The sequence below is a fragment of the Lupinus angustifolius genome, chromosome LG09, assembly GCF_001865875.1.
Source record: "Lupinus angustifolius cultivar Tanjil chromosome LG09, LupAngTanjil_v1.0, whole genome shotgun sequence".
Lineage (NCBI taxonomy): Eukaryota > Viridiplantae > Streptophyta > Magnoliopsida > Fabales > Fabaceae > Lupinus > Lupinus angustifolius.
This window is the reverse complement of record NC_032017.1, coordinates 17,874,177-17,935,124: the sequence shown is the minus strand read 5'-3', so window position 1 is coordinate 17,935,124 and position 60,948 is coordinate 17,874,177. Positions and strand designations below refer to the sequence as shown.

Below are 60,948 nucleotides of genomic sequence, written 5' to 3'. Positions count from 1 at the left end.
GACCAAGTCACCTAATCTCCTACGTTCTGCCAGACATATTCTATTGACCATTCATCCTCAGCTTCTGATCATCCACTCTTAACAATAAAGAACAGTTGATATATCTATCTTTTTCTATAATCCATCTTAAAGTTTCAACCTATACTAAAGAAACTTCCGCACACAAATTCTCCTACATTGTAATTTTAGTTTTGCATCATATACTTTATTAATGTGAATATGTTTTCAAAGTGCTTATTGAGTATATGCTTAGATACTTTCCACCCATTACAAAAATAGACATCATGATCGTGCAAGGTATACGGAAAACCTAGTAAGCCAGACAAGAAAGATAATCCATTTATCCCTAAGCCTTCCTAGGCTAAGGACAAAAAGAACCGGGTAACACAAAAGAAGTGTTCTATCAACAATAAGACAACACATGGTTCACCCATGCTATCACTCTATTGCACCACCTACACATAGTTATCACCTCAAACTGCAGCCTACACTCTTGTTGCAAGCCACAAGCTATTATGCATTAGATGGATTTGCCAAAGCCAAAACATGGAAAAAACAATATTCTGGGACAAACTCGACATACCATTTGGTTAACCAGACCAATAGTATTTATAAAAGGCATATTCCTCTTACTTCTCTATTATAAATAAGGGATTCCCTCTTGAGAAAATTTACTTAACCTTTGAATTTATTACTTTTTCATTATGTCTCTTATTTACTACTCTCTAATATTTTATATAGCTCTATCATATATTGACTTGATCGTCAAAGAACACTTTCAGATACATCCATCAGTGATTTCAAGTATCCCTATCCCTTAGGCTATGCTAAAAGATTCCAGCAAATTCCTATAATTCAGATTCACTGAGAAAGATCAAAGAACAATAATTTTTTAATCATTTATTTTATTTAGATTTCAATTTACTCCTATATGTACTTAATCCACTAAATTACATACCCTTGTCACACTTATACATTTTATTAATTGTGTTATGGCCAGAATATATCAAACAAAATCTCATAGGAGATACATTTTCAATCATCAGAATGAGTTTCTTGATGCAATCATCTTCTACCTCCACGGTAACTCTAGTCTCTCCCCCCATTTGATTTTCATGTTCATCATTTCTTCATCTTCATTATCCTCATTCACCATAATCTTAATCACTAAAACCATTATTTCGTTACCTACATAGACAACGTAACCATCTCCAACCTCCCAATACCGTTCAGACATACAAAAGGAAAACCATTTTCATTTTCAACCACTGTTTTTAAAACCTCAAAATGAAACTTGAACATTCAAAATAGAAAAACAACATTAAAGAATTATCTTCAACTGTCTTTTTCTGTTTTTCATAAGCAATTATCTTCAACCAAGTGGCATCATCACTCCACCAACTATTCCACTCAAACACAATGGAACACCATTTTCACAGCATCATCTCCTCCCTCAGGTTATTGTCATGCACTATTTCAATCGTCCACCTTCCAAGTCTGCATCGCCGATGAGGCCACCATACAACCACTTACAAAATGGCAACGTGCTGGATGTCTTATGGGTTCATTTTGAGGCGTGTCATATAGGTGTTGGTGTCCCATACTTGGATACCTTTTTGATTGAAAATGTTTTGTCGCTTTAATTATTTATGAAAATGCCTTATATATAGCTCCCACACACACACACACTTTTTTCCCAATGCAGTTTATAGGAATGAAATTTCATCTCTTCTTCCAGATATAGATTGAGTTTGGGTGCAATGATAAGCTTCAGCTTGGAGGATTAGTTATAGCCTCTTCTACAAGAGCTAGATCTGCACTGGTCGCAGCTGCTAAATATAACCTACAACAAACAACAGGGTGGTGGTATTGTATTCACATGCTCTCTGCTTTGGCTTTGTTCTATTTTTGCCCTGGCCACTATCCCTGCATCTCAAACTGTTAACAGAAGTAATTGATAGCTTTTTAGCTGGTTTTAACTTTCAGAGATTTTCACAAAGTATTGAAGTAGAGCACCTTTAGTTTATAGTTTTGTTGCCTCCATGTTTAAGATTATGCATCAAATAACACATAACATCAATAAGCTGCGGGGTCTCAATGCAGATACATAGTAGCTAAAGTTTTCATTCTTTCTAAAGTGATATTTTCACTCTTTTAAATGGAATCCTACATCATTGACCTGAATAAATCAGAAAAAAAGACTAGTTCATTTGAAGGTTGCAAGATGATGGAAAAAATGAAGGAGAAAAATGATTCTAGCACTAGTAAAAATGACATATCTGGGTATCATCCTTGTGGCTTACACGCATAAAACTAAGCCAATCTTACAGAAGCAAGTGTACATCGAATATCGGCGGCAAAGAAAAAAATAATGCTGGACATAAAATTTAATTCAAATGTAACTTTTCCTATGATTCATGTTCCTAATTCCTACTGACTGACCTGTACAATTCTTCTACCCAGCTTTTTACCGTGGGATATTCATGTCTCCTTCTCAAACGCTTTCCTCTTGACATTTATAATTTAATTTACACTTAGAACTGAAGCAACTTTATCTGCCAGACTACAAAAAAGGATCTTCCAATATATGTTAATAATTACAAGCAAAACGCCCTTTCCACTATATCACGCATACTGCAGAATGTAGATTAGTTTTTGTGCTTTCAACCTGAAAAGTAGCTCGTTACCCCTTTCAGATATCCTCATTAGAAATCCTGTTGGACCATATAATCTCAATTTCAAGAGTCCGGGAAGAACCATCTTTGTTGGTGTCATGATTAAGACTGAATAATCCACTATAAACCCCTTCTGTCACAACTTTATCAATTTGAATAGTGACTCTTCCAAGAGTTGACTGCACAAAGAGAACAACACTTCCCATAAGCAATTAAAGTAAAAGGTTGAGAGTGTGGAAGACCAAGAAAAACCATAGGTTAGAAAAGATTGAGATCAATGTTTTGTCAATGGACATAATTTATGATAGCATTATGTTGTCGTTCAATCCATGTTACTTTCCATCTCAATTTTCTCCAACTCAAACAAGCAGAGATGATACAAAGAATTGAAAAAGTAATTCATCCTTTCAGAATAGGAAGAGGTTATCACTCACCATAAACAAAAATAGAGAATATGTGCAATCACTACAAGAAAGTATATATAGTTACCTTGCCAAAAGTGTTCTTGCTTTTGCATATAATATGGAGCTTTTGGCCCTTTGGAGGTACATCAAATTCCCATGTGAATCCTTCTTTCCATTCTGGAGAAGTACTACGATTCAATACCTAACATTGGCACAAATCACAAAAGGTATCAGTAATCTTGTATAATAAAATCTAAACCTTGCTATATAAGCAGACAAATCAATTAATAACCTTGTAAATAAGTTTTGGAAAGTGAAAAATAAATTTGAAGTTTTACCACATATAACACTTATGTAATTCAAAGGTAAATTGCATCCTATATGATTGATTTATGTAGAATTCTAAAATAAAAAGTGGAACATTTTTTTGGAACACTGGAAATTAGACAAGTGGAAATTAGAATAATTATATGGCAAGAATGTGAATTGTGGTTGACCTGATGAATTTTTAAATTAAATGATTTGAAAATTTCTGTTGTCAGACAGGATGCAATTGGCTTCATCTCATCCTACGCAAACTAGGTCTAAGTCAGGGATATTTAAAACCATTTACCCTAGAGCTTGCTTAGCTCACACTGAGCCTACCTCAACTAAAGCAGCCTTGGCTGATCCTGTTTGAGCTTCAGCTATGAAAGATGAATATGATGCCCTTATAAATTCAGGCACTTAGTCTCTTGTTCCCATGCCTCCTACTAAACAGGCTATTGTTTGTAAGTGGGTATTTCATGTTAAGGAAAACCCAGATGCCTCAGTTAATAAATATAAAGCTAGGTTAGTTACAAAAGGGTTTCATTAGAAACTTGGAGTTGATTACAATGAAACCTTTGCACTTGTAGTAAAACCTATTACTGTAAGGATTTTACTCACTTTGGCTCTAACCTACAACTAGACCCTTCAGCAGCTAGATATTAATAATGCTTTTCTTAATGGGATTCTTACTGAGGAAATTTATATGCAACAACCTATGGGTTTTCAAGACAAGAAAAAGTCTTTGGTTTGCAAACTGAACAAGTCATTATATGGGCTCAAGCAGGCCCCTAGGCAGTGGTTTGAGAAATTGAAAGGTACTCTCTTCACACTTGGGTTTAGCACTAGCAAATGTGATAGCTCCCTCTTTATTCATAAGTCCACTATATACAGGTTATTTGCATTAGTGTATGTGGGTGATATTATTATCAGAGGTTCATCTTTACCACATATCAGGGCTTTAATTAACAATCTCAATAGTGCATTTGCCTTAAAAGATCTAGGTACCCTTGATTATTTTATGGGAATTGAAGTCAAATATCTTAATGATATATCTATTCTTCTTTCCCAATCTAAATACATAAGGGACCTTATTGAAAGAGCCAACATGATTGGAGCCAAATCTATGACTTCCCCTATGGTTTCTAATTGCAAGCTAACAAAGGATGGGTCCAATTATGTTGAAAATCCTTCCTTATACAGGTCTATTGTAGGTGCTCTTCAGTATGCTACTATAACTAGACCTGACATAACATATCCTGTCAATAAGGCCTGCCAATTTCTCTCTGCCCCTTTAGAGGAACATTGGACTGCTGTGAAATGAATATTAAGATATCTGAATGGTACTCAATGCCACGGTCTACATTTGTAGCCAGCTCCCTCATCCTCTCCCTTGGTTCTTAAGGGTTTCTGTGATGCTGATTGGGCATCAGATTGTGATGATAGGAAATCAACATCAGGTGTTTGTTTATTTGTGGGGCCTAACTTAGTCACTTGGTGGTCTAAGAAGCAACAAATTGTCTCCAGGTCCAGCACTGAGGCTGAATACAGGAGCTTGGCTTTGTTTGCTCAGGAGTTTCTATGGGTGCAGTCTCTTCTCATTGAATTACAATTTTCCTACACTACACCCCTGCTGCTTTGTGATAATCTTAGTACAGTGGCCATGGCACATAATTCTGTTCTCCATCAAAGAACAAAGCACATTGAACTTGACTTATTCTTTGTTAGAGAAAAGGTTCAAAACAAATCAATACAAGTCAAGCACATCCCAGCCAACTTTCAAACTGCTGATGTTCTAACCAAGTCTCTCTCACCTACTAGGTTCATCACTCTCAGAAGGCAACTACAAGTCTGCGCAACTGATCCACCTTTGGTTTCTGGGGGGTTGTATTAGAGCACACTGTTATTTATAATAACAGTGTGTCAGTTTTGTTAAATAGCCACGGCTTGGTTTGGGCTTGTATTTTGGTTTGGGTTTGTAAATGTGAAAAGATAAAGAAAATAGAAAGAAAGAATCTTGAAAGTGAATATAGTTCAAGCTTTTTATTGAAAACAACTTAACTTTACAATGAAATAGTTTGTCCCTTTAAATAAAGGGAAAGAAAAACAGAATGAACAAATTAGTAACTACATAAGGTAATTACTGATCTTAACAACCTAACAACCAATTAGGCACGTGATAAATTGACATATTTTACATGTGACAAATATGCCAATTTACTCAGCAGAAAAAGAATAACAATAACTAACTCTTAATCTCTAATATACCCCCCCTGAAACTGAGGGTAAGGGTAGTTGACTAAGGATGCTGAGTCAACAACTCTGAGTTGCTTCCTTAGGGTTAGAAACCTACCAGTGACTAAAGGATTGGTGAGCACATCAACTGTCTGAAATTCAGAAGGGGTGTGTTTCACTTGAAGAGACTTTGCTTGAATTCTATCTCTTACAAAAAAAAGATCAAGTTCTATGTGTTTTGTTCTGTTGTGAAGAACAGGATTGTGAGACATGCTCACTGTACTTAAGTTATCACATAGAATAAGAGGAACTTGATGTGGGATCTTGAGTTCAGAAAATAAGGATTCAACCCAGATCATCTCTTGAGCAGCAAGAGCAAGGCTTCTGTATTCAGCTTCAGTGCTGGATCTAGAGATTATTTGCTGCTTCTTGGACCACCAAGTGACTAAGTTAGGACCAACAAATAAACAAGTCCCTGATATGGACTTCCTGTCATCCAGATTAGTAGCATAATCTACATCACATAGAGCTGTTAGGGTAATAGGAAGAGAGGAATTAGAAACAACAGGTTTGAGATGTATGCCAAGATTAAGAGTTCCTTGTAGATATCTTAGGATCCTTTTGACAGCAACCCAGTGTTGTTCTAGAGGATTGCCCATGAATTGACACACCCTGTTGACACTATAAGCTAAGTCAGGTCTAGTGATTGTGGCATATTGAAGAGCTCCAACTACTGACCTGTACATAGTAGGGTTATCAAAGGCTTTGGACTCAGTTTTGGTTAGCCTGCAAGTGATTGCCATAAGAGTGATGCTAGGTTTGGTAGATTCCATAGTGGCTTTTCTGAGTAGGTCTTTGATATACTTGGTTTCAGTGAGAAATAGAGAATCATCCTTAATGTGTTTAACCTCAATTCCTAGAAAATAGTCCAAATTTCCTAGTTTCTTCAGTGCAAAGGCAATGCTGAGTTTGTCAACAAGAGCAGAGATTTTTGAGTTTGATGACCCAGTGATGATTATGTCATCAACATAGACTAAGACAAACAGTTGGTAGGTACTAGTGAGAGAGATATAGAGAATTATCACATTTGCTGTTCTGAAATCCCAACTAACTCTTAATCTCTAATTGGCACTCATTCTTGTAACTGAATCAGTTTTCATAATAACAAAATTCAGTAACTGCAAAGTTGAAGCAGTTACATTTTCTCTCAAATTCTTTCTCTCTTTACTTACGTATTCTCTCTTCTCACCTACGTTTACACTAAGAAAATCAGGAACACTAAAAAATCAAGTTTGTAATGAATAACAGAATAAGAAAATAAAACACTGCAAAGAACAAAAGAAAACCAATTTGGTTTGAAGAAAATTGAAACATAATTTTGGTACTTTTGCATGCTTGCCGCCAACTAATCAATTATTCATGCTAATAGGAATACCTTGGTTTGTTTTGGAGGACCATTGCCTATTGTCAACAGGCAGAATGCATTTGTGCTTCCCATAGTTTGTTTGAGGTTGTTTCCACGCTCAATGGTGACAGTTAAGCAACCTGGTAAGCAGTGCAAAAGAGCATCTGCCCTCTCATGGAAGCTTGGTGGACAAGTTTTCATGAGCATTTGCAAGATGGGGATGGCTTCAGCAGCAATCATAGCTTGAGACTTTGCTAGATCTATTTCCATAGTTGACCAAGACTGTCTTAGCAAGCAAAAGGTGTCAAGTACAGAGTCCTGAGCAGCTTCACCACCAGATTTAAGTGCTCCTACCAAATGAGGAATGCAAAGGGTTGCTGCTTCAGATATGTGGAGCTTAGGGAAGTTCATGAATATCACATGCAGAGTTTTTAAAACCACTTCGTTCATTGTGGCAGTTGACGACAACTCTCTTTCCAGTGCAGCTGCATAACAAACCAATGATATATAATTAAGTAAAATATTTTAAAAAATTCAATATGAAATAAAAGCATCATCAAATACACCACAGATATGTGTGACAATTTATTTTTGTTAATAAGTAATGTAAAAGATTGGGATTAATATGATAAAAAGGGAAAGTTATCTCTGCTTTCTGCCTAGCAGCAGAAAATGTTTGCACCTTTCCCATTTTACTAAGAAGATGTAAACCCAATTATATAAGGAATAAGGATTTATACTAGGAAAGAGATGAGAACAGGAAGGACATAAGTTTACTAGCATATCTTGAGAATTTCCAATTAATCTGAAAACTGTCCAGTATTGAGAAGTAACATAAAAATAAAAAGGTAGCCCAACGCACGAGACTCCTACCTAGTGGGTCTGGGAAGGATAACACCTTCCCCTCGCAAGTGAATGGGTTGTTTCTAGGATTTGAATTCATGACCTCTAGGTCATGAGGTACGCAACCTTACCATTGCATCAAGGCACACCCTCATAAGTAACGTGATAATGCTTATAAGAAATTCTACGCATCAAAACATAATCACTTTTCAAGTTCCGAAAATTATAGAACCAAACAAGACAAGTTTCATGGCCTCTTTTAAAATTTAAATCGTATAGGTTCAACCAGCAAAATTAAAAGAAGCCTTTCAAATAGAAATCACTCTCCAATACTAACAATCACCCAAAACTTGATCCTCGCAAATTAAATAAAACATAAATACAAAGGTTTTACACAACAAATCTGAACACAATTTAAAACATATGGTAAGCCTGTAATTTTTATTCTAATAAGAGTCCACAAGGTCCCTGCAAAAAGGCTCACAAAATACAATTTCACAGCTACAGTTCCAGTGTTATCCTTTCTTTGAACATTCAAAACCAGCATTTTAAAATTGGACTCACTAAAGTATAGGTGCAAAGTGGAGCCACCTTATGGAATTTCATGGGAAGATAATAATGTTTCACTAAGTAAGAAAGAAGGAAAAAGTAATCTTCCAGGGACTTGCTCCTCGAAAACTGAGCAATTAAATTTCTATTTGCTCCATAAGCCAAAGACTACATGAATGAACTTGCGTCTTGAGTAACGAAAATTAGGCAATGTAAAACAGACATGATTACAGTATTGACACAGACACACATGCCAAAAGTAGTTGCTGAAAGAGGAGTATACACATAAATCAGGGAAGGCAGTCAATAGGACACGGATTAGTACCTGTCAAGGATCTGATCAGCTCATTTGACACGTATTCTTGAAGTGTGTGAGTAGAAAACAAAAATTTGAGTAGTAATGCTGCTTGTCCAGCAACTTCGATATTTGGAGACAGTAGCAATTCTTGAATCACCAGTATGCCCCCAGCTTCTGCAACAGCTCGTCTATTGGTTCTGCTGTTCATGATGAAGTTTTGCAATGCACATATAGCCACCATCTTCATTTCTTCAGTTGACTGATCTTCAAGTAAACTTATCAATGCGCGACATGCAGAAACAGACTCACTATATCGAGCATGCCCCTCATGCTGGGATATATCTCCCAGGGCTAAAGCAGTAAGAAGCTTGCCAGGCTGTGATTTGGTTTGTGGGTCTAACAGATACTGTGATAAAGGTGCTATAGCATACTTAGATACCTTCATCTCTCGTACTCTCACATTGTTAAATAAAGCTTCAAGTAATCTAGCAGATGCTTCTTCACAATGATGAGATCTTAAAAGCTCCAACAGTGTATCTATAGCTCCAGCTTCCACCATCTGTTCAGCACTTGTAGCATCACTTCTTTCATGAACTGTTAAAGCATCAAGGGCTATGGTAATTGTACTGTCACTTGTTGAGAGCAACAGTTTAACAAGAACCACCACAGGAACTTTAAAATAGTAATCAGCATTGGAACGTAAAACATTAGAGAGAACTAAAGCAGCTGATTCCCAGAGTGCATGTGGTGGGTGAGGGTCATCTTGAATAATAACCTTTGCAAGCTCAAAAATACCTCCCGCATCAGCAACTGCCTTCGGCCAGCTCTTGGAAATTTTTTCCAATGCTTTTATTGCTGTTTGTTGTAAGTTTAATATTCCAATTCCTGATAGTTGTACAAGAGGCACAACTGCATTCTTTGTTGTAATATCTTGCTGAAAATGTTCTTGTGCAAGGAGATGAGATAAAAGTTCTGTGCCAAGCTGCTGAATAGCTTGGGATGGGGATTCCAGAAATGAAATCAAAGGTTCAATAACTTGGCTAGGAGTAAGATTTAAGGTTGCAAGACTCTGTGGCTTCTCCAATATATTCACTAGTGCTTGTAAGGCACTATGCTGTCCCCATAAGTTGAAATCTCGACGGAGCAAAACATGGAAAAGGGGTTCTACAATTTCTGCAGCATCTGAACCTCTAGCAATTGCATTACTATTAGTTAAAATGCGAAACAGCTCCGCAATTGTGGAGCATAATGAGCTAGGAGCTGATTCGAGTAGCTTGAGACAATTATTAATAATGCCAGCTTTGACCATGTCTAGTTTGCTAGGAGTTCTGTCTTTGCCCAATTTGATGAGAGCAGATATGGTAGCCTCAACAAGCTGATAGTTTGTACCAGAAACCAAGCTGACAAGGAGATCCACAACATTATAGGCTGCTGCTAGCTCTACCTGTTGTTCATCTTCCAACAATCTCTCAAAAGCACAAACCCCATATTCAATTGCTGTCCCAGTAGCAGATTGCACCAGTGATATAAGAGGTTCTACGCATTCCGCGGCAATTGGATCTGCCCTGATTTTGCTATTACAAAAAAGAGCAAAGCAGAGTTGTGCAGCATGGCTCTTCAGTTCCAAGGATGAAGCAGTAGAAGACAATATTCTGTATAAACTTTCTAGCGGGTTGCCTTCCACATCAGTAAAAAGAGATGCTTTTGAAGAATTTTCGGAGGTTAACTTGATCAAGGCCATGAGAGCAGCCTCCTGCTCGCTCCCTGATGTTGTATTAAGCATGTCAACCAACGGCTGAATGGCCTGTTTAGCTAGCTCCGAGTCCCTAATGCTCTCAGCATTGAAAAGCTCATGAAGTGCTCTTGCTGCATTATATCTACCATTTCTTGATCCAAGGCGCAAAACAGCCATGAGTTGGTTCAACGAACTTGTTGTTGATTCATGTTTAAGAAGATCAGAATTGCAAAATAATATTCTCAATAACTCAGAAATAGCAGCCTCAGTTGATTCTTGAGGGCTCAAGGACAGGTACTTGTTCAAAGCTTCAAGAGCTCCAGCTTCAGCCAAAATTAATTTATTTGTGTCACTTCCATTTGCAATGGATATCAAGAGTCTAACAGCTACTGGTGGAGCACTAGGCCTTTCTGCTATTGGTCTCAAGAGATCCACCAAGAGTGGTATTGATTTCCTTGCAGTAGATCCCACTCTTACATCTTCAATTTCAAAAAGATGATCCAAGACAACCTGATCAGGGTTTTGTACCAGAGAGAATTCCTCTGATAAACCTGTCAAGTTTGACATATCTGACTCTATATGCCCAATAATAGTTATCAATCCAGCAACAGCACCGGAATTTGAAATGGCAAGATCTATTCCCTTATTACCATTACAAACAAGACTAGCCATAGCCTGGGCAGCAAAATACTTATCAATCATTTCATCTGATCTTAGCAGAAGAGTGAGAGAAGATATAATGCGCATTGTAGCAGGAGATAGAACAATGTTTGCATCTTGAAATAAAATGGCCAAGAGCAAGGCACTGATCCATATTCCTTCTGTATCCTCATATTCTGCCTGTCAAAGGGGGAGAGAGAGAAGCAATTTATTTGATTCAGCAACTAAATTCTTGACATGCTCAAACAAGAAAGAATGTGAAAGTGAAACACAGATATGAAGAGCACCAATACCAATCATCAACCATATGAAATAAAACTAGTATTCTGAGAAATAAATGTGAAATACAGACATGAAGAGCACTAATGTGCATTGAGAGTTTAGTCTTTTGATTCTTTATCATGCTTCAGAATTCAGGCCCAATCTCAGCCTCAATAGAAATAAGAGGGCCCAAAGCCTGTGTTGAAATTATAGGGTTTACATAGCGAAAGAGAAAAGGAGAAAAAGGGAATGCTCAAAATAGTATATTTTTATTAATAATATTGTGAATGCTATTGTGATACAAAAGACATTATATTAACCCATATTTACACTAATACTAGACTCCTAATTAATAAGGAAACAAAACATAAAGGATAAAATAAAGTAATTTCAATTCTAAGAGATCTTCTAAGACACTCTAAACAAATCTAAGACATAATCATCATAATATGAGATATTCTCTCTATGTCTAACTATCATATATATATTCTCTATAATAAAATTTAAGATATTCTAAAAACTTTCATACATTTTAATATTATCCCTCAAACTAAATCTTACTAAGTTTTAAGTTTGTTACAAATAATCCCTTAACATGGAAAATAACCAAAATAATTACATGCACCAAACATGACTTCAAGGTTTTGTAAATGTTGATGAAATCTACAATGAAGATGGTAGAATGATAGCTAAGATTGCTTCAAGGTGTTGTAAACATTGGTGGAATCTGCAATGAACATGGTGAAACGATAACTACAATGAAGGTACTCTAAGGTAGTTAGAATAAATGTTCTAAACCATTAATAATTGTAATCTCCAAACGAAATAAGACAACAAAACTTAATCATCCATGGCAGAAGCAATCTCCAAGCCTAACCACAACGGAAAGAAGCAAATAATGTTTAACCATCTATGGCAGAAGTTATCCTCAGTCTTAACTACCATGGACAGAAGCAAACAACGCTTAACCATTCATGACAGAAGTTATCTTCAAGCTTAAGCACCATGGAAAAAAGCAAACAACACTTAACCATCCATGGACAGAAGTAGACTAATAAGGATGATGGCCGCACAAAAGACAACACCAAACAACAAGGACCAAATTTGAGGATTGATCTTCAATAAGGACTAGAGAGCACCACCAACCAGAAACTACATTATTTAACCAATAATCAGGATGACATCAAGAGTGTTAAGAAGAAGCTTGCTCAACACAAACACTAATCGCACCTAGACCATGATAAATATGAACCACAAAAAATATGAACTACTTGAATAGTTCTATATCCAACATTTCCCCTCAAGCTGGAGCGTATACATCCAACTTTCCACATATGGAGAAGAGATAAAATCAACAGCACTTGTGACCAAGATGACAATCACAAATACAAGGATGCAGATTGAAGCTTCAACACAATCGTGCACCAAGAAGAACATATTCAAAATAGGGAGAGAAAACTAATGTGCTAAAGAGGGAGGATAGGACATAAACCAACAAGGTTAATGACAAGCCTTGAAACCAGGATGACAACAAAGACCAAGAGCAACTTGGTAAGAAGGCGACAACGGAAAACAAACAAATACCAAGAGCAAAAGGATCTAATTCTAAGCTTACCTCAAGGCGGATACCATGTTGAAATTATAGGGTTTAGATATGGAAGGAGAAAAATGAATGCTCGAAATAGCATATTTTTATTAATAATATTATACATGATGATGTGATGATATTGTGATACAAAAGACATGATATTAACCCTTATTTATAATAAGACTAGAATCTTAACTAAATAAGGAAACAAATGATAAAGGATAAAAAATAAAGTAATCTCAAATCTAAGAGATCTTCTAAGATAATCTAAACAAATCTAAGATATAATAATCATAACATAAGATATTCTCTCTATACCTAAGTATCATCTAGATACTCTATCATATAATTTAAGATTTCTAAGATACTATCATATATTCTAATAGCTTGAATTAAAATAAAATGATTTCAAAAATGGAAGAAAAGATTTTTTATAAAATGTACTCTAAGGAAAATACAGTTTGGGGCACAGAACAAGTGAAAATGACATGAGACTTTTATATTGAAAATAAAAGTCATGTCAATACTTTTCAAATCGGTATATATTTCATAGATTCAGCCCATGCAATTTTTCCCGTTCACAAGCCCAGCCCAAATTTAGTTCCACCTAAAAATCAGTCAATCTCAAATTCTCAGCTTTCTTCAGTGAAAACTTTTCTAATTACCTATTTTCACTAAATTGTTAGGAACGGCTTTAACAATCCATCTATTTTAAATATGCATCTCCATATATCAAACATGTAGAATGAAAACCAGAATATTTTTTCTTCATTGCTCTTATTTCTTCAGAAATTCTGCTTCTATTCAGAGTTTGATCCACTCATAATGAAGTTTAAATTGCAAATTTGTATGGCTTCAAATTTATTTTGTCTGTACGGTTGTGATAGATACTTTCCAGCAAGGATAAAGTAGTAAATGCTTAGGTAGGCACGAGATAGAAACTAGTGCCATAACACAGCTTGAGATGGCACATTTGGCACTTCATTTTCCTATCTACATAGATATTAGTACCCAAGTTGTAAACTAACTAGCCAAAAGACAGCGAGAACAGATAAAAATGGCAGTAACCGAAAGGTTAAATTAGTATACCTGTGGATTTGAAGTGTGTCTTGCAAGTTTGTCAGAGAGAGCTTCGAGACCGCCAGCTTCCATAATTTCGAGTTTGGTGTTTATATGGAGAGAAGCAATAATTGAGAGTAACCACAAGGCTACATTACTTCCCAACACCATAGCCGGGTCCAGAATATCAAATTCATCAAATTCTTGAAATGCATTTCTCTCCATAAAACCTCTAGGAGGGTGAACTTCAATTTCTAACGAAGAGCAGCTACAATTATGTTTCATCATATCAACTAAAGAACATATTAATGGTTTTAGGAACCCAGAAGCGTCAAGTAAATCCACTGAAAGCTCTTTCTTTTCCTTTGCAGCACAAATTAGTAAGGCAACACCTCCAACTTTTACTTCTAAACTGGAGGAGTTCATTATTCTAGTAGCTAATGAACCAATGGATCTAGAACTAGAAGATAACAAATCACCAAGTACGACAGGCTGATCTCTACAAAGTCTAGACAGAACCTCAATTGCCTTGTCCTGAACAAGGGGAGGCCCCTCAGACAGGCAGCGAATAAGGGGTTCAAAGCTTGATGGCAATTCGGCTAGAACCGACCATGGAGGATAAGTAAAGTTGACACCTTGTTTAGTCCTTGCTAGCAAAGAAATTACATCTAAAGCATTTGCAGTATCAGTTCCATCCATATCCATGACTCTTAAGGAATCAACAAGTGCAAGCACAGTGAAATGGCATAGTGCATTCCCCTTGAGAATTTCACCTAAAGCAAAATGCTTCAATAATTGATGGAGCGCACGAGATGCATTTTGCTTACCTTCTAAGGTTCCTTCTGCTAGAACTCGTGTTATAGCTGAAACAACATCTTCAGCCAGAGCCTCAGCAGCAATAAAAGGATCAAAGAGAAGATTGGCCAATGCAGCAACGGCAGTTTCAGCAGCATCAACAGAGGATGTCTTAGCCAACTTGATTAGTGGGTTGACGTCCCCCTCTAAAATATAAGACATCTTATTTGCAGCTTTGTTTTTAGTTGGACGGGACAAAGCACTTAATGCTCGAGCTGACTGAGTGGCAACAGCTTGAGTTTTGCTGGTCAGAAGCTTCATGCAAGGAAGCACAACCTCGTCAGTTGCAAGACTGTCACAAATGTCTTGTCTGATGATAAATAAATCAGCTAGGACTGAGGCTGCATACTCTTGGGTTTCCTCATTCAATGAGTTGAGAACTTGGACAAGAGATCTCAAGCCTTTATTAGCTGCAGAACCCTTTTGCAGGAGATCGTTTGCTGAAGACAAGGCAAGTACATGACCTAAAACTCGGATTATATGGGCCTTCGAGCTTGGAGAATCCCCTAGGAGCAATGCTAATAGCTGATTAATTGTGGCAGAATCAGCTAATTGGACAAGCTTTGTGAGTGCCATAGAAGATGCTTCTTGTCCTTTTGGTCCACCACTCTTAAGAAGCCACAAAAATGCCGGGATGGCCCCAGCACTTTCAACACATGCACGAATATCTTCACTGTGACAGCACAAACTCCACAGGATATTAGCTGCTTCCTCTCTTGCTTTCTGTGATCCTGTCTCCAACAGCTGCACCAATGGTGGAATCCCTCCAGCAGCAGTGATTGCCCACTTGCTGTCATCGACCTGGTGGGTTAAGATTGCTAGCAACTGAACTGAGTACTCTTGATGCTGCTCACTAGATAATCCCAGCAATGATATAAGTAATTGGATACCTTCTCTCTTTTTTATAGCCTCCCATATTCCTACCCCATCACAACACAAGCTTGTCAATGAAAGTATAAGATATTCTTGCACATCAGTGACAGCCATGGTTATAAGTCCAATAAGGACCTTCTTTGAATCTGCCTGATTGAGCCACTTTGAGAGACAGACGTTACCATATAGGCTAGCCATAGCCTCGAGGACACGTTCTTGAATCAGCATGTTGTCTTGAGGCTTTAAAAGTGTTATTAGAGTATCCTCTATCTTAGTTACATTCAAGTGGTCCACGTCAGCATCAACTTTTTCCTCATAGACCATGAGTGTATAAGCAAGAGCACCAATTATATCACCAACTGGCGCAGAAAGGCGAGGAGAATGGGAAAGTTTTCCAAGATATAGTATTAAAGCAGACATCCCACCACAGATATTGGATAATGCTCTAGTTGCATGCTCCTGCAGAGCCTGACCACCATCACCATGCATACACTCTTTAGAAGGAGCAACTATAGCTCCAATAAGGATCGGTAGACCATCTTCACTAACAATAGCTTCCTTGGCCTTAATTGACTTTGAAGATAGGGCCTGTAGGGCATCAGCAGCACTAGCTCGTACAGAAATATCATTTTCCTGACCAACAAGCTGAAGTAAAGCTTTGACTGCTCCAGAGTCTATTACTTTGGGGATGCTATCACTGAAAGCCAGCATTAAACGTGCCAATAGAGAAGCTGCATTTGACTGAGAAACAGCATTGTCCGAGTACAAGAGACCCACAATAATATCCACACCTCCAGCTTCTAATGTTGCTTTCCAGTAGCCATCTTTGTCACCACACAGATTTCTTAATGCTCCAGTAATAAAGCCCTCCACAACTTTATCTTGCTTGTTATTTGGATTTAGTTGATTCCATAAGGTTGGGACTACACCTTCTGTAACAAAAATCTTCATACCAACATGATCATCCGAAAGACCATCAGAGGAAACGTCATATATTGCTTCAGCTGCTGCCTTCCTGGCATCAGTGGATTCATATTTTAAGAGTGACAGTAAAGGTGGGATACAACCACCAAGAAGTACTTTTAATCTTAGTTCTTCATCTTTGCACAGGACACTGAGAGTGGCAGCAACATTAACTTTTGCAAGAGGAGTTCCATTTCTGAGAATGTTTATGAACAATGGCATGGCTTGGGTATGAGAGCCAATAAGTTCTCTAGCATCCTTTCTTCCCCTGACAATACCTAGCAAGCGTGCAGTAATAATTTCTTTCTCAAGTGGTGATGAAAAGTTGGTATGCAACTGCTCTACAAAATTAGCAACTGTCGCCATTATAGATTCTGGGTCGTCCATTCCTGTTGCCTCATTAAATTCCCTGTATATAATTGGGTATTAACTGCCACTTGTTAATATTTTCACATTCTCAATAACTAAAAGTTCAGCACTCATTTATCATAAATAGTTTAGTTTGTTTATTGTAGATTGCTTCCAGCAACAGTGAACTCCTAATGATTAGGTAACAAAATTACTGACCTAGGCTGAGAAAGATAAGAAGAAATGGACGGCCGTTGTTCTGGAGAAGAGGGAGACTTCGACATTTGCATCAACACGCCAATTTATCCTCCTTGTAGGATGCCTGAAATTTTTAACATTTTAAAACTTAAGCTTTTCAAAATTCATCCCATAATGATTGACATGAAACCAAAAATGCTGAAAAAATAACACATATAGACACCAAAAGGATATGCAATTAGTTCCTCATGTTCTCTAAGCTTTCATTATATCAAATACCTATTTCTGAGCATAACAAACATTTTTAAAACACTTATATTAAAGATATATTTAGACCTACTTAGTAAAAATAAATCTCAGTCAACCAATTGCAACATGAATGTCTAGCCAGCTAGCACCCTATTGAAATATCAAATTCTACGAACACAATCCTCGATTTTAGGTTGACTGATCCAAAAGTAAAAGTGACCAGCAACTAAGATCCTGAATTTCATATAACGGTCCATAAATCACTTCACAATGCAGCAGTAGTAGAAACCTAAACATGGCTGCACATAACTGATGCAACACCATTAACAAACCAAAATCAAAGTAAAATCAAGAGATGCTACCTTGTCGAGATGCAAATGCCGCAGAACTCTCCTCTGCTTCTAACTACCAGCAACAACACCACATCTTAATATTCACAAACTGATCCGGAAAATTGAGTCAATATATATCACGTGACTACGCAAAACAGCATAAAAAACATATCAAAAGCGGAACAGAATTCAGATCTTCTCCATAAACAATTGAAGAAGCACAAAATCTAGAGCGAGAGGATAACATAACAATCATAATATAACGAAAAACAAAACGATCACAGAAGCTATATCAAGTGAAAGAACAATAAGTTAAGGAAGAACGTAAATCTACGCATGCAATGATCAATTATCAGTTATCGTTTGCAGAAATTAGAAAATGAAAAAAAATGCAAAGAATTGATACATCAGAATAAAAAATCACAATCCAGAGAAGCGAGAATTGCGTGAAGGAAAGCAATAACCTGAAATGGAATGGAGCAACAGACACAAAAAGAGAGTGAAAATAGTAATAATGGAGAGAAAGCAAGTTAATTGAGTGTGTTTCTCACTCTTTTCCTTTCTTAAGCGTTATTATTTTCTCGATTTTATTGTCTGCATTACATTTTCTTTTACTCAATTTCTATTTTTATTCAAGTTAATAATTATTTATTACTTTTGACGGCGTCCTTCTCCTTCATTTGGGGCTGTTAAAGGAGTTCTACGATGAATTAATAACTTTAATTATTTATTTAATTGAACTTAATATAATGGTTTTTTTATTGAGATATACATTTATTGTACTTTAAATAGTGTTCAATGCTTATTGTGCATTATATAACAAAGCACCAAAATTCAAAATTCATCATATTTAATAGGATCACAAAATTATTTAAAAGAAATTAAGTACTTTTATAAATCAAATCATTTTTTTTTACATTCAAAATACAAGATTGAAAGAGATGTGATTTTCAAGACAAAAATGAAGATAACATTTAATCAGTAAAAACATATCAGTAAATTTATAAGTAGCTATGATATGATATGAAATTTCCCAACTCTAATGGGGCAAGTGCCTTCATTATGCTCAACCAACCTAGGCCTGTCACTAATTTAATTCAACCCCATTATCATATTATTCATAATTAAACATCAACATCCTTCACCTCAAATTCTGTGATACAATGTGTAAGGTATAATTTCGTGACTCAGACATTGCCCCTATCATTTTCAATAAGTATTTTTAGCTCTAAATCTTCTACATTAAAGCATTCTTCTTATAAACAATTTACTTTCCTTTTTTCATTGTAACCCTATCGTTGGGCTCTCTGACCCAGTAATTTCTCTTACCTAATACTAACATCATAACATGTGAATTTAGAGTGTCACAAACTCAATTGGGAATCGAAGGAAGATTGTAATTATGGATTCTTACATGTTTGCATAAGCATAAACTATTGTACGGTTTGTACCTCAATTGTCCATGTTATGGGTTCCAAAGCATCTATGCTTCGCTGTAATCATGTGTAAATTGACTAAATTCCACTCCACCTCACTCAGAGATTCATTCCACATGAAATGGTTCGGGTTATAACATTTTTTCTAACAAAAGGAAGAATAATACTTGAGAATAAAATGCCATTTTTACCATGTTTTTTAATTTAAATTAATTGTCGGTAAGTACATATAAATTAGTTAGATGCTAATATATGATTTATAGCTTAGAGTATTGTGTATTATTTATGGATTTAGATACTACATAAAAATTATCAACACTGTGTATAACATTCTATTTTCCTCTTGTTATGGTTAGTGATTCAATTCCATCATTTCAAAACCACTTTAGATCAATTTAGTCCAATATTATTTAGAGTACACTATTTAGTATTTTACGCAAAATAGTAAATAGTATACTCCAAATAATATTTATACAGTCCATTGATGAATTTCCATCTAATTTCCCCCCATAGAATATTAGACTACTAGTTGTTCTACAAGATAAAGTTTGAGAAAAAGAGGGTAAGCATAGTGATTAGTAAAATCCAGGATTGTATTAATATTTTTATTTAATTGGGGCTAGATCTATGGTACCCAATTATTTCATGAAGTATGAGTAGACCCTACAAAACACAGGTGTAGCAGACATACAGTTCATGGTAGTACATGATTATGTATACAGATACAGAGGTTGTGTCTGATCAGTGACTAATATTGTATAAGAAGATTATGGGTGTGATTTATTGATTGAATTTGGATGGTTGTGGAGAAAAGGACACATGATTAGGCTTATAAATGTGAGAATACTTGGTCAGCATGATCTGTTTTTTTCTATGGCATAGGTCTTTTTCAATGGATCCAAAAGAATCTACTATATTGTATCTGCATGTGCCTTCAGGGAAGTTATTTAACTCTTTTTATTATAAAGAATGAATGCATGTTTTATGATAATATAGATCATCAATCCCTTATCAAGACGAATCAAAGCAGCATATTTTACATCTGAACTCCCATTTAAATTAATATTTGTGATTTTTTAAATGTTGGATTGTTTCATTGTGATGACATTTTTTTATCATTTTGATTTGGTTGTTTAGTATTGGGATAAGTGTATTATATTTAATCCTTTCACATGCATTCTCAATATTGCAGATTCTTGGCTATTCCATATTGCAAAATGTTGAATCACAGAGTGATTGTTTGGTTATGTTAATGTAAGCAGGTTTATTTAGGCAACCAAAATGGGGGCATCTTAAGGAATTACATGCTGCAATCAAATAATCTTCAAATACTTTACTAAATGGAACACAAACTACAACATTCAGCTTGGGTCAAAAGCAAGAAGTAAGAAAACTAAGTAGAACTCTGATATTACTTCAATAATTAGTCTATTTTTAACTATGCACTTAAAAGAAGGGAATCATCCCTCTGAATTTTGTGTAGATAATATACTTTGGCTTGAGGTGATCAACCTTTGTTAATTTTTTGAGATTTTTATAGTATTAGCCATTAGGACTTAGGTAACAAATCTTTGAAACTACAAAATACTCTGTAAAAGTAGAATATTGTAAAGAAATTTAACCTTTTCCTTCATTCTCTACTCCAGGCTTATGTTTTCAAAATGAATTCAAGAACAGCATGTGTTGCCTTCCTGGGAAATAGTGATTATAGTGAAGCCACAATGCAACCAGACTGCGAGAATGTAGCCTTCAACACAGCCAACGTGAGTAAGAAATGCTCAGTACAAATATATCATTAATTCTAAGAAAAGATCTTACAATAGATAGTTTCTTGTCATATTCCTCTTACAATTATTTTTTAGTTTAATTATATGCACAAATATAATGATGTTGATGGATCTTACCTTTAATTATGCTGTTCTGATAGGTAAGCACACAAAATAATATCAGAGCAAAGAAATCAAAGATACAGCTGAATTCATCTGGAAAGTGTATGAAGAAGCAATCCCTAACTATGGCTATAAGACATCAACAAAAGTGATACAAAGGTGAACTATATCCTATGTACATCTTAAGGCAAGAAATATAACTTTAATATTGTGGTTGCAATTGCAGACCAGAATTTAAAACCGTGATAGTGATTATAGCACATTTTTCTCTTCCATCTTCAAAACACTCTTCATCGATTACATTGCTTTATCTTTCATACCATAATTTGAGAAAGTAAACTATTGGTTCTTTTCCTGCTATCAACTCTAGGTTCTGCACATGAAAGTCACAAATCCGAGATTTCAGCATGGAGAGCAAGATCAATTTGATAAATGGGGCAAACAACATGTTCTTACATAGTGAAATAGTTGGAACAACATTTGAACTTGTTAATTTATTAAGCATAAACGGTTCCCTTGAGAAAAGAATTCAAACTTGTTCCATCTCAGGATACCCTCTGCGATACATAATTGGTTTGACTTTCATTGTTTGTGTGTACCTATTCCTAATACCATCTTTTATTCTCTTGTGCACTTCACCCAACAACCTACCCTCTCCTACAGAGCAAAGGGAATCACAAACTAATCTATAAGTATATTCTCTAGGTATTGACCCTCCATCAACCAACTCAGCAAGAAAACTCCAAGCATCAATAGCCCTTCCAACTTGGCAAAGGGCATGAATGATAGGAGTATATGAACTACAAGTGGCTACCCCATGATTCAACTTCTGCATATTCCTTAGCATCTCAATAGCTCTATCAATCTCGTTCACAGCACTATAATATCTAATAAAAGAATCATAAGTAACCCGGTTTGGTACACAATCCCTTTTCTTCATATCATCAAACAACTCCAACGCTCTCGCGATCCGATAAGTCTTACAGCAACCATCAATCAAAGCATTGTAAGTCACAACATCAGGAACAAACCCTTTAAAGATCATGAGTCGAAACATATGATTCGCCTCCCACAACCTCCTTCTAGTGGCCTTTCTACACCCAGTCTGCATACCATATCTGCAATAACTACTTATCAATATGGTGTAAGTGAAAACATCCGGCGCACACCGAAAACCCGGCAACTCCATCTGCTCAAGCAAGAGCTTCGCCTTCTTAAAATTCCCAACCCTGCAAAGTGCATATATCAATGTGTTATAAGCATAAACATCTGGTTTACAATGGTATTGTTTCATCCTATAAAACGCAATCACAGCTTCATTAACAAGACCCTCTTCTCCTAGAACTTTTATCAAACATGTAACGGTCGAAGTTGTAACAAGAGGTTCATTACTTTCCCTCCTTGACATCTCTTTCAAAAAATCCCAAAGAGCTTTTACTCTGTTCCCTCTGGCTAAAACACACGCCATTTCTCTGCAAGTGGTTTCATTGTGCGAGAACCCGAAATGGGTTTCGACCCAGTTGAAGAATTCGAGGCCTTTGTGGAGCCCAATGTTGACTTTTTCAGGGTCTCTGTGAGCAGCGGGGCCAAGTACGAGGATATTGTCATGGAGCTTTCTCTGTTCGTCGTGGAGGTTGCGCTGCCGCAACGGAGCACGGCGGCGGACAGGTTTCTGGCGACCGAGGGAACGAGGGGATTGGAAGAAGTATCTGGGGATTGATCGGAGAACTTCGGAAACTGTAGAAACCGTCCATGAAGGAATGGTGTCAGAATTGGGAGAAGGTGAGTGGGCATCGAAGGGAAGGTCTTTGATGATGGCGACGAGTGTTTGGTTTACAAGGTGTTTGTGATAATGCCTGAGGGAGAGTGTTGTTATCATAGGAGCGAGTTGAGACTCGGTCTGGTGGTTAGAGTTGAGTGCAGCAAAATGGAAAAGAATGCAATGATTGTTTACTTATTTATCAAATGTATTTTTTTATCATTAGAGCTTCATTTTTATTTTTTATTTTCCATATTACATTTTTATTTTTTTAACATAATTCTTAATACTAACAAAGGCGTTGATCCAGTGGTATAAGACCTCTAAATCTTCATAATGATTAACGAATCAAAAGTTTAATTTTTGAAAACGACACTTAAAATAAATTATTTCCTTACCAAAAAATACTAAAAAGATTGCCAAATATAAATGATATCGATGGTTTTTTAATATTGAAATGGAGGCAATCTCTTAAGAAAGTTGTGTGAAAAAGAAAGAAGAAAAAAAGCACTTACATTATTTTTAGTTACATTGAATATTACAAATTTATGCTTAAAAAACAAAGAAAAAAAAAAGAGTTTCTCTCTCTAGCATATCTTTTTCTATTCACATAACTTGAGAGAAAACATAATAAAGAAGAGTGAAGTCTACAATAATAGAGTGAAGTGCCTAAAAACAAAAAGAAAAAATATATTATTAACATTTTTATCTTTTATATTGTAATGTAATAATCCTTAAATCTAAAATCAAAATCAATATCTTTTGTGTCCACACAAAATTAGCTTGTGTATACTCACATTAAATTTTAACATCACCTTGAATATTCACACAATATTATTATAAAGAAAGTTTATTTAAGTATGGTGTTAATCTCCACTTTTTCCATTAGCAATATTAGGTCACTTAAGGGCTTTGCTAACCATTACCTTCCTAGCAATACTCAAGGAACCTAAGCTGTAAGGTTCATTTTAAACAACTTAAAATTATGACTTTTAATATCAAATGCATCAATTCTGAATATGGATTTTACATTTTGGATTCCTTATAATAAATTGTCCTTATTTTAACAAAATCCACTTTTCAAGAATCAATAATAATACATTTCAGTGATTCTTTTATTAGACCCCAACAATTCATCTTATTTTTTGCATCATTCAATATCGGTTAGGACTTAGGATACAATAATATTATTTTGATAATTATTATGTAATAATTTTTACTTATCATTTAACTTTTTAAGGTATTTGGTGAAAATGTATGCAGAGATAAATGCTGAAAAAGTAAATGATACGTAGATATACTAATCTAATTTGTCAATAAGATAAGTTGTTAAATTATACTTATACATTTAACCATACTCATCTAGACAATAGTAATTAAAATCCAATATATCGGAATTTATTTTTATAAAAAACATAAATTAATATTTTATATTATTTTAAGAAATATGATTGGTTAGGAACTAGTTTTTTTTGGGACAGAGTCAGTACATTTATTCTCAATCCAAACCTCTAGTAACCAAATTCAATAACAGTGGTCCGAACCCAGCCCAACCACCTTTGCTCACGGTTCGGTTCAGGGACTGGTTATTCGACAAAGAAGAAGACGATGACATCGAGTCATAGAACAGTGACCGTAAACTCCTCGCAGACAAAGACCGCTGTAGATCCGACCCATAATTGGGTTCAACCACATGTTTCCGGTTCATCTTCCCACTGGAAAGTCGCCTGAGCGAAGGAGAGAGGAAACAACTCAATGGCAAGCTATTAGACCGGTCGAACCGAGCCGAAGGAGTTCTCGGGGCGGACCGGGAACAAGGATCCTCCGGAGAAAACACGTGGGACCATGATGGCGGTGGTGTTAGCTTCGGAGACGGCGGTGAAAGGTTGTGTTGATCATCATCATGATTATGTTGGTGGTGGTGTTGAGGTTTGGGGACTCCAGGTTTGATTTCCCATTTGAATGGAACTGCACCTGGTCTCTTGAAAGAATAATCATCTGAACCCATTAACTATTTCTAAGTTTAAAGTTTAGTAACACTTTAACACATGCATGATATACTACACAAACTATACGTAAGAATTTATTTATATATATATATATATAGTTTAATGGAAGTGTATTAAGGTGTATTTAATTTATATATAGTGATGAGATGAGCATGCTAGATTAATAATATTTTGTGGGTCCATTTTATTTGGGGTATATGCAGCTCTAGTAGGAAGGTGGAAGAGGCAAGGTTAGGTTAGATTTAGACACCATGCAAAAAGAAATTAACGTTGAAATGTCTTTTGAGACTATGGATGGATCTGCTACTGTTTTTGTACATTTCTTGGGAGTATTTTAGAGAAGGATCTTTGTACATTTCTTAGCCCTAAATGAGAATATGGGTATTATAAAATAGATAAATACAAATATTTTATATTCGGAAAATTTTGCACACCAATTGTTTTACAGTGAAATATAAATATTAATTGCTAGGTGAATAATGAATGAGTTTTCTTCCTGCTTTAATTTGCAAAATAAAAATCTAACGAACAGTTATATGTATGTTTAGTATTGGGGTATTAGCTTTTTTCAAGTAAAACATCAATTTATTTAAACTTAATTATATTTTATGGATCAAGACTTTAAATCAAATATTGCTGTTGATCATTCAAATGAATACATCTCTTAAATTCACCGTTCATACTCCTTGACACTACAAATCAAATAAGTATTATCTTTCACAAATATGTCTCGGACTAATGAAAATATATAAAATTAATTAAAAAAAATTAAATATTTATTATTTTTCTATTTTTGTTTCAATATTATTGATCTGAAACATGATTTAAAACAATAGATCATTATCCATATAAATTGTACATGATTAAAACTCTATACTATTTACTACCATAGTTTTTTTCTTTAGAACAATAAACAAAGTTCTTTGTAATTTACATGTAACAAAATTAATCAATCTTTGAAGTGCACCATTAATTTGCTTCCCCACACTCTCTCTTGGCATCTCCTTCCAACACCTTGCAAACACTCTTTTATATATACCCACAAGCAATACTAAGGCAGAAACTGCGTCACAATTTATAGTTGTTGCTTCTTTTCCATAATTTCCGTGATTATAAAACATGTGTTTGTTCTTCAAAGCTTCTTTTCTACCTAAACCCACCTCTCTTAAGAAAACCCATATTCATACCTAAACCCACTCCCTTCACCTTTCACCCCTACACAACTCCATAAATTTCATTTTCTCTTTCAAATTCAAAATACTCAAACATCACTAAGGCACACCTTCTTTTCCTAGATCATGAGGTGAATCACAACCATAGAAGCCACCAACGCCCAACAACACCATTTACAATCATTTCGGTATAACAGTTGCTACTCTTGCTTGAAAACTCTGTGTAGATAAAAATTATTCTTCTTCCTGATCAATTGATATTTCAACTAGATTTTTTTTTGTATTAGTAATGTTAATTGTTTGCTAAGTTTTTATCTTTGCTTATAATTAGCCAGCTGTATTATTTATTTTTATATGTAGAATTGATACATAAGTGACATCCACGCATACATTTATCATTTATGAGAAAATACTGCACTTTAAAATCCAAGATATTAGTATAAACTAGCAATACTACACTTTAAAATCCAAGATATATCGTTTCTTTGCATCTGAGTTTGATCTTCATTTTCACTTTTACAAAGAATAATAATTTATGGTCTTGTTTTTTTATCTTTTATAATGATTTGTAAAACATGGAAAGTATTTGTTGTGCAAATAATAACGATTTAGCCAGAGAACAGGCCTTCCATGCACAGTTTTCATGGAGGACAAAAATTTCAGCATGCGTGCTATATTATTTGACTGGCTTGTGAAGGTTGTACTTGTTAATACTATTATGTTGCAGCCTGTGAAGTTAAAAAATATTGATTTTTTCATCATGCAAATTCGAACGAAGAACTCTAGGGCCTAGGCTAATACACTAAGTTCAAATGTCATAACTCATATTACAGCTTACTATCATAACCATTTTTTGTATGCAGCTGGAACAGCTTACTATCAATAAATTAAAAAACTTATCCCCTTATAAATTTAACATAAAAAACAAAAAAGAAACTGGGTTGTATAAAAATAAAATGCAAGGCCTTATCCTTTTTCTAGAATTTTTTTGTATTATCAATATATATTCCCTTATTATGCTATGGTTAAAGAACAATTACTTTTTTCGGGTGCATGATTACTCTTCTTAACAAATATTGCTCACAAAAATTCAACTATTAATTTTTTTCTATACCATTTTAAAGATATATCCTTTTTTGTAGTTGTAACTTGGTTGTATAGAACCATAAATAAATAAATAAAAACTGGGTTGTATCGAAAACATTTCTCTTAATCATTTATTATGAATTTGAATCTTAAGGAGGTGGGACCCGCACAGCGGCTCAGATATGTTTCATTTCAAAATATAATTAAATTTACATATTTTCACTCTGCATACAATCCATTATACAGAGTCAAAAGCAAGCGCCACTGTTTATACTTTATATATGAAATGAAACTCAGAGTTTGTGTTGTTATCAAAAGAGTTGTTCATTTTTTCATCAACACAAGTTTTTAAAATGTCGAACCAGAATCATCGTTCATCGTTTTCATCTTCCACAGTGTCGTCTTTATTGTTGGAATTAGAAACCAGATTGGTTTCTGTTCTGCATTACTTGCAGAACAAGAAACAGAAGAAGAATGAATGAAAACGAGTGAAGAAGATGATGATGATGAGGTTAGGAGAAGAATTAGAAATCAGAGAGGAGAGTAAGGAAGAAGATTCTCTAGTTTATTCAATGAATTCAAGTTGTAATTACATCAAACTTGATTACTTCTATTTATAGTAACTCATAACCAACTTGGTTGTTATGAATTCTATTTTTAGAAAGTATCACAACTAACTAAACCAACTTATACAAAAGCTATGAATTACACTTCAATCTATTACAAAATCAACACTAATGATGATAAATATATGAATGGTGGATGATATACTAACAATATAAAAAAACACTAAACATATTTAACCCTTTTAAATGATAGGATATCAATGCTATTGAGTTTTTTACTCCCCCAATTATTCAGAAACTTGATCTTTATCTATAATCTACATTTCAATTATGGCTGTATGCTCTGATTTTGAGTGAAATCATGTTAACAATTGAATACTATTTCATTTCATAGAAAGGTTTCAGTGATTGAGCAAAATATATCTTCAAATGAGTCATGTTGAATATTTAATTTCCCAATGTATCATACTTAAACTTAACTTCATATATAAATAACTGACTTGGCATCATTATAGGATCAATATATGGATCACCAAACTATCAGTAATTTGCTTAAAAGAAAACTTAGATGACAAGATAAAGTGCAAAGTAGTTCCACATTCAAACACAATAACCTTGAAAACATATCACAAGTCTTTTTTTGAAGTACTTAAATTGATCTAGTTGGAATGTTCACAATATGAAATGAAACTGAGATGTTATTTTCTTCACTTAAATCAAACAGCATCCACTCCTCCATTTTCAGTTGTCACTCCTGTTAGGTTTGTCTGAATTGAAACCCTCCTGAAACATATTCAAGTAAGATCTAAGTATTCATAAGACACAAAAAATGACATATTTTGGTTTTAGTATTATGAGCCATGTAGTACAGTTTTCTACCTCAATTGAAGGAGCTGGAACCCAGTCATTGGTTGCTGGGTTACCCTTGGAAGAGTGATGAGAGCCAGTGTCATTATCTGGTTCTATGCGGAAGCTTTTGCCACTTTTCTCTACATTGATGAACCCTGATCCTGTCTGTGGTTGAACCACAAATATTATCCTTAGAGTCTCATTATTTGTAAAACAAAATTGAATTCCAATGTCATTTTTTATACTCTTGCAACTTATTTATATCTTTTTCTCTTTTTTCACATCAATTCACAAGGAAAAGGTGAAACACAATGGTGGTGGTGTGGCGTTAGAACTTAAGCAGGAGGGTGAAACATAAAAGATTAGCATATTAGGACTGAGAGTCTCATTACTTAAAAATATCACATGAAGGTATGTTAATCAATAAGAGACTCCTGATAAATAGTGTGTATTTCATGCATGGTTTTGAATTTGTTGATTTTATTCAAGTTTAAACTCTAATGTCATGGTAATGATGAAACTCTTCATTGGTTTGGAGCTCCCCGATCATGGTTGGATCTAACAAATGGTAGTATCAAAGCCGATGGTTCAACTGAGACATGGTGAACTTAAAGAGCGAATTGTTAAGTGTGTGATACCCATATTTAAGGGGGAGATTGTTAAGTTTATTCAATTGTAAAGTCTGACATTCAATATAAGAGGGGAATGAAAGAGTTGATAAATAAAAATAAAAAAGGCATACGAGACCCCTTTCAGATGGTTGGAATTGTATATAAAGTCCCATCCCATTATTAAAAAGCCAAATGGGTTTCCTGTATTGCAATCAAATACCAAAAAGAAAAGAATATAGTGTATGCATGTATTTGTGTGACATTTCTAATATTTTTGAAAAAAGAATGCTTTATGCAAGAGGGTTGAACTAAATACCGTGTGGTGGTGCTTGTCTACACTGTTGAGATCTTTGTAATACTCTGTTTCCACGAATTCTTCTGTCACTTGGTTCCCATCATAAGCTAATTTCTGAATACAATTATTTTCAACAATAAACATATTAGATTGGAAGAAATAAACGCTGTTGAGTTTGGTTTATATCAAGTCTCAAACATTTTTATGTTATGACTCAACTATATGTTATTATGTCAAAGAACATGATTATAATTAAAGTATTCAGATCAAGTCAAACCGTTTTCCGCATGGTCACATGGAAATTATTATAAAAAATTGTATATACCATTCAATAAAAAATGTATAGATTAAAATTCTAAAATAGATTACTTTCTTACTAAAAGTTGAGAAGATAACTGTAAGTATAAAAAAAACAAAAAAAACTCATAACACCAAGCCTATGTAGTACAACAATTACATGATTGTCTTCAAAGCCTTACTGAAAATATATTTAGAAACTAACCGTCTCTTGAGGATCATTCTCGAGGCGTTGGAACTCTAACAATTCTGGTAAAGACTGATTGCCATCGTTGTTGTTGGAGAAAGCATCAACATATTGAGAAGAATACTCACTGCGTTGAGGCTTTGTGTGGCGTTTTGGTGCTATTTCATCAAAATACTCTCTTGTCTCTTCCTCTATGATGGCTTCTTCCTCAACTGATACATGCATATCACTCCTGTTTGGCCTTTTGCAGCACTCCATTTTTGTTCTTCTTGTTTAAGGCTTATGCAGTTATGCCTGTTCCTAATCTCACTTCTTTTCTCAAGTATTGTATATTTGAGCAATGAAAAGTTTGGTGGTAGAAATATGTGTATCTGTAGAATACAAATATGTTATCTTAATTTTGTTTCATACCTTGTCTTGGCCGATGAAAACAATGTATGTCAATTAATTTTTTTAATCCTTCATTATTTATTGTTTTTCCATTATTATTATTACTAGTTTGTATTCGTGCCTGCCGGTTAATATTATATGGTAGAATGTATTTAATTTTTATGTATTTAATTTTTTATAATTAAAATATATTTGTTGTATTCAGTGTACTTTATATTATATTTTTTGTGTGTTTATGATAAGTTTAGTTTAAGGTGAGAGATGTGGTTAATTAATGTGTTAGTGGTGGTTAATTATGATTATATGGTTTTTTTGTAAAAATTAAATAATGTGAAGGGCAAAATAGGAAGTAGAAATTACACAATGGTAAAAGTTACACCATATTTTGACTTTATATATAGTATAGATTAAGTCAAGGTAATATATGAGACATGATTAAAACAATATTTGTATTTGTATGAGTAGGTGGTTGAGGTAGATATTTTTGGTCGTGATATTTATTTGCCAGGGCCTGAAAATATCAATGAAGGAAGCTTTTTCATGCAAAATATCTAGGTAATCTTATCCATTTGGTCTTGTTAGATGGCTGTGTTTAGTTGGATGCTGCCAATTTTCAATGCATGGTGTTTCTGAATTTGTGATTTTAAAACTTACTATACAGACAAATGTTGTTAAAGCAAGATTTGTTAGAAAAATCGATAAAAGTTTTCCAATGGATTAGTCTAATTAGATAAGGTTTTATTGACACATAGATTATATGGACATACATATATCACACAAATTTTCATAATTAATTATACAAGGTCTAACAATCCTTATCCTAATAATATAATTAAGAAGGTTGACTACAGGAAAATTGTTGACATGTATCATCTTGTAATGAAATCTTACTTTAAAGTTATTTTAAATCCTTTATATTGATTTTCATGGAATACTTCCTTTGATTTGTTTCATATGACAATTAAGACAATTTTACTGTAATTATTGGCCTCTGTATCAAATTACAAATTATATTTAATGTGATTATAATATAACCGTTATGACAATTTTCACAATCATATTGGACTCCAACGCAAACTACATTGGATCGTAATATAATTATATCAGACATCGACTTACTATTTGGGTGGTATAGAATATTCTTATAAGACCACGTGAAAATCAATAGCATTCTTTTAGTGGTAAAAAATTCAGACCGTAATGGTCTCATTCATAATAATCACAATTATAGCCTAGAAAACTGACATTGAACAGCCACACAATACTCTCTCCTTTTTAATACTTGTGGTCAGTCATGTCAACTAACCCAACGTGATTTTTATTTTAGCTTCACCAGAACATGTACAAATTGTGTTGTCTTAATGGACCACATCACCTATCCTCTTAAATGAGCGGGTCCACTACCTAACGAAGCACTGGCATATCCCTTATCATGCGCACCCTCCCGGTGAATGCTCTTAGACATGTACTATCTATAACACAATCTTGTAGCTTTTCAAATTGATTGTAGCCTTTTCAATCAGTATATATATATATATATATATATACGTTTTCACTTTCTACACAAGTTTTTCTTCTCTTATGTTAATTAAAGACAGATGTTAAGAACGTGTTGAAAATTTCAATATTAGAGTATTTTCAAAATCTTTAATATATGTCACTCACCATATACAATTTTTGATGAGCGTAATATATATGTAGTGTTAGTGTAAGGATTTATACATAGTGTTGGAATTAGAAACCAGATTGGTTTCTGTTCTGCATTACTTGCAGAACAAGAAACAGAAGAAGAATGAATGAAAACGAGTGAAGAAGATGATGATGATGAGGTTAGGAGAAGAATTAGAAATCAGAGAGGAGAGTAAGGAAGAAGATTCTCTAGTTTATTCAATGAATTCAAGTTGTAATTACATCAAACTTGATTACTTCTATTTATAGTAACTCATAACCAACTTGGTTGTTATGAATTCTATTTTTAGAAAGTATCACAACTAACTAAACCAACTTATACAAAAGCTATGAATTATACTTCAATCTATTACAAAATCAACATTTATCAAAACGACACGCATCATCATCATTGAAGCAGAATGTGGGAAGGATAATTGAAGTTGCTCCACACATGGCTAAGAAACGAACACCACTTACCAATCTCACAAATCATAAAACCTTTGCGCCTCGTAACTCTACTTTGGTATTCAAATTTATAAGTATAAGGCTACACATTTCATTCTGTTTAGATTATATCATTATAAAGATTTTTCCTTTATGATTAACTGATATTTCAACTTGGAACTTTTTTGTATTAGTAAGTTAGTTGTTTGCTAAAATTTTATTTTTGGTTATAAATTAGTCAGCTATATTGTTTATCTACCTAGAATTGACACCATTAGCATTAGGGACATACCTAGGCCCAATGAAATAGGGACAATAGCCCTCTAAAATTTGTCCTTTTTCAAATTCTCATGCTACCCCGCTTGCATTGAAAAATATTATTTGTATTGATTGAGGTCGAGACCACTAGTAGTAATAATAAGGTTGTTATTCAGTGGTCACCCGTTCAAGTCGTGGTAACAAAACACAACCTCTCTGTTGATGAAGTTGTGTATATTTATTTTCTCCAACTCCACTAGGTGAGACTGGTGCAATTCATATATGTACTTGACCCACTTTCCAAATTTCTCTATATGATCTCAATGCTGAATGAGTACATAAATGTTTGCATGTTTTTTCTTCATAAAAACAACTTATCTTTACTTTTATAGAACATATGATATTTATTTTACATTAAACTAAAGTTTGGACAGTTATTAATTTTAGAAGTTAATCAACTTGGATGTGGCTGATTTTGCTTAACATATATTAAAATTTTGCCTCCTATCCATTTTTCTGATTTCATCCCTGGACTCCACCACCTACATTTGTATGAGAAATACAAGTAACACACTCTTTCTAATACTGTCTATGGCACACACTATAGAATTGATATAAAAGCTACGGAACAAAGAGTAAATTCACGTGATATAATGGATACACACAAAACTAATACATCAAAAAGAGTGGTAAAGAGTATTTTACTAGCATTTTTACACTTAATAATACAATATATCTCCCTAACAACCTACACTTACATCATAACATGGTGTCTTATCCAGTTGCTTAAAGTGTTTAAACAATGTTTTCCTAAATTAGCTGAGTTTGTATTGTAAGGTACCATGTTCAACTAAGATTGTCAAGACCAAACAAGAGCCTCCTCATCTTACCAGCACAACATCCTCAGCAAGTAGGAATAAATTTCCCTCATTGCAGAATGTTAAATCAAGCAAAGTTGTTTTTCCTAAAGTTACTTCTTTACCACAAAGGAATGATGCTGGTGCTGCTCCTAGTCCTATAGTAGCAACTGTCACTGTGTTTGTTCCAAGCAGCATTGATGTTTCTCCAAGTAAATCAGATGGGATGTCTGTTTCTATGGATGACTCAGACTCTTCCTGTGATTCTATCAGGAGTCCTGAAGTTGAATATATAGATAACACTGATGTTTCAGCTGTTGATTTAGTTCAGAGAAAGACAATCAGCAATTTCAACATCTCTGACACTACTTTGGAATCAACAGGTTTCATAGCCTTGTCCATAAAGCTAGACTCGTTGAATTGGCATCACTTTTGTGAGAAATATTTTTGAAGTTTAAAGTATATTATTGCTAATGGGGTAAAGCATTTCAGTTTTAATGCTTTCTAATGTAGTGTTGTTGATTTGCTTGCAGGTAACATCAGTAGTAGAGACATCAATGTTGAGTTGGAAAGAGATGATAAAATTGTCAATATTGATAAAAATTACATGGATCCGCAGCTTTGTGCAACCTATGCTTGTGATATCTACAAACACCTTCGTGCATCTGAGGTTATCATCCTTTTCATTGTTTAAATAATTGCCTATTTTCTGCTTTTAATTTTTTCGAAGAACATAATGATTTAGAGTAAAAGACGACCTAGTGCACGAGACTCCCTCCTAGTAGGGTCTAGGGAGGGTAGATGTATACACAGTGTTACTCTCACAAGCGAAAAGGTTGTTTCCAGAGTATAATGATTTAGAGTAAAAGGTCAAATTGGAACTTCAAAGATACAAATGCCACAAACTTCTAGGGGTTATTTGGTGAAACTTTTGTTTGGAGGGCCAAGTTGGTGGGACTTGTATCTCCAGAGAACCAATTTGACATTTTACTCTAATGATTTATTCTAGTTTTTCATCACTTGTAAAACATGTCCAATTATTTGCTACGCAAGTATTGTTATTTAGAGTGTTTTTCCAATTCATGTAACTTTAGGTAAAGAAAAGGCCTTCCACAGATTTCATGGAAAGGATTCAGAAGGAGATAAATATCAGCATGCGTGCTATATTGATTGATTGGCTTGTGGAGGTAACATTTGTGGATACTATTATGTTGCAACTTGTGAAGTTATAAATATTGATTTTGTTGTCATGCAAATGAAGAGCTTTGGGCTAATACATTATTCTTTGAAATGTAATAGCTCAAAGCCTCAAATTATAGTTTACTATCACAATTCACAACCTTTTGTGTATATTTTAGCCTTTATTTTCCAGTTACAGGTGGCTGAGGAGTATCGGCTTGTACCTGAAACATTGTATTTAGCAGTTAACTATATAGATAGATATCTTTCAGGGAATGCTGTGAATAGGCAAAAGTTGCAATTACTTGGGGTTGCGTGCTTCATGATTGCCTCGTAAGAAAGCATAATGCCCCTATCATGTTTTTTGATTGATGAGATTTCTACTTTTATTTCCCCCTCAAGCAATGACATATAGATATGCAGTAATTATTGGTTATTTTGGTTCTTGTTGGCAGTAAATATGAAGAGATTTGTGCACCTCAGGTGGAGGAGTTTTGCTTTATAACTGATAAGACATACTTGAAAGAAGAGGTTTGTGTTGAATTCTTTGGCTTAACTTTGTTTTTCAAGATGCTTCTTCCTTTGACTTAAATTGTGAACAAATCTCAGCCAAGTAATTTGATGCAGATTTTGCAAATGGAATCTTCTGTCTTGAATTATCTCAAATTTGAAATGACAGCCCCAACAACTAACTGTTTCCTAAGGTAACAAATAGTTACCGAACATTATGTTTTTGAATGTTGTTATGGTTTGAAAAACTTATTAGGTTCAAAATGACAGCCTCAACAACTGTGTTGATAATAGGTAGTGAAACTATTTTGAAGTTACACTGCCCTTTACTCACTTTTGATCATATGATTTCAGACGATTTATTCGTGCAGCTCAAGATGTCGATGAGGTATTTTTCTCGCTTTAGCAGCTTGATTTTATGGTTTATACATATTCTATGTCTTGGAAATGTACAAATGAAGTAGATCATTTTGATCACAGAGACTCTTAGCTTAGCACTTGCATGTATATTGACTCTAAATGATTATCTTATTAGTTACTGCTCAGTTAAAACTCAAAAGAAACACAAGTGCTCCTAAGTATGAAGATACTGTCATCTATAGTGCTTACTCCCCTTTGTCGTTCTTGTTCCACTTTCGTTTCGTTCTTGTTCCACTTTCATTTACATTGTTAATGCTCATTGCTCATAAGTAAAATGAAATCATCCTATATTGTTATTGTTATAAATTCCACTGCTAAAATATTACCCTTTTTTGGTGATTTTACCTCTTCATTTCTCAGGTTCCTTCATTGCAACTGGAGTGCTTGACCAACTATATTGCCGAATTGTCTCTCTTGGAGTACAGTATGCTTTGCTATGCACCATCACTTATAGCAGCTTCTGCAGTTTTCCTTGCCAAATTTATACTCTTCCCTTCAAAGAAACCATGGGTATGCTGCTATCTACAAAATTTTGTCTGCCATTTACAACATAAAGGAAAAGTTTTCCTAAGATTGCATAACTTCACAATTTCTATTTCTTGCAACAGAGTTCCACTTTACAGCATTTCACACAATACCGGCCTTCTGATTTGTGTCGATGTGTCAAGGATCTCCATCGTCTTTGTTGCAACAGGCCTGCTTCTAATTTACCTGCAATCCAAGAGAAATACAGTCAGCACAAGGTAAGGAAGTTACCAAATATAATAAGTACACACATAATTGCTATGATTTGTTTTTCCCTTATAATAAGTTTGCTTTCTTCATCCTTATTATATACCTTATTTGTGTGACAGTATAAATATGTGGTGAAGAAGTATTGCCCTCCTTCAATACCTCAAGAATATTTCCTGAATTGAGCAGAGGAATTCATAATGACAGTTCAATTATTAGTTGGATAGGCATAGTTTCTTTCTCTCAAGTTTTGACACAGATATGTTGTCACATTTTAAGAATTCCATATGAAGAATTCCCTCCTATTCTACACATGAAGCATATCAAATGCTAATTTTTTTATGGGAATTGCAATCTCAATTTTGTCTAGAATCCCAGTGGATGTTGTTAGACATTGTAAATGTTAGGTTATTTCTTCTATGTCCAAAATATCCGTAGTTGCTGATAATGATGATTCATTATTCATTTGTAAAATAGTAAGTAGTAACTAACATGCATATTGCCCACAATAAATAAATGTTCGTGATACAGAAGTTTGCATTTAAGTTGAAGAGCCAAATGAACTAATAATCGAGCCGAGCTGGAGTTTAGAGTCGAGTCGAGCTAAGTCAAACTTGACACAACTCAACTTGTGTCCATTCCTAGTGGTCTGAGAAGAAGGGAGAAGGCAAATTGAGAGAGAACTAATTAATGCAAGGGTTGGTGTTACAAAAAAACTAACGTGAAGACTAATGATGGTAATATTTTTTAATTTTCTAAGACCAATTTAACACAAAAAAGCTATGGGACCAAACTAAGAAGTAACTAAGATTAATACAAAGAATCAAAATAATAATTTGCCTTAACAAACACAAGATAGGCAAACGATTTGTACCATTTAAAAAATTAGAACTAGATTCGAGTGCTATTCAACATTTGTGTGTGAATATAAATTTATAGCATCATTATTTGATCAATTAACTATAATTTCACAGCATTGATATGTAATGATAATAATTTTATAATTGTAGAGTTGCTAAGTTTCTTAGAGAGTTTTGTGTGGCTTGGTTGCAAGTTGATTGCTAATGATTTTTCAACAAGCGGCGAGATAGGGCGCCATCCTTCTAGTAACACATTACACAACAAAGAATCATAGTTATCGAATCATATTCTTTTTATAGATGATTGTTGTTATGCCCCGTTTTCTTATTGTTCGTAATATGTAGTTTTTATGTTACAAATGATAAATATAATATTTTGTGTTAAAAATTTATAATTTGTAATTAAATTTATTCGATTGATGTAATGTTTAACTTTTTTTAAATACACTTTCAAAATAAGAAGATAACAAAGGTAAAATAAGAAAATAATGTTATATGATTTTTTTGTATGAATAAGAAGATAATGAAGGCAAAATAGGGAATCACAAATTATACTATGGTGATATGATTATTTTGTGTTTTCCCTTTATTATGTAGTATATATATATAATGAGAGATTTGTTACACTCAGTTTAAGTTATATTAGTTACACTCAATTTTAATCATTCATTATTCATTTTCTTAAATCCAACTGACCAAATAAGTGACTAAAATAAATGATAAGAGGAAAAAAGAGAAATATTAAATAACTTTTAAGTTTAACTCACTTGGTCTGTTGGATTAAGAAAATAAATGGTTGAGATTAAATGTAATTAATGTAACTTAACTTCGCTTCTCCTATATATATTATTCCTTATCCGTTTTTTTAATTCATTAAGTTAGACATGTTCAAATTTAAAATAGATAGAAAATAAAAAAATTATGTCACATAAGTATTATTAATGTCCTTTATAATAGTATAAGTATGGAGACTAGTAATTTATGGGTGAATTCATCCTAAATTTATAATGAAATGATGACAAGTTTGATGTCTTCCTATTTTTCTATGTAAGCAGGTGACCAAAAAGAACATCCGAAGGTGCCTTCCCAGTTCCTATGTTCCACTGTCTTCTCTTCCACATATTATAATATCTATTATTTATTTCAGCTACTTTAAATTCTAAGACTCACGTGCTTTAATTTATTAGTGGTTGCTAGTACTTTTAGTTACTTTTTTATATTTGTGATTTGAGTTATGAAGAGAAATAATTAGCTTCAAAGTCAATATACTTAATAATTCTCAAACCTTCTATTTTTATTTTTTGTATCTCTTTAAACTCAATTCACAAACAAAAGCAAATGTTTAAGCTTACAAAAGTCATTTTATGGGAGGTGTAATAGTATATTAACTTTTTCTTCCTCAATTTTAAATATCATAATAATTAACTTCCTCATTGTTATGTCACCTAGTAATTACTATTTTAAGAAGGTTAATTTTATAATAAACAACTATAGTAATACTTTTTATATTTTTCAAGGTGTAGTCATAATATGAAAATACTATAACTTACCTTTTTTATTGTAACTTCTAATTAATATCGTTTAGCTTTCTTAGACTAAAGTTGGCAAAAATGTTGGACAAGTTTCATTACTTAAACAAAAAGATGTGGATAAAGTATGTGCTTATTTAGACTTTAGATTAAAGAGGCTAGAATCATTGGATCTATTACGTAAAAAAGAGTTTAAGAATATTGGTAGTAACAAATTGATTATGACCACACAAAAAGAAACAAAATCAAGGTACTTGGTCAATTAATCAACACACACTTGCATGTTACTATGCATTATTTTATACAAAACATGCCTTTCAAGTTTCAACCATAGCATGCCAAGGTTGACTAGTAAAACCTCTGAAAAAATGGCCTATTATAACTGTCCAAAGTTCCCAATTTTGGTGTTTGTGGCTGCATCAAAATCTCACAAATGGATAAGCATTTGATTCTAATGTCTATGTTCACCATTTTGATAGCTGGTGCTTCTGCAGCATCTTCTTCATGTCCTATGGATCTCAGCTATGTTGAGACCTTTCCTTGGGACACTTCAACATGTAGAGACCCTATTGATACTCAACACTGTTGCCAAACTCTTCTTAGCCTCTTTGGAATAGGCCTTGCACAACACCTCAAAGAAACTTCAATGTTTCAACTATCTAATGAAAACACTTCATCAACTTGTTTATCTGATTTCAAAACCATGCTTTCAGCCTTGTCACTCCAACCCTCTTTGGTCCCTTCATGCTTCCAAAACTCTACTCAGTTTGTTACCAACACTTCAAGCTGTGCTGGTATTGTGAATATAAGTGATTGGAAGCAAAAAGTAGGTACTTTAACCCCTTTAGACACATCTTGCAATGGTGATATGAAGGTGCAAACTAGGTGCAGTATTTGCACTGATGCTGGATTCAAAGTGACTTCACAACTCACAAGTATTGATCCAAATAATTCCACAAAGTGTTTTTACTTCTCAATCTTATATGCTGCTGCTATTGTTAATGAGTTAGGTCCTACAGATATAGGCACTGCAAGTTGCATACTAGGCTTGCCACTTTCTAATTCAGCAACTTCAAATAAGAAACAAGTTTTGAAGATTGTTGTGGGGTTAATTGGTGCTCTTGTTGGTGTAGTGCTTGGTTTTGTGCTCATAATAATGTATAGGAAGTGGGATAAGAGAAGGAAAGAGGATAATATTCATAGGTCTATTGAAAATAGTGTTAGAGCAAGTGTTTTGCCTAATGCTGGTGCAAAATGGTTTCACATATCAGAGCTTGAAAGAGCAACAAACAAGTTTTCACAGAAGAATATGATTGGTCAAGGTGGTGATGGTGTTGTGTACAAAGGTACTCTCCAAGATGGCACTTTGGTTGCAGTTAAGGAGATTTTTGGTTTAGAAACAAAAGGAGATGAAGAGTTTTGCTATGAAGTTGAAATCATAAGCAAAATAAAGCACAGAAACCTTGTTGCTCTAAGGGGTTGTTGTGTTACAAGTGATAACTCAAAGGGTAAGAGAAGGTTTCTTGTTTATGATTATATGCCTAATGGAAGCCTAAGTTATCAATTATCTATTGCTGGGGCTAATAGGCTAACATGGCCACAGAGAAAGAATATAATCATTGATGTTGCTAAAGGGCTATCTTATCTGCATTATGAAATCAAACCTCCGATTTATCACCGAGACATAAAAGCGACAAACATACTTCTGGATTCAAAGATGAAAGCTAAAGTGGCAGATTTTGGATTGGCAAAGCAAGGTAGTGAAGGACAGTCTCATCTTACAACAAGGGTTGCTGGCACATATGGTTATTTAGCACCAGAATATGCTCTATATGGCCAACTAACAGATAAAAGTGATGTCTATAGCTTTGGTATTGTGATACTTGAAATCATGAGTGGAAGAAAAGTGCTTGATAGTAACATGAGTTCTTCCTTGGTTCTAATCACAGACTGGGCATGGACACTTGCAAAATCAGGAAAAACTGATGAGATTCTTGATGAATCAATAAGAGAACAAGGGCCAGAAAAAATCATGGAAAGGTTTGTGCTTGTTGGAATTCTTTGTGCTCATGCAATGGTGGCATTAAGGCCTACTGTTGCTGAGGCTCTAAAGATGTTAGAAGGCGATATCGACATTCCTGAATTACCAGATAGGCCAGTACCACTTGGTCATGAATCATTTCAATCTTCTCTGTTGGCTGGTATGCAAAGAAGTGGAAGATCTTCACCATATACCATGTCATCTTATTCAACTAGTATGAGCACATTATAGATTGAAGCTCTTAACTAGTTATGATTTCATTGTGCACATAGATACTCTTTGGGTAATCTTCAATCTTTGTTTCTTTTTTATTCTTTTTTTGGTAAACACTTGTAATATGATCATACACAAAAACAGAAGAAATATTTGATATGAAATTTGATATGTTGCATATGTAGTGTTATAAAAAAAGCTTATAGAAATCCAATGTGTGGTTATAAGGCAGTGAACATGTTAAGATGATCAACAATCCAACACAAGAATCCTTTCCTTATTTCTATTTTGAAATTTTAGCTCTATAAGTCAACCACTCTAATTATTTACTCGTCATAAAGTAATACAAATGAATAGCGAATGATATAATAACTATACAAATTTTTACACTGACAATACATAGATTTTACACTAAGTTTTAAACTAAATGTATGAGATACCCTTTGGTTCTTTTCTTTTTTCAGTGCTTATCTGTTTCTTTTTACATTTAAGACACATAATTTCTATTTTATTCATTTATTTGACAACTTTAACCCATTGTCTTTCTTTTTGCCGCAATGATTGACCACAAGTGGAAGTTCAAGTAATATTTTCTGTAAACTTTTTTCAACAATGTCCAGCAGACATTCCTATCCTCAATCTTAACTTAATCATATACATTAATCAATTGGCAACTTGTGAAGATCATAAGCAAAGTAAAGCACCTGAAATATTTATCAAAAAAATAAAAAGCATTGGAATCTTGTTGCTCTTAGGGGTTGTTTGGTGATCACCACCACCAATCTGCATTTATGCAACAAATATTAAAAGTTGACAAATGAGGCCTACAGCCTACTTGTGCAAGTTAACCTCCTAGCCTAGGATTATTGATTTTTATTCTTTTTAAAAATTATTACTTATGCATAAATCTATTCAATATTTTGTTGATCATAATAATAACTGTTTTATATTATCACATAAAGTAAGAAAAATATGAGGTCATTTAAGTCTCTTTAAATTAATTTCCAAAAAATATATTGGACTCAATGTGTATTTATTTTTATTTCAACTTCATAACTTGTTTTGTATTCTCTTTGTTCAAACTTTGACATATAAAATTCACATGGTTATGTTTTTTTTATAATTTTGGGGCCCAAATTTTTTCCCTGCACTAACCTATAGGATGTTAGGACCTACCATGGTTGAATGCTGCAATTAAACCAAAATAAAGATGCGATTAAACCAAAACGGCATAAAAGGCAGACCTTGACATCAAAGTAACTTTACCAGGAATTAATTCATTGATGCATTTAAAACAAAATAAAGAGAAGAAAAATACTTAACTGTAAGATTCTATTTTATATAATTGGGAGTCTTAAATGGTATATAATCATGACAATGCATGTTAACCTTGACCAATACAATGAGTAGACCTAACTGTAAAATAATTTTATACATGAATGAGTTTATGCTCACAATTACAATCATATACTTAACAAACAACTTTTATAAGTTGTTAGAATTTTTTAGCATTGGTTGAATGTTGCAAAAGCAGATAGACAATCAAGAAAAATCAAAGTTAGAATTAAAGTTTTCAAAATTACTTTTGAACTAAATAAAAAGGTATGAAGTTAGTTCTTATAAAACAACTATTTCTAATCCTAGGCAACTCTTGACCTCATGTGTTGCAAATTTTCAGGCTCGCACTTATTTTTTTGTCCCATGCACAAAGCACATGGTGTGGGCAACGTTCTTTGCATTTAACTTCTACATCAAAGCTAAACAAATTAGTACATTGAGAATCTAACTAATATCAACATCATGTGTAACAAACTATATTCCGAACCATTTCACAAGAAATAGATTTCAACATTGCTCGAAGTTCGATCTTTGCCTTGTCATAAAACTCTACCATTCTTGAGCTGCCAAATTGAAGAACAAATCATTGAGATAAACTGATTCTTGACACCCTCAATGTCAACGAAAGCAGCAACGACTAAAAGTTGCCAAAATATTAATGATCTAGAAGAGTGACTCTGTCAATAAAAGAAACGTGATTTCAAAATACATAGATAAGAACAACCATAAAGTTGCTCATGTACTTGTGGAAATATCCAGTATCAGTAATGTGTACAATCTGAATTAGTGAACGCAAACCAAATTTGTGAAAAGCATTCTGTCTCCTATCAGAAAAATCACGCCAACAGAAATTATTACATGGTAGCCAGTGTAATTATATAACGTTTTTTTTTTACTTTGCCGAGTTGAATCTCTTAATTGTTGTTAATTACAATGTACAAAGATTTGATTAGAACAGCCCTCCATTTTCTTTATACTTTTCCAGCCTATGTCCAAAGAATATAGGGGTGATGCATCTCAAAACCAAAACATGTGATGTCTTCAGACATGTAGATACAACAAATATAATAGATATTACCATTCTATACCAACCTGATGTTTATGTTTCCTCCATTAGTGGGCCAAGGTTGAGTTACTTTTATCAAATGCAAATGGTGAAGGACAAAGGACTCTTGAGCATTAGCTTGTAGCTCAGATCTACCATCAGATCATGAAATGAGAAAAATGCTCTACTGAAATCTTCCTTCAAGGGGGTAGTCCTATTTCATTGCAAGCTACTTCGAGTTCGGACTCTGTCTATAAGCATTTGCCTTCCCGATAAATCTTCTTCGTAACTGACAACCTGCATTAGAAAATTCAAAACTTGTTATTGGGGTATCATCAATAAGACAAAAATGAAAGGTCATTCACCCAGGATAGTTATAATTTTGTCATTAGTCAAAAGTCTAGGCTGAAGGTAACTAATACTTGTTACAGTGAGAGATAGATATAAGACAAGAAATCCTCTGTTTAATATAACAGAAGATATAATCAAGACATAGTATGGACAACTAGAAAAGAAATATGAGTTGCTGATGACTAAGATAAAACCTGAGATTCTGTTTGTGTTTCACTAAAACCATCATACATTCCGGTTCTTCGATCTCGAGAAGCCTCGCCATTATCATCCTGTCTGGCACTTTTAAAACATGTAAAGTTCAGTACATATCTAAGAAGTAAACAATGATATGCATGATGCTGCTGATAAAGTTTTCCCAAGATAAAAATAAATTAATTCTGCACTCAGAACACTTGAGCTTCTGAAAAACTGAACTATACCACTAATAAACAGATCATATATGTCTACTCAAGGCCCCATAGACATAAAATGCTGTATAGATTTGACAAGAGAGGACAAGACTAAATGACAACAGTGTATTAATTTTTAAACGGAACTATAGAGCGCTAACCTGTTTAACCAGTTTTTAGATAACCCAACGACAGTATGAAGATTTGAATTGTCTTCACCAAGGGCTGAACAATCGGACAAGTAAATCTATTCCACCATCAAGGATTGCTACTAATAAATATTATAAATATATAATAAAATAAAACATCAATGAAATCATAATAGATTGCACTTAAAGGATACACTTCTCTCACACCCTGCCTGCACTGGGGAACCCTGATCATGGATCTTTGAAAGAGAAACAAAAAAGAGTGAATTAACCAGGAAGACATCGGACAAAGTGGAGCAATCAAATTTGACAAATATGAGTCATTGACATGCCATAAAAATAAAATCAGCAATTTACCTTACTTGTCTGCTCTAACAAGTCCTCAATTGCATCAGCGACATCAGGAACAGCATGTGAAACCTCCCCAACATATTTATGTACATTGTCTTCAAAGAAATTCATATTATTGACATGAATACTTGAATCCACTGCAAAAGGCACTTTATCATATAGGTCATGCTCTTCCACAAGCCTTGCTTTTTTGCTGTAAATACTTGATATTTTAGAATCAGTGCGATGATTGTCTACTTCACTACTAAAGTATATATTTGGGATGTTTCTCAAATCTTGTGATTGACTTGGAAACTGGGATGGCATGTCACTTATCATTCGAGCAGCCTGAGTAGGAAATTGACTCGTAATGCAAGCTCCTGCCTCTTGGTCTTGATCAGTGACTTCTTTTGGTAAAAATTGATCAACTGAAACAACTGCATTCTGAAAAAGAAAATTATATATTGGTAAGGACTTCTATCTTTCTGAAAAAGAAAATTATGCAGAAAGAAATGTTTAGCACAAGCATACATTAAAGCTCAAACTGCCGTGTAAGCAGCAACTGAAGGAATATAAATTACCTTTTTGACACATTCCAATATCCATTCGGATGTAACTGATCGGACCCCCCACTTACAAGCAGCCTCATACTTAGGACCATTGGTGAATCTACACAACAAATGGGTGACCTTCTTAGTCAACTTCTCCACAAATTTAGCTCCCAGAACGAAACACAAATTTCTAAGTAGGATTCTGTCTTTCTCATCATATTGTGAAACACAAAATCGGAAGCTTTCAAACCCAGGTAATGGAACACGGCAAGGAAGTGGGGAATAAAGAATGTGACCCTCAACATCCAGCAAGGATCCAGCCTTGAACAAACACATCATAATAAAAGTATCAGTATATATACAAACAATATAAATTCCCAAAGAATCGTGTTAAGTTAACATAAATGAAATCAATGAGTACATTTTTTTTATTTTTTAAAATACTATGACTGCATTAATGATTTACAATCATTCGAGATTTGGAACCATTACTAAAATTAATTGATCAGAATGAAAAAAGAAACATTATGACCACGGATCATTATCAAACAAAGACAAACATAAGCAAGCTATAATTTCATTAGATAGGTCATATACATAAATCGAACAACGTCATAATAAACTATCATAATTCGTAAATCATGTTCATTGACAAAACATTAATTTCTAAATCTTTCATAATCATTTAGCCTATAGTTTTTCTTGGTCTCTCTCTTCCTCTAGAAATTGGACTAACATTTACTCTCCTTACCAAAACTTTTAATAATCTTCTCCACACATGTATAAACCACTTAAAATATGATTCTACCATCTTTTTTATAATAGGAGTTACTCCAACTTTCTCCCTGATGCATTAATTTTTAATTCTAACTTATCTACTATGCTCACTCATTCAACACAACATTACCATATCCATTACATGAGTTTTCTCCAGTAAATATTTTATCACCCAACATTCAGCCTCATAAAACCTTTAGAGTCTTATAAATGTGCGATAAAAATTCCCCTTAAATTTCAGTGACATTTTTCCATCACATACAACAATTGAAGCACTCCATCATTACATCCATATCGCTTGAACCTTGTGGTTTACATTTCTGTCAATTTCTTCATTGTGTTGTATGATTGACCCAAGATACTTAAAACTAATAAGTTAAAGTATGATATGATCTCCAATTATCACCTCTACGATTGGGTTTGTCCGCCTCCAGCTAAAATGACACTCTAAATACTCTGTCTTACTTCGACTTATAGAAGGTCATGTACTTCTAAAGTTTGTCTCTACATTTATAGTTTCTCATAATTCCTTTTTTGAGTCTCTAACTAGAATAATATCAACCACAAAAAACATGTATTGTGACACTAGATCTTGGATATGCTCAATAAGCACACCCAAGACCAACGTAAACAAGTAGGGGCTCAATATTGACATTTGGTGTTGTCCTGTGATAATATGAAAATCTTATGAAATCATATATCTTGTATTCTCACACTCGTCTTGACCCCATCATACATATCCTTGATTGCTTGAATATAAGCAATTCAAATATTTTTCTTCTCTAGAGCTTTCAACAATACATTTTAGGCACTTTATCACATATTTTCTCTAAATCAATGAAATCATGTGCAAATAGTTTTGGATTGGTACCTTTACATCATTCATCATAGCAAGCATATAGCCTCCATTGTCGACCTCTCCGACATACAACCAAATTGATTTTCAGCATATGCATCTCTTGTCTTAACCTCCGCTCAATTTACCTCTCCCATAACTTCATAGTATGGTTCATAAACTTAATCCCCATATAATTTGCACAATTTTGTATGTCGCCATTGTTCTTATAAATAAGGATTAAAATGTTTCTCATCCACTCTTGTCATTTTCTTAGACTTCATAATCTCATTAAACGACTTTGTGAGTCAATTAATGTCTTACTCCTTGAACATTCCACTCCTCAATAGGTATATTATATGGTACGACCATGTTGTCATTCTTCATCATTTTCAAAGTTTCTTTCACATACAACTCATGAATTCTACGATAAAAGATATGATTTTGATCATCATCCTTCATGTTTAATCTACCAGAAAGCAAGGAATCATGTTCATCATTGAAAATTTTGTGAAAATAGTTCTTCCATCTTTTTTTAATATCTTTGTCATTCACCAAGATCCTTCCATCTTCATCTTTAACACATTGCACTTGGTCCAAGTCTCTTCTCTTTCCTTGTTTTTTACAAGCGTGTAGACACTTCTTTCCTCTCCCTTGGTACTTAGAGATTCGAATAACCCATCATATGCTCTATCTTTCGCTTTGCTCATTATTTTCTTGGTCTCTATCTTAGCTAACTTATAGTTTCCCAGCTTTCAATATTTTATACGATGGTCATGATTTATAACATTCTCTTTTTGTCCCACTACTATGATTTCTTTATTGTTTGGTCCATAGCCTCTAGATTCACTTCACATCTCTTGTATTAACTTCCTAATTCCTTTGATCATTTTGTCCAATATTTCATTAGCATTTCTTTGTTCTGTCAAAATCCTTAATCCCAAAAACCTTTGCTCGAAGATCCTACGTTCATCTTCCTTCAATTTCCACCATTTGAGTCTTGAGACTCTCGTCGTTTTCTCTTTGCTCTATTCTTATCTCTTATATCTATAACTAAAACTCGATGCTGGGACACCAAGCTCTCTTTAGGTAAGACTTTGAAGTCGAAGCAAAACTTTCTATCGGATTTGTTTACAAGAAAGAAATTGATTCGAGTTTATGACACTCCACTTTTATGTCATAAGACACAACCATGATATCAACTTTTATTTTAGAAAAGTATATGCAATAAAAATATGGATCGTGTATGATTCAAATATTAAGTTCCTGAAGCCATATGTAATGGATACGACATTTGTTATTGGGCCATGACATAATTTGTCTTTCCCCTTGAAAATGCATAAAATTTATATACATCCCTATTTCTTCTATTATTAATCAAGATATATGACCAATTGAGCACCTGAAATTGCATAAACTGAAGTCTGAAAAATAAACCAGAAAAGGAAAATTTGCATCCAAACTCGGGCTTACCTCCAAGCAAGATCGTATCCAATGACTGGAAATATATATACTTTGCGAGTTGCCAATGAACTTTGGTGTTACACCATGACACTCAATAGTATAGTGAACATTCTGATTTGCCTGCTCGCTTATTACCTGTCCACTCCCTTCACTTATCCATTGGACAATCTCAGCTCTCTGGCAGAAGGGATCAAAACTAAGTTAAACATCACCCATGAACATATATGTGTACACTTTTTGGTGCAATAGAAAACCTGTGTACATATAGCAACTATTAATTTTAGAAACTGGGAAAAGTAAAGAAATTAGTACAGTGACTTTACCAAAATCAAAATAGATGATTCAAGCATTTGAGATAATGAGGTCCAACAACCAAAAACTGATTTAAATAGTTAGTGGTACCAACCATCTTTGTAATTATTTTAAATTTGTCAACAAATTTCTAACAAAACAGTAATGCCAACTTAATGGTTAGCACATCAAGAAAATTTATACAATGATAACCACTTACTTGACACAGCCTTACTACTAATTGGGGTTTGCAGAAAAAATAAACTTTAGGGAACTGAGAGTTCATTTGTTTAATTGAAATCATGCATTTGTTTTCTAATGAAGCTGAAGGATTTGCTAAAATATGAGGGTGGCAAATTGATGTCTAAAAACGTATATATCTTATCAAGAAATTTTAAAGAAGAATCCTAGGTCATCCCTAAAGTTCACCAACTGAGCAGTTCAAGAGTGTTGTCCAGATATATTTAACCTTCAAGGATCATAGTGAAAAAGTGTATTCTAGTAATCTTTATACCGATAACATAGATCTTGAAAACTTACCCTTTCTTCAGGAAATAAATTTGAGAAGCAAAATATTTTCCCTCTGAAAACAGTTGTTGACTTCACTTTTTTAACACTGGAGTCTTGTTTCATCCTCTTTGGAACCTTAAATTTATCGACAGGAAGTTCCTTTTTTGACACGGATCTTCCCAATGCTTTACTGGCTGTCAGAACATTTATACCCATATCTGGCTTCTCTTTGCTTTTCTCCAAAGATACTGGCATTACAGCTCCGGAATCCATAATATCCACCATGTGGTCAGTCTGCAAGCTTTGATGAAAGCCAGAGCTTTTACCTTGATCAGTAGACATGGTGCTTTTCACTGCTGCTCCTTTTACTGAGGCTGCTGAGTTTTAGAAATTAAAGAACAAAAAATGCATGAATTCCATACATAGTCATGAACTACAAGAAAAACCTAATAGATTAACCAAAAAGCATTCTGCAGCATGAACATGACTAGAAGATAACAAAGTAACAAACAAGACTCCATATGTGAACATTATAACTAGCAGACCTTTAGGAAGAAATAGATCACACGCAATGTGTCTCCTAAGAACAGGGACTTCTTTCTTTTGACGGTGACAGTCTTCAAGCCAAGATGTCGTAACAACATAAATGACACCTAAAGAAGCGAGACGCCTTATATCCTTCTTTTCCCTTCAAAAACACAAAAGTGTGAGAAGATCAATCACAATTCACAAGTATTATAAAAGGAATAAACTTCACAAATTAATCCAATGAGATATCTAAGTTGGTGAGAGTAACATCTAGAAATCATCGACATCTATATTGCTAACAGTCTAACGAGTGAACTCAGGGAAGCTGTCAAGAAAGACAGCAACATGATATGCATTCAAAATGTTTCATCTCAATATCAAAATAAACTTACATTTCTGAAGGGCAGCCAATTACTATATGTGTCAACTTGTCATTAAAAGACATAGATCGGGAGCCCCCACCTTTACGCACCATATTAACTAGTTTCCGCATTTCAGATGTTTCAAAGCCAACAAGTAATATTCTGCACTCTGATAAGTACAGATCATTATCATCAGATTCAGAATCATTGGCAACAACACCATCAAAGTCCAATTCATTGCTGGACTTCACCGGTGGTACTTCAGCATCTGCCTCTTTAACAAATACAGGAAAATTTGAAAGCGGAGACATGCATTCTGACTGTGTAACTTCTAGATCTCTATCCACACAGTCGGTACGAGAAATAACTGTCACATTTGAATCTGCAGCTGCTGCAGATGCCACAGATTGCAATTTACTAATTTCCTTTTCTTGGCTATGTTGCACTGTTGAGTCCCTAGTTACTTTATGTGAAGATAAAGATCCATTCTGTACAGGGTAGGACTCCTCATTCAGACATGCTATCCATGAAAAATAACAAATAAATAAAATCTGAAGGTCAGATATTGTGAGTGGTGCCATTATTTTGGAGATGAGACAAAAAGGACAAAGGAGTTCTATCAATAAAAAAAGAGAAAGGATAAAAGAGAGAATATATTTAAGTAACAGGACACTGAATAATTGTGTTGTGATACAAACACTAACATTAGACTTCTATGCATGGATTAAGTTTCTATTTTAGTCCTCCAAAGATATCACAACAACATCATATTGGTCCTCCATTTATAAATATCTCAACTTAGTCCTCCAAGAATATATGTGACATTAATTAGGTCCTCAAAGGACCACACTGAGGGCATTAATTATCATCAAAGGACAAATATGATATCAATAAATGAAATACCAAATTACCAATGTGATGTCGCATAATGCCTATTCCCTACATGTACAAAATAATTTGGTTCACGTGCAAGTGTAGCACAACTAGTACAAGCCCTGCCCAAAAACTCCTGACATAATAAGACTACCGACATCAAATAAATTAATATTCTAACAAGTGAGGTCCTATTATTTAGTACAAACCCAAAAGATTTGCAACATAAAGCATTAAATTAAAAAAGTTACCTCTTCGAACAATAGATTGATCAAACCATTTACTTGTCACGATATGAATGTGGCCCCAACGTTTTGCCACTTTATATTTGTCACCTTCAGGAGCTTAAGGACAGTCAAGGAAACAAATATTCAATCCTTAAACCACAATAAAAGGGCTTTGAGTTAACGTACTGAATTATTTTGTCATAGAGGATCGCATTCCAGGCGCACAGCAAATGAAAAGAATAAACCTTTAAAACGTTTAAATAAATTGCACGCAAATTGGGGCATCTAATCCCTAAGGAAATAAAACCGAAATGGGTAGTTATGTTAAAAAGCAAGGAGGATGTATATAAATGTCTAAAAGAATCACAATCATTTAAGAGAGCTATTGGAAGGATATATCAGAAATCAAATGTGTGCACTTCTTTGTCAGTTCTGCAGAGTATTTTCCACCATTTTGTAAAATAAGTTTCTCCATCTCTCTGCGCTTATCTGAAAAAACTTAAGAATTAGCATGTAAAACTTAAGAACTCTGTAATGACCAACCAACAGATAGTTATTATAACCTGCTGGAATTCCAGTAACACAAATCGTTAACCCGGAGAAAGGAAGGACCTTGTATGACTCTTGAGGAACAACGCGATGCTCATCTGAGCATTGCTTTAACCACTCATAAGTGACTATCGGTTTCTTCAGGGTATTCAAAGCCCACTGCCAGACAAAAAGCCATGCATATTAGATTGTACAGTGTGAATGTAAGCTAAAACCTCAACAAAGATTGGACAAGAGAGTGGAACTGGTATAAATATGTTAGTATCTAGCAATGGGCTTCTCAGTTTTATTTACGGTAGAGAAATAGGACAAAAAATAATACTATGCAACAAGCACAACATAGGCGTATATACCCGGATTCTCTCTCTACCTTGCTTTATATAAATATACTATTAACATATTCTCTGTTGTTGTGCTAATTGTATAATTTTTTTTCTCCTCTTTCTCAGTTGTAAATAAAACTAAGTGCAATGCTAGACACAGACATATTTACATAAACCAGTGAATCAACATAGGCTTCAAAATAGAAAAAGCATTCCACCATTAGTCAAAGAATCTTACTTAAACATGAAAAAAAAATCCACTTTGAATGTAATCAATGAGAAAAATTAAATCATGTACCATATCAAACAGACAAAAAAAATTAATAATACTTCCAACATTTCTAGCCAATAACAATACCAACTATCACGACTCTGTTCAAGTCCAGAAGATTCCACCTTGGAACCGAATATTGTGTTATATCCTTTAACAAATTTCAAGCTATGAGGTACTTTGTTAGATTTATTTTAACATGCATAACATTACAAATCCCGTGAATGATTTGTGTTGTTATTTTAACCATGCAACTAATTAAGACTGAAAATGAATGAAATACAATAATATACAAGAAGAAAGACCCATTGCTTGTAAGTTGATTAAGAATGAAGGCGTGGATCAAGAATTTCATGTAACAGACCTTATATTTTGCAGCTAAAACATTTTTCACAATGACAAAGTTCAAATCCAGTGATGCCTTAGCATGTAGAACTCCACCCATTTCAGTCACTAACTCTTCTATCTTAACCTGCAGGGTCACATACATTACACGTCATCAATTAAGAGCAAATATAAGAAGGGTGAGGGAAGGAGAAGTCACCAAGAGAAAATAACTAAAAGTGGAAGAGCCTTGAGAACAATGGTAACAAGACTTTTACAATGTTCTTCCAAATTCATAGAACCAAAACAATGAAGAGAACAAGAATATCAAATTTCCATCTGTAAAACTTAAATGAACAGGGGGAATGTATGGAAAATAAGAATGGGAATGTATAATAGCTAAACATAATTAGTAACTATATCTAAAATGAAGTGATAGTATAGCAGTATGCAATCCAAAGAGAGCCAGATAGCACTTCATGGCCATGCTGGCAAATAAAGTGAAGAAGGATGGGTGCTTATCAACCTTGGGGGGAATTTAGTATTGATTTTCACCACAAACTTTTGTCAATTAAAATGAAAAGCTATAAACAGGAACAAGAAAATATGCACAACAATGAGAATACCTTCTCATCCATATCAAAGCCAGATGCAAGTAGCTTGACACCATCCATGGCCAGGCAACAAGTGAAGCCTTGTTTAGGTAGAGGTCTGCATTCTTTAGCACACGACAGAACACATCTAGGACCTGCATTGAAAAAAACCGGAACAATGTAGTGTTTGGCACGCATATATAACAGATTGAAACAGAATAAACAGAAACAAGGCATTAATAGAGTGACCATGTTCTGTTATCTTTGGTTCCACTCTTTTTAATTTTCAGTGGAACCAAAATGTACCATCTAACATCATGCTCTGATCCATTTTTAAAAGATTTAATTACAATTTTAGTCCTAATAGTTCCACGCTATTTTGGTTTACCTAAAACTATTTCTAACTCCTTATATTTCCAAAATCCTAGGAACACTCCATAGTCCATACTATACTAGGAATCAGAAACAAAACCAAAACGAAATAGGGACTAATTCTAGTATATTTTGAAAGTATAAGGATTTAGAACCAAACTTTTAAAATATAACAACCAAAACCAAAATAAATAAAACCTATTAAGTACTAAAATTGTATTTAAATTTTAAACCATAGTAAACTAGAGCAAACTTATATGTCAAACTCATATTTAAATTGAAATATCATAATTCATAACATGATATGAAAGACATTTCATAAACCTTCCTACACTACTAATAACACAGCTCTTATGTCATTGTTAACTATTGCAACCAAAAAACAAATAAAATGAAAATTGCAACAAATAACATGTAGTAAATAGAAATACCAAGCAATTTGCATCCCTTGGCTTTAAGATCTTCAAATTTGTCCTGCAAAAACCAGAGAAATAAATCATACAAAAAATAATTGGAATTAAATTAAAATAAAATAAGAGAGAGAAGGGAGATACGTGTTTATTGGAGGAAATGATGTGATAATCGTTGGTGCCATTGCGAGAAGGATCACAACAGAGATGGATTTGAGCGCCGTTATCGTTGAGCGCGTCGTGGAGCGTGGCGAAGATTTCAGGAGGAACTAAGTTTCGTGACATGAAGACGTTGGAGCCGATGAATGCTTTCGTCTTCAACATCTTCGATCTTTGATTCGGTAAGTAAAGTGAGTTTGGAATGATGTAGAATTAGGTTTGTGGAAGGAGAGAAAAGGAACACAGGGGCGCGAAAAAATATTGATAACTTTAAATGGTAAACGATACCAGAAGCGCCATTTTGGTGGTGTTTTTTTTTCTTTTCCACTTGTGTACTCGTACCGGAAAAACAATCATGTCCGAGCTGAGAATATCTACCAGTACTTAGGGTTAACTCTCACAGCATTACCATTTGAACTAACGTCTCCATTGGTGGTGATGTTTTTTTTACAAAGGAAATGGATAAGCTTAGTTTTTTCTACCACTTTTATTTCTTTATTTCTTCAAAAATTATCCTCTCAAATGAGTTCATGGTCAAAACGAATGATGTTGAGTATAATAAACAAGGCATTAGTATTAGTATATAGTCGTGTAAGATTTTACTATCTATAAATTAAATGGTTATGAATTTGGACTTATTGATAGAGAGACAGTCATACAATTGAAGTAGGTTAGTACCTTACTCACGGTGATGATATGATATTGATCAAGGGTCTGTTTGTGGGTTTGATTTTAAAGGGAAAAATAAACACTCAATAATCATCTCATAAATGTTCATAACTTCCAAACCTTTCACTTTGATTCCTTATTCTCCAAAAACCAATTCGCAAATAGATCCTAAAAGTCTAAAATTGTCACACAATTTTTTTATCCTTCCACTTTTGTCGCTGATAAAATAAATACTTAAATTAGTCCATCAAAATTCCAACATGGCCTCTTAGCTCACTACAACGACATCCTTCAACCCCAACATGAATAATAAATCCTAATGGAAAACTTAAGGACAATGAACAAATATGAATGAGTGAAGAGAGAGACCAATATGTCCAACGTTTGAATTTTTAAGAGGCCAGTTTCAGTGTTTATTTTCAAGGACCATAAGTATGTGTGTAAAAGAATTTTTGGACCATTTGATGCCTTTACTCGATGCCACTAAGCACATAGGAGGCAAAAATGTTTGATCAAATATAGATTAATTATCTATGAGGGATCATTTTGTCAAACACTTGAAATTTAAGGGACTAATATGAAAGTATAGTTTTGTTCAGGAATTAAAAGTGGGAACAAAGGAAATATGAGAGACTAGTTTAGTCATTTGATTTTTTTTTTACGTGCAATAATGCTAAGCATTTATTGGAAAATTGTGTTTTGTAAGTATTGGGAAGTGATGTGTTTAGTTTTTCAATACAAATTTATTTTTTCAATCCTTAACAAATGTCTCACTTAATTATAGCACTAAGACTCTACTTAAATTATTAGCATTTAGTAATATATTTATACTAATATTTTATTTTGAAATATATGATGTAAATTTAATTTAATTTTATCTTCTTGTTGAATAATGTGAATATACAATTGTTCAGGTTCACGGGCTAATGAAAGACTGATAATTTTCTTCTGATCTCCAATTTTTTAAGCCAGTGGTTTCAAACAAACTATAATATAATTCCTTTAAAAAATTAAGTAAAAATAAGTTCCATAAGATTCAGCATAATTAATTCTGTAATCTCTCCAAAAAAACAAATTCGTAACCGGGTGAAGTGATTAATCTGAAGCCAAAGTCAGAAAGACCAGATCAAATGTTTCAACATTGAAAGCTAATGTTTTTATTATGTTTTAATAAAACTGTCATTTTCAATCAAAAAGGCTAAACTATATATCTTTAAGAATAATATATGGAATTTGATTCTTGTGGTGCTTATAGAAGAAGCTTTGTTGAGAGAACAAGATTTTTTATGAAAAACTTTGAAGCAATAGGAATTTTAGTGTTGGGTGACTTTAGGAAAACTTCCCAAACTTAGGTTCTTTAGGCTCATACTTGCAGTGATTGAATAATGAGTCATGGTGGAAATTTAAGATTTGTTTTGAGAGTTGAATTTTGAGGTGAATAAATGAAAAATAAAACTTTTGAGTCATTTCACTGATGTATTTTATGACTATCAAATCTTTTTTTTTCTATTCATTTCCCTCGAAAACTCAACTCTCAAATACATACACTTGTTGATGACTTTGAAAACTCAATTATCAAAGAGAACCTTGGTTAACTACAATTTGAAATTGTATCATAGTTTTGAACCTATGACTTTGATTGGTGAATTGAAGGAGTCGTGAGGCTCTGACCATTGCAAACAACAACACTCGTAATTTATTGTTGCATGCATAGCCTAGTATGGCATTAAGTCAAATACGCAAACCCCATTTTGTTTCACCAATTTGTAAGGATGGTCGAGTTTTTTGAAGTACATTGTGTAATGCAATTTGGTCTTAAACGATTGTGTGATACAAAGCCCAAATTGGAGTTGGTTGTGGCCATTTCAAAAATGCATTTCAGTTTGCCTCAATAATGGGAAATTATAAAAAGAAATTTGTTTTAACTTTATTGCAATTTTTATTTATGATAAAGCTCAACGTTTTTGATTAATTCGCGTGATCAATCTTTCAATTGGACAAGGTGTTTGAATGTTATTAATATTATTTTGTTAATGGAATTGATTGTTGTTGTTATTTGTTATTTCCCTTTGTTTTGTACACTGTTTTTTTTGGTTGATATTTTAAGTGGTGAATAATCTATTGATTATATATAAATCTTTATATTGGTAGTATATAAATATTACACTCTTGTTTTAGATTGAAGTTAACTTATACATTTTCTAATTTAAGTTCAGCAACAAGTGGATTTCTAATTTAATTTAAGCAATTCAAGTGGATTTCTTCATGAATTTTATGAACATGGTGTCAACCTAGATGAGTTAACTTCCCATAGATCCTTTGTCCCCAGCAAATAACCTTGGTCCCAACAAAGAATTTTGACACCTCTTTTCCAAAATAGAAAGCAACACATGTATGAGATGTTGATCCGGTTATATTACCTTGATTGAAGTGCATATCTGATATTCCACAAATTGCATTATTGCATGTGTTATCAGCTATAATTCATTAGAAAAATAATTAATTATTAATTTTTTAACTTGAATATATTTTTTAGTCAATCGTAGATTGGTAGTATATATATAGTGACACAAATTGTGAAACAACAAATGCGTTTTGATTGACATGTAATACTATAAGTTTTTTAATGATATATTTGATGTGATGCATGTAATATTCGTACTTGACACTGGTTTATTTAAGTACAGTGTTTTGAGATGTTTTTTTGGTATAATGATGTATGAATCCATATATTTGTATTATATGTTTCAATTCATTTTTGTATTGGGTTGAGTGCCCCGATTAAGAAATGGATTTATGTATGGTTTGGTTAATTCTGATGATGAACTCTGCAAGAAATGTGTAAGTATAAAAAATGCACCATAGAAATGTGTTAGTGGCTATCAATATCACTAGCCAAGCATCAAAACTGTTCATAGATCAAACATAGTAGTGCAATAAGTATGAAAATCCACTACACCACACATGCATGGAGTGAGTGGTACCCACATATATCTTCAACATAAATGTGACATCTAACTATGTACTAACTAGAACCAATGTGCTTAAATTAGCCACATTAATTCACCATGACTTATCATTCATATATCTCCTCTCAGCCAAATATATATTATTTCATCAATAAAGTGTTGATCTAGTTGTGTAAGACCTTATTATATTCCTAAGATAACCAAGATGTCAAATATTTGATTCTTGGGAAAGACATTCATGTACTCTAAAAAATATTAGTTCCTTACCCAATATGTAAAGATACATTTAGTAGTACAAAAAAATTATTTAGCTTAGGCCAAAAAAAGGCACCAACCATTCATTTAAAACATGACTATGCTAGCTTGAACTTCTCTTCAATTTCAATACAAGATGAATCTAAGGTTTTTATTGGTGCAGCATATACCGTTGCAAATTCTGAACATGATTCTAATCAATTAATAAATGTTAGTTCCTTCAATTTTCTTCTCAAAGAGCAATGATGGTCCTACAATATTAAAGCTACCCCAGTTCATTGTATTACATATTCTCATTACTCTATTGGTTTTTAAGCTAAACTATCACTAACTATATGTCCTTACAAGTTATAGCTCATAATCAACATGTACATTTTTATTAGCTTTTTTGTTAGAAGAACTAATATAGTTAAGCTTTTTCTAAGGACATTTAAAGCTAGTAGCCGCTACATAACTAAAGAAGGACATTCTTTTAATTTGATGCATGACAAAGTTTAAAGATACCCCTATATTATGTAATGCACAATTGAAAACAAACAGAAAACTCCTTTTTTCTTACCTTTGATCAAGAAAAAAGCTTTTTCACAGTCTTTTAGTAGGTCCATATTGGTTTTGCAAGGACCACATAAAGTGGGAAGAAGGAAAAAATTTATTAGTGCTTCTAGTTCAACATAGAGTTTAAAATATGTTAACTGACAATATAAAGATTTTTACACTATCAGTACATCATCCACCATTAATTTGTATTACTTTTGTTTGATAGTCAATGATGGTTAATAAATCAATGATGGATGATTGACTGATAGTATAAAAAACACTTACACTATCGATACATATTAAATCCTTCAACATAATTGAATTTCCTATATCAAGTGTGAGTGTGACTTCACAGGAAACTTTCAAAAGTTTTTTCTTTCTTATAGTAACATTTTCTTCAATCCCCTACCCCTATTAGATTCTGTTGAATGCAATTGAATTTCTTTAAATGTTGGTACTGTTGAATTCACAATTTGGAAAGGAAAAGTGATGATAGAAGATGAACAATTTCCTAAACATCTATCTTTGGTGTTTTGTCGTTATGTCAAGGACAATAATTTGTTAGATAAAAATAATATATCTTAAATAATTTTTATTCTATATTCCGAATCAATCAGATTTTTTTATTTTTTCTATTATGTGACAATATCTGATTGAATCGGGACATGATATAAGACACTATTGGGAAGGTGTGGTTTTTCTCCATAAATTGTTAGCGGAAAATTACAATTGAAAATTACAATCGAGTTGATAATCGGACACATTTTATTTGTAAATTCTCACGTTGATTTTTACATAAAAACATTTATTAACACTCTACATTTGTTTTGTTCAAGCTTTACTTTACATATAGTATATAATATCGAACTACACTTAAATAAAAAAATGAGTATCACACGGATGACAAATATTACGTTACAAAAGAAAATTCCATATATAAAAGACCCTTTTAACATTTTTTGTGCATTTACATGATAATTTATTCCGACTAGGACTGAATTTAGTGACTTAGATGAAGTGTCTTGTCATGGATCCAAAAATAGCGTTTCCAATTGACAAGCTAAGTTTCACTATAATTATAAAAAAAGTTGTTTTTGCTAAACATAATCCTAATAATTAAATGAGTCAAAATGTAAAGTTCATCTTAAAAGGACTAATTTTTTATCATTAATATCAAATATATTATAATCCCAAGATGGACTTTGCATTTTTGAATTTCTTATATAGACCCTTGGAGGAGTGGTTAAAAAAATCCTTAAAAAATTGCGAGTTAATTTAATAAAATGGGGAGGAAAGGTTCTAAGGTGTATATTTGTGGTCTCACAATTAATATTACTCCATGTATTATGTCTTTATGATTGTTCAAAAAATTATCCAAAAATTAAATTTTAACTTAAATATATTTTTTAAATCAATCATAAATTCTTGATACATAGAATGACATTGAGTATAGGATTACAGATGTGCATCCAAGTTTCTAAGGCCGAAAAGGGTGGGGCACTTTTTTTGTTGGGTTAATGTGTCCTTTTTAGATTTACAAGGACACCGACTCAAAACTAAAATAAATTGTGTTTCCTTCACAATTCATGATTACCAGCCTATTTTGCTTCCTTGAATTAGGCACGATTGGAGCGTCGTTAACTTTTTTAGTGTTTGTTTTCAGTTTTGTTCCATATATACCTTAAGTTACCTTGCGACAAACCATGTTTGAAGGCTCTAATTAAGCAATGTTCCCCCTTTATTATTTTAGGGATCGTTCTTTTTGTGAAACATATTTTTTAAGGATTTTATTTTGATACAATGCTAGTATGGGATTTTACAATTGTGAGTTATTCTTAGATACATTGACAATAAGATGTTTTTCTTCCTTTCTATTACTTATTATCTTCGGATCATAAAATGTGTAGGTCCATCTTGTCTTCTATTCCTGGGACTCAATGTTCTCACCCTTCTTCAACTATAACGATATGTTTGTGAAATAAGTTTTCGAGGGTAATAAGAAAATAAGAGGATTTGAGAGTTATGAAATAAATCTATAATATGAATTTGAAGCCTTTTATCATTTTTTCATTCATATCTAAAATCTAACTCGTAAACAGAACATAAAATGGTTGTTTGTTGTTGATGTTGCAACCAAAACTCTCAAACCCATTTCTATAAATTGAAAATTAACCGTGTTTGTTAATTAGCATTCAGTTGTCCAGATCCAACATTCAGTAGACACTAGACACACAAGACTAAGGTATTGCGTTGAACACATTGATGATTAAACATCCCAAACTCTATTAAACAAATCTTAGGTAGACAAGAAAAACAATATAGTAGTTAACCACAGTTAGCATTTGTAGACAAAAAACTAAATAATTTAATCTAAGGAAACAAGAATGACCACACATTT

At 33.6% G+C, this 60,948-nt stretch overlaps 7 protein-coding genes across 14 annotated transcripts; 2 read left to right on the top strand and 5 right to left on the bottom strand.

Annotated features, from left to right (window-relative positions):
- LOC109356656 lies at positions 2,265–18,419 on the bottom strand. 3 transcript variants are annotated; one of them, XM_019600089.1, is made up of 8 exons: positions 18,301–18,419; positions 17,867–17,981; positions 17,277–17,379; positions 14,049–17,118; positions 8,743–11,290; positions 7,056–7,510; positions 3,165–3,281; positions 2,265–2,854 (listed from the first exon to the last, which is right to left on the bottom strand). In XM_019600089.1, exons 3-8 carry the CDS (start codon positions 17,345–17,347, stop codon positions 2,693–2,695), a joined length of 6,423 nt encoding a protein of 2,140 aa, XP_019455634.1. In that variant the 5' UTR covers positions 17,348–17,379; positions 17,867–17,981; positions 18,301–18,419; the 3' UTR covers positions 2,265–2,692. The 3 variants fall into 3 exon arrangements, with proteins under 3 accessions (XP_019455634.1, XP_019455635.1, XP_019455636.1); XM_019600090.1 differs by lacking the exon at positions 17,867–17,981 and having other exon boundaries at positions 18,283–18,419; XM_019600091.1 differs by lacking the exon at positions 18,301–18,419 and having other exon boundaries at positions 17,277–17,385; positions 17,867–18,245.
- Positions 21,338–23,115, bottom strand: LOC109355916 (pentatricopeptide repeat-containing protein At1g77405). The gene has a single exon (XM_019599196.1). It carries the CDS (start codon positions 23,038–23,040, stop codon positions 21,691–21,693), a length of 1,350 nt encoding a protein of 449 aa, XP_019454741.1. The 5' UTR covers positions 23,041–23,115; the 3' UTR covers positions 21,338–21,690.
- On the bottom strand, positions 24,419–24,928 carry LOC109356313. Its single transcript, XM_019599640.1, has one exon. It carries the CDS (start codon positions 24,926–24,928, stop codon positions 24,419–24,421), a length of 510 nt encoding a protein of 169 aa, XP_019455185.1.
- LOC109355701 lies at positions 28,220–30,382 on the bottom strand. Of its 3 annotated transcripts, none has more exons than XM_019598883.1 (5): positions 30,309–30,360; positions 30,011–30,263; positions 29,530–29,622; positions 28,633–28,767; positions 28,220–28,536 (listed from the first exon to the last, which is right to left on the bottom strand). In XM_019598883.1, the coding sequence occupies exons 2-5, from the start codon at positions 30,248–30,250 to the stop codon at positions 28,495–28,497; spliced, it is 510 nt and encodes a 169-aa protein (XP_019454428.1). In that variant the 5' UTR covers positions 30,251–30,263; positions 30,309–30,360; the 3' UTR covers positions 28,220–28,494. The 3 variants fall into 3 exon arrangements, with proteins under 3 accessions (XP_019454428.1, XP_019454429.1, XP_019454431.1); XM_019598884.1 differs by having other exon boundaries at positions 30,011–30,267; positions 30,310–30,346; XM_019598886.1 differs by lacking the exon at positions 29,530–29,622 and having other exon boundaries at positions 30,011–30,382.
- On the top strand, positions 32,441–36,901 carry LOC109355700 (cyclin-A1-4-like). The gene is made up of 11 exons (XM_019598882.1): positions 32,441–32,576; positions 33,593–33,995; positions 34,146–34,282; positions 34,707–34,799; positions 34,991–35,124; positions 35,247–35,322; positions 35,401–35,495; positions 35,656–35,689; positions 36,082–36,231; positions 36,330–36,464; positions 36,576–36,901. The coding sequence occupies exons 1-11, from the start codon at positions 32,505–32,507 to the stop codon at positions 36,636–36,638; spliced, it is 1,392 nt and encodes a 463-aa protein (XP_019454427.1). The 5' UTR covers positions 32,441–32,504; the 3' UTR covers positions 36,639–36,901.
- On the top strand, positions 39,202–41,323 carry LOC109357354 (probable receptor-like protein kinase At1g11050). Its single transcript, XM_019601268.1, has one exon. It carries the CDS (start codon positions 39,276–39,278, stop codon positions 41,112–41,114), a length of 1,839 nt encoding a protein of 612 aa, XP_019456813.1. The 5' UTR covers positions 39,202–39,275; the 3' UTR covers positions 41,115–41,323.
- On the bottom strand, positions 42,795–54,439 carry LOC109357127 (DNA topoisomerase 2-binding protein 1-A). 4 transcript variants are annotated; one of them, XM_019600867.1, is made up of 18 exons: positions 54,106–54,439; positions 53,983–54,025; positions 53,213–53,334; positions 52,627–52,734; positions 51,683–51,827; positions 51,517–51,608; positions 51,144–51,237; positions 50,050–50,539; positions 49,675–49,817; positions 49,160–49,506; positions 48,338–48,505; positions 45,283–45,573; positions 44,729–45,145; positions 44,566–44,610; positions 44,384–44,469; positions 44,025–44,112; positions 43,527–43,776; positions 42,795–43,111 (listed from the first exon to the last, which is right to left on the bottom strand). In XM_019600867.1, the coding sequence occupies exons 1-17, from the start codon at positions 54,283–54,285 to the stop codon at positions 43,699–43,701; spliced, it is 2,937 nt and encodes a 978-aa protein (XP_019456412.1). In that variant the 5' UTR covers positions 54,286–54,439; the 3' UTR covers positions 42,795–43,111; positions 43,527–43,698. The 4 variants fall into 4 exon arrangements, with proteins under 4 accessions (XP_019456412.1, XP_019456414.1, XP_019456416.1 ...); XM_019600869.1 differs by having other exon boundaries at positions 42,795–42,997; XM_019600871.1 differs by having other exon boundaries at positions 44,025–44,106.

Coding starts and splice junctions, on each gene's coding strand:
- LOC109356656 (XM_019600090.1), bottom strand. CDS start 17,347: ATGCAAATGTCGAAGTCTCCCTCTTCTCCAGAACAACGGCCGTCCATT. Junction 17,119..17,276: donor TCTTATCTTTCTCAGCCTAG/GTCAGTAATTTT, acceptor AATTATATACAG/GGAATTTAATGAGGCAACAG. Junction 11,291..14,048: donor GACACACTTCAAATCCACAG/GTATACTAATTT, acceptor CCCCTTTGACAG/GCAGAATATGAGGATACAGA.
- LOC109355916 (XM_019599196.1), bottom strand. CDS start 23,040: ATGATAACAACACTCTCCCTCAGGCATTATCACAAACACCTTGTAAAC.
- LOC109356313 (XM_019599640.1), bottom strand. CDS start 24,928: ATGGGTTCAGATGATTATTCTTTCAAGAGACCAGGTGCAGTTCCATTC.
- LOC109355701 (XM_019598883.1), bottom strand. CDS start 30,250: ATGGAGTGCTGCAAAAGGCCAAACAGGAGTGATATGCATGTATCAGTT. Junction 29,623..30,010: donor AGAATGATCCTCAAGAGACG/GTTAGTTTCTAA, acceptor AATTGTATTCAG/AAATTAGCTTATGATGGGAA. Junction 28,768..29,529: donor TAGACAAGCACCACCACACG/GTATTTAGTTCA, acceptor GTTCAACCACAG/ACAGGATCAGGGTTCATCAA.
- LOC109355700 (XM_019598882.1), top strand. CDS start 32,505: ATGGCTAAGAAACGAACACCACTTACCAATCTCACAAATCATAAAACC. Junction 34,800..34,990: donor TGATTGATTGGCTTGTGGAG/GTAACATTTGTG, acceptor TTCCAGTTACAG/GTGGCTGAGGAGTATCGGCT. Junction 35,125..35,246: donor GCGTGCTTCATGATTGCCTC/GTAAGAAAGCAT, acceptor TCTTGTTGGCAG/TAAATATGAAGAGATTTGTG.
- LOC109357354 (XM_019601268.1), top strand. CDS start 39,276: ATGGATAAGCATTTGATTCTAATGTCTATGTTCACCATTTTGATAGCT.
- LOC109357127 (XM_019600867.1), bottom strand. CDS start 54,285: ATGTTGAAGACGAAAGCATTCATCGGCTCCAACGTCTTCATGTCACGA. Junction 54,026..54,105: donor TCATTTCCTCCAATAAACAC/GTATCTCCCTTC, acceptor TGGTTTTTGCAG/GACAAATTTGAAGATCTTAA. Junction 49,818..50,049: donor ATTGGCTGCCCTTCAGAAAT/GTAAGTTTATTT, acceptor GTGTTTTTGAAG/GGAAAAGAAGGATATAAGGC.